The sequence below is a fragment of the Uloborus diversus genome, chromosome 1 (genome assembly GCF_026930045.1).
Source record: "Uloborus diversus isolate 005 chromosome 1, Udiv.v.3.1, whole genome shotgun sequence".
NCBI classification, from domain to species: Eukaryota; Metazoa; Arthropoda; class Arachnida; order Araneae; family Uloboridae; genus Uloborus; species Uloborus diversus.
This window is the reverse complement of record NC_072731.1, coordinates 136471558-136543646: the sequence shown is the minus strand read 5'-3', so window position 1 is coordinate 136543646 and position 72089 is coordinate 136471558. Positions and strand designations below refer to the sequence as shown.

General features: G+C 33.2%; 1 protein-coding gene across 1 annotated transcript; it reads right to left on the bottom strand.

Annotated features, from left to right (window-relative positions):
• Nucleotides 1-18169: 18169 nt before the first annotated feature.
• On the bottom strand, nt 18170-63408 carry LOC129221449 (inactive pancreatic lipase-related protein 1-like). The gene is made up of 10 exons (XM_054855933.1): nt 63098-63408; nt 57998-58275; nt 47547-47693; nt 40524-40632; nt 38256-38369; nt 35916-35999; nt 34378-34635; nt 25471-25603; nt 23349-23525; nt 18170-18571 (listed from the first exon to the last, which is right to left on the bottom strand). Exons 1-10 carry the CDS (start codon nt 63207-63209, stop codon nt 18496-18498), a joined length of 1488 nt encoding a protein of 495 aa, XP_054711908.1. The 5' UTR covers nt 63210-63408; the 3' UTR covers nt 18170-18495.
• Nucleotides 63409-72089: the final 8681 nt, after the last annotated feature.

Below are 72089 nucleotides of genomic sequence, written 5' to 3'. Positions count from 1 at the left end.
GCAACTCTGTTTGTTTATTTACTGCTGTTTTTAGTATTTATTCTGTGTTTTTTGCATTTTTATCATTCTGATTTGCCTTTTGGAGTATTGTAGGCGCCGCTTAATGTGATCACTTTGGGACAAATAAAATTTGATAACAATAACCGAAAAGAATCCAGGAGACACAAAATAATGATTTTTTTCCAATTAAGGTGCATTTATTTTGGCAACCTCAAATTAAAATCACAAAGACTCAACTGAACAGAGATTTAAATTATTAAACTAACAGAATGGAAATATGAAAAGTTAAAGCTAAATTATGCAATTTTTAATCACATAGTAATAGGTGAAATAAAATATGACCGGTTTCCCTGACATTCGTAAACCAGTTTCAAAGCACATTCAGCTTTCCTATCTTTTCCTGCATGGTATTGCTTGTAGTTTAAATTTTAATTTAATTTTGCTTTGTTTTCAATCTCGACACAATTCTTTTGCAGCTTACGAAGTAATGGCAACAATGGAGATCCTACATCAATGCCTGCAACAAATGCTGTCCAGCGGCTGAATTTTTTTAGGTGCAAAAGAAAGTTTTCTTAGGGGGAGTCTGTGGTCACTGTGGGCGAACTTTCTGTAGCTTCATTCCTAGAAAAATTTGGAACTGCTATTGAAAATCACAAAATGCTACACAGAAAGTTAGTCTCGTCATGGTTTGCCTATGTATTTCTGTTAATTGAGGAACAAAAACGGGGAAATGATTGAAAATTTATGAAAAGTGATAACAATAAACGAAGACGCTGATTACAATATCCGACTTTTTTTAACGTGTGTTAATATACAAGTGTTCCGGAACTTCGTGATTCTGATAACATTAAGCGAATGATAACATTAACCGTGATTACATTAAGCGGCGCCTACTATTTTCACTGAGTAGAAATGGGTGTTATATACATTAAGAAAGAGGTAAAGAGTGGGGAGGGGAACAGGTGGATCTCTTGTGACTTATGTCATATGTTCTGCTTGTGTAAGAGGGAGAGTGAGTCTGTTTTTGAGGAGGATCATATTTGCACTAAATGTGCTGAACTCTCAGATATTAAAGAGCAGCAAAGGGGGAAGGGGACTAAGGCCCTTGAAGCAGACGTTTGCTTGAAAATTTGGGTTGCAAAGTTTGACCAAAGTAAGATCAATTAGCAATATTCTTGATTGTTTAAAACGTTTCAAAAATATTCCTTTTATTATATAAAAAATAAAATTGAATCTCTTTCTAAATATTTTGCATGTAGAAAGAGAGCGAAAGAGTACGGAAAATTAAAATGTAAAGAAATAGAATACAGTTTTGTGATGACCACAATATACGTCTTTCCTATCGTGCAAAATTTTATTTTTTTTAATGCAATTAAAAAAAAAAAAAGAAACATCGCACGAAACACGCTGTCTCGTTCATTGTGACATCCGCCGCTCAAACATTGGGCTCACTATGGAATGGAACGAATCTTAACTAGGAACAGATCTTTTGGTCTCTATCTTTTATTGCTGTTCAACTAGTTTAAATAAATAAAAAAAATCATTCAAACTTGGACTTCACCTAGTTTTTTTTTCTTTTTTTTATTTTTATAAACGGATTATGCAAAGAAAACATTCAACCGCATCTCAGGAATAAACAAAACGAAAAGCATGAGAAAACAGGCATTAAAAAGATGTAAAGAGATGGAAAACGTGAACGAGGTTATCTAGGATAGATCCTGTTTTGAAGTAAATTTCTCAAGCGAAAGAGATGGGTGAAACAAAATGAAATGACTGGACACTGTCCAAACCTATTTGGGGAGCTGAACTACTTAGAAGTCTTTTTATGAGTTATTATCACGAACATTCCTTCAACCTGAACATACATTTCAGCTGCTTTGGATTGAACTGTGAAAGTTTGGGCAATTACTATTTGAGTATTTTTCATACGTCAGATTCGGTTGTTGCCTATGAAAGATACTTCTTTTTTTTCTCTGTAAAACCTTGACTTATTGTGGATTGACTTCGTGTATAAATCTCTTTTTCGGCACAGGTTTCAAAAAAGTAGGTAAAATAAGAATATCAAGTTGAATTTTCTTGAAATTGTATGAAATTTTCTATCGTTTTGTGAAATTACTACTAGTTAAATTTACATAACGTTGTATCAGAAATCTTATTCCCACTCTTTCTCATACTTTACAGATTCTCAATTTCAACCTTATAGATCAAGAGCTGGCCACACATACACACACGCAACAAAAAAAAAAAAAAAAAAAAAAAGGAAAGAAAGAAAAAAAGAAGAAGCGATCATACAGTATATAGAAAAAAATTTCTCATGAGAAGAGTACGTGTATAGAGAAGTATTTAAACGAAAACACTGTAAAATGTAATGAAATTTTCGTTTATAACTATGTACAAAAACACACACACACACACACACACACACACAAACATGTCTCATTTACATTGCATTTTTTGCACTTCATAAATTGTCGGAAAAATATATTAAGAAGGCAAATCATGGAAACAAAGACATGGTTTAGTCCTTAAATTCATTTTAGTGAACTTGGGCTTTATGTTTTTAAGTAAATGTTATCAACATCTGAACCAATGTTAATAATGTGCATTACATTTGATCTAACAAAATCTTTTAAAAGGGCTTTTCATGTGATACCAGTCTTTAACACATTTTTACTCCGAATTTTTCACAGCACGTGTTTGTACTATGGGGGATCCTAAAAAGATCATTTTTAATTTTATGAGAACCATGGAAAAACACTATTGTTTCAAACATGGCGTTTCTATATATATTTCGCTTAGTTGTAAACAGTTCAAAAATTTTACATTAGGCTTCACCGGCAAATTTGAACTTCATGTAAGTCCTGATCCGACGGTTTTACTTGGGAGAAACTTTCTCATAATCCTCGAAATTATCTTTTCACGGAGCATGAACAAATTTAATTTTTATCATTTTAAGGGCATTGTTTGAATATTTAAATCATTTTGATATTCGTGCATACTGAAGAAATTCTAACCATATTATCCAAAGCACTGCTAGAGTAAAAATTGTTTTTAGCAACAAAAACCATGAAACTCGAGAAAATTACCGAGATGAACGTAGTTTAAGCATCCTTTTTCAAGAAATCAAACAAAGTTATTATTAAAAATCGAAATGCATTTTTCAAAAGACGCAACACTTAAAAAATAATGTATTGATTGATTATTTCAGTTGATTTGAAGCATTTTATTTTTTTTTACCTCGAAAGAAAAAGCTATAAACCAGATTATGTTTGTTATAAATAATTAATTTAAATGTTTTTTTTTATTTAATTCTTTGTTTTTGACTTGTGTTACAACAGTTACAAAGTTAAGAAAAATACAGATATATAAATTAATTTGTCTGCTTTTAACATTGTTTTATTTTATTTAAATGTTTAATTTTATTTATTTTGCCTGTTGAGACTCAAAATTTTATATTAGGAGAACATTTGTTGTAGTTTTGTTCCAAAATTTGTTTTTCGTGCGATTGTAAACTTAAATGAACGAAAAGAAATTGAAAGAAACTTGTTTTCAAAAAAGCTATAGTTTTAACTCACTGAAACAAGTCAAAGAGTTTGACAGAAGGAATTCGCGAACATTTTTTCAAAAACTTAAATGATTGCTCTTTATATATTGTATTATGTTTTCAGAAATATATTCAAATGTTAAAAATAATCTATTTAAAAGAAATTGAAGCCTCAACCAATCGAGAGAGAAAATCAGCTGATGTTTGAGAATCGGTGTTGGTGTGCGGGAAAGTAGGCTCGGTTTGTTCTGGACGAAATTCCTGATTTTTTTTTTGGGGGGGGGGGTTCTTATTTGTCCGACTAGGAAAATACGTTGCTCTTGAATCGTACTTCATGGTCAATTTCAAGCGCAACCGCAGACAATTCAGACGAATGACTTTCCTTTTTATCAGGTTGTTAGTGGAAAATGATATGAAATAGCTTTCTTCTTTCTACGTTTCTTATTTTCAGAGGTAAAATACAGATAAATTATGCATTAGATACAAAATTACCAAGACCTGTTTTCGTGAAGTGTGCTTCAATGGAGTTAGAAATTGCAATAGCACTCTTAGAATAGACACCAAAGGGGACGACGAGAGCCAAGGAGAGCCCCTTGTCAATTTGGTTAGTGCCCCCTCCCCTTATGTAAACTTATAAAATTTATGCTACTACGATTCCGTCTCGGACCCCCGCAAGAGCCGGGCCCCTAGTTTCCGACTAGGCTGACATGGAATTTTCTTCCGTGATCAAGACACACAGAAAACTGCTGAAAAAAAGGAAAAAGAAAAGAGTTCATTAGGTATCATACGTTAAATTGCAATTTTAGTAACGCACATCTGAATACTATTTTTCTTCTCTTTCTTTTTGTGCAGGTGCTGACTAATTTTATACATCCGCACACACATGTGCAACAATATCTCGCTTATACGTACTATTTTAACGTCTATCCAGCTACGGATGCAGGGCCGCGCCGTCCCTATGTGCAAGGTCGTGCGATGCACGGCGGCGCCAGAACCAAAAAGGCGCAGAGCGCTACCGATCAAAAATGCTTCCAATGAAGGAAAAATAAACTCTAAAGAAAAAGTAAAATGAAATTCTTCATTATGTCTTATAGAGACAGTAAAATTATACTGGCGGTAAAGCATCGGACTTGCGACCTGAGGGTCCCGGGTTCGATCCCCACTGGTCGAAGATCTTCCGTCTTCATTAATGGTGACTGAGGGACGTTAAATATGCTCGTGGTCACAAATTCCTCCAAGTGAAACGATACCTCTGGGGGCGCTGGACCAGGGAATGCTCGGTTTCTGGTCTGGATCAAAAAATCAGAGCTGTCTTCAGGGTCCCATCCAACTGGTTAAGCCACAAATAGTGGCAGGTACGGGACTCTGGAGTGAAAAGTGAAATTATACTGCTTAGTGCTCATTGAAACAATTAATCCGTCTCGCAGAGAATCTAAAACGAAAAATTATTGACTTGTTGTGACTAAATATGCTACTCAAAAGTGCTATCTTTTACACTGAAAACAAGCTATTTAAATTAATGCATACATTAGGCTTTTCCTTCCTAATGTGGAGCCGCGAATGCTATTTCAATATGTCTATATTACCCGAGGTTGAGTATACAAGGAGCAAGAATTTGCTTATCCCCATTTTGGTTCTTGCGCTGAATATCTTGTATTATAATTTGTGCAATCATAGTCTTTTTGTGATTTTTCATTCGTTGTAATTCCACTGTTTCATGTTATCATACATAAAAAAAATACGGTAAGCACATTTGCATATTACTTAGAAATGCATAATATTTATGTATTGTAGACAATATTTTAGGTTAATTTTTTAGTTCCAAAAACTAACGAGTTGCCCATTATTACGTGATTCCCCCCCCTCCCCCGACCCTCTTTTATCTCTTAAACTATTTGTGCATTAAATTAAAAAGAAAAAAACTTTTGAGAGACTATGTATTTGTTTTGGATCTTAAATTCAATGCTTTTTGTAATTGTTCTGTACTTTGGAATTTTTTATTTTACCGGAAATGATTTTTTAGTTTCAGATTTTAAGGCTTTAAGGGGAATAATGTCTACTTTAATTTTGAAATTTATTCAGTACTCTGTTGCCATGTTTTGGCAGACATAACACTTTGAATAGTTATTTATCAATTAGATAAATATTTAGAGAAGTGTTAACACTTTGATATTCAAAATATTTTCCTTTTCCAAAAACGCATTAGCATATCAAAGGCAGCGTTCGTCAAGCCGGGCCCAGCCTGAAAAACCCGCTTGGTTTTTTTCGGGCAGGCATACTTGAAAAATACCCACTATCTCAGTAAAGAGGGTTTTTCACAATTTTCTATATTTTGAAAATTTTCTTCAGAAACAATTTAAGTATTGATCAATATGAAGTCCAGAAATAGACATCTTGCTTTCAGGACAGTATATCAAATATTAGAAATTTAAGCTACAAGCAATAATTATTTCGATCATATTCCAAGATTTTTTAAAAATTGTTGGGGTAAAATGTTTTGATTAACTGAAACTGGCAATCTCTTTTTTAACGGCAGATCAATGCACGGTTTCCAAGGGAAAAAGTCAGATTCCAAAAGTCAATTTTAATTGTCCCTCCCTTACTGCACCCCATACTCGAAATAACTTTGAGATGTGCAGTAAAAACATACACTGTGTTCCAAAATTGAAAATTTACAGATTGTTTTTCTTTTAATAAATTAAATGCCAAACGTATTCTTTTCATATTACATTTGTCTACAAAACCTGACCCCAGGAGTTAACTATATTTTGCTTTAACGCCAGTGCATAAAGGCGCTCAAAAGGCATTTGCACGACGACACCGGCTTGGCGCGGCCCTGTACGGATGTATGTCGATTTTCAAAAGTCTGGACCTAAAATTTGAGGTAGTTGAAGCTCAATTAGGCGCCAATAAAATATTTACATAGTACGATTTTTTTTTATCTTCTTGTAGTTTTCAAAAATAACTATTATTCAAAAAGCTGATTGACTGCCTTTTCTCGCGCTTTACCTTAGGGGTTTTTTTTTTGGAATAAGATTGAAAAAGTTTTTTTTTCAATAATGAGTCAAAAAAAAAAAAAAAAGAGGAAGCAATACTAAATTTTAAAGAACTTCAAAAGTTGTGGATTAGTTGAGAAATGTAATTTTTATGCCATTTTACCTCGCTTATGTTAACATTGTACTGGCAAACTAAATTATGAAAATAAAACTACTCAATATATTTTGTTAACATTTATTTTCTAGTTATTTACTTTCTAAGTTTATTTAGTCTTTTAAAAAGCTTCAACTCATTAAATACATCAGGAGGAAAAAATAGAGAATGAAACTTTAAATAAAACTACTTAACGGAGATCAGTTGAGAATGATAAAAACATGTACGTATTTGTAAATGTTACAAAAGGCATGTTCTATGGTGATTGTGTGATTTTAAATCCTAATGCACAGTCTATAAAGGACGATACACGTTCTAAGTAGTTCCAAAAGATATTAAAGTAAAGGGTCATTTAAAAAGTATCAGTGATCATATCTATGGAAACAAACCAAACTTAAAATATGTGGCTGTTGAGATTTTTAAGGTGTTTCAATCCCCCTCCCCTCTCTCTTTCTGCTTTTTTTTTTAACCAAAAAGGTCTAAGGATCTTTACCTTTGAATTTTTTCGATTTTCTGCAAAAAATATACGTTATGCATAATTTAATTCTGAACAGTTTGATACCGAATTGATTACCATACCCACACACACACAAAAAAAAAAAAAAAAAAAAAAAAAAAAAAAAAAAAAAACAGTTCGAGTTGTCTCAAAAAAAAAAAAAAAGCCCTCTAATTCTCTTTATTGAAATTTCTGTCAACATTAGCTGCTGAAAGCTCTTATTCTCTGAAGGCTATTTTTTGTTTTGCGCGTAACATATCTCAATGTAAGAATAGAATCTTTGTTAAAGAGTTCTTATAAAAACGAAACTGCAGTCTCTGAATGTGATGACCGTGCTCTCTGGCATATTGCAAGCATATCTCAACAAGTTCTTTTTTATGCGTTCTCATAAAATTTTATTTGCATGTTTGTCTTGCTTGCGTTATGACTTTAAATTAAATTTTAGTTAAAACCGTAGTTAAATTTTTTTTAAAACATTTTCACTCAAAATTTTGGTAAATTTTGATTTTATGTTTAAAATTTAAAAAAGAAAAATTAAATTTCTTTTATATTTAAATGGAAGTTCAGGTTCTGAGGGAAGTATATAGCAATATTTAAGAATTAATACAATTATACATGCCCTTTACAGTAAGAGAGAACGAGAGTGCACGCTATTACGTGCTATTTTCCGAACTTGAGAAAAAAGTTAATTTCATGTGGGTTTTATTCTTCAATAAAATATTGATGTTTAAAGATATGTTACACTGTTTTGCACTCTTGGCAAACAAACTGGTTGGCTTTACTTTTACCAGTTTGTTTGGAACTCTTGGCTTCCTTAAGAGGTTTTCCACCTCCAGCTCAGTCACTCCTATGCCGTGCTGATGAGTGCTAATAAGCACGAAACTTCAGTCTTCGGCTGGAAATGACTGAGCTGGCGGTGCATTTCACGTAAAAGTATTTCAAGTATTATTCAATTTATTCATAATCAGCTTTTAAATTTCACACAAGAAGGTTCTGCTTTAGTTAATGAAAATTATTATACAATTCCTTTAATTTTAACCGGAGATTTTAATGTCAATTTTGCTTCTGATCGAGCTCAAAATTTAGTATCGTTTCTACAATCCAAATTACAATTACAAATGATTACTAAGCCAGAAGAAGCCACTACAAGTCACGAAACTGTACTTGATGTAAGATTTTTAGATAACATACAATGCAAAAATTTTGTTGCTTATTATAGCTACCATAAGCCAATTGTTACTTTCATAGGATTAAATAATGATGATAATTTAATCCTATGAAAGTTATCACTTCTGCCGAGCGTCCCGTGACGCACATTTTTTTTTTTTTTTTCCCATCTCATTATTAGTTATCTTCACGTATTATGCTGTGTCACGGACTTATGCGGTTTGGACTAAGTTCTAACCTCGTACGAACTTCTAACAACTATCACCATATATTTTGGTCTCCCATGACTTAAAGTAGTACAAAAAAAGTGTATATGTTTAAGAATTTGTTCAGATTAAAAACGGCGAATTTACACAGTAAAAACGATTCAGATACGTTCCTGGAAAATAATATCAGGCTGATGTGCCCAATTTTAGCCAGTAACATATCTTGCAAAAACCAGGACCGTTTTTCGCTAAAATTCAGTAACCTCCCTAAAGTTATCCTGGAAGCCTACTGAAATATCCAGAAATCTTCCGGTTTTCGTGTCTCTGGAACTTAAGAGTAAACTTAGGTAGGCACAATAAATAGCTTAGCACATTCCTGATTTATCAAGAAAGTTCAAAAAGCAGTACTGTTAACATGACCAAAGCTAAGACAGAATTGCACGCAAGTAACAAAAATTACTCGCCTGCAATTCTTACAACCATTTGGGAGCCTTACCAGACTGGGCCGTAACCGAATAGAAGCCGATACAGTTTATAAATACGCTCAGCTAATCTTTTCACATCAGTTAGAAGCCGCTTGTAGCAATTCAGGAAATTTTTTGGAAAATTGTATTTGATTTTTATAGGAAGTGTATACAAATCATTGAAATCCCGAAACGTTACACAGAAATACTCAGTAACGTTTCGGAAATTTTTTACAATGTATGCATGCTTAAAAGATTGGAATAAAAAAGAAATCAAACGAGTTTGAGGTGCATTTCACCACGTTCCGAGGTTGGATAATGGTCTGAACCGATTTTCTATAAAAACGGGTAATCCTGCTTCTGCCCTCAGAAGAAATACTAACAGATTGATATTTCTACCAATTTTCTTACTGATAAAGATAATCCATCTCGCGACGAGAAGACCAATCTGCATCTTAAGCAGCTGCAAGCTAACATTTCCACTAAAGAGGATCCTTGAAAATAATTAAACGTCATTTAAACTAGCGATGAACTTCAAGAAAACTAATAACTAAAGAACTGTCGGCTGGAATGGTGTAATAAATAGGTGTTGGCTTAGCGCGTCTTTGGTCGCGGGTTCTAAACCTACATTCCAAGTGTTCAGATCGTTGATTTTCATGATGCAGAAGATCGTTAGCGTCTATGCCGTCGTGCTAACGATCCATTTATGCATATTTGATTTAAGCACTGTCGGCTAAATTAAATTCCTACTGCAATTTCAAATCGTCAGAGCCCAGTTACTATTCTCTCGCGGGAAACTGGATCCCACAGGTGTCAAATCAGGGAATCGTACTTATACCTCTTAAAGGATATGTTTCTGTAATAGCCCAAATATTATTCTTAATCTATTCTTCCCCTTAATTCTCCCCTCCCCCTGATGCTCTTAAAGGAGGGGTTTTCTTAGGAAAGAAAAAAAAAAATGTTGAGAATATCTTCTTTGAAGCAAGTATTTCAATAAGAGCTTTAGTTAGTCTTTCAGAAAATATATTTCTTTCGCGTATGACTCTTCTTCGACCTAAAAAAAGACTTCTTAAAATTATCTCCAATCTGGTGAAATCGTATTAGCACTTTCAATGACGCAATTGGTTTTTCCTTGTCAACTCTCGCCCGATTCTGTTCATTGGCGTGGAACGATTTGTTACCGCAAATGAGTTGAGGTATTACTTGTCACCCTGCTCTGAAATCTTAAAAAGAGTTCTCCAGGCACGAGAATGTGGCACAGGGATGATTCGAATCAAGAAACAAAGAAGGGGGCGTGCGGGTTTTGTTGAAGATGGCTGTTTAGGTTTGTTCCAGAAGACCGATGGAGCGGGGATCGAGGTTTTCGTCGCCCCACTTTGCAAAAGAGGACGCCCCGAGGCTGATCATAAAGAGTCACGCAAGGGGCGTCCCTCACTTCATTTGGGGTCCTCTTTTCTTTCAACATGGACTGCTCCCTGCTGACAACAGGTAAGTTAATACTTAGGGAAAGTTAATTCTATGTGTGTGACTGATGCCGATTAGAAAGTACCATTTCACGTTTATGTGAGAAAAAACAATCGTGTTATTGTGGCAATCAATACCAGCGGCACATGCCAAGCTCTAACAGTATAATGAAGATAATTATTAGAAAAACGCGTTTCAATTGCTGCAAAATAGTCGCATGTCTTGCTAGTATTGGCTGCACGCGTTGTAAATTTAAATCAGGTTAAAATTTAACTAAAATATATGAAACACCTAATAATTGATCTTCTGGAATGTATTTTAGTGTAAAATTATGGCTGCATTTTACTTTTGAAGGAAATTTAAACAATGAAGGAGAGAAAAAATCTGGAGTTTCACCAAACAAATACAATGTGTGACGCGATTTTTCTAACATGAAAACTATCACGTGTATTGAGTTAGTTTTTTAATTGTTACGAAAATTGCCAAATGGTGAGGGTGTCTAACACGTCACGTTTCTTTGTTCTATAGCCTCTATAACATATTCGTGCATCCACGCTTATAATGTGATAAAAATAATTTAATTCCATATTCACTTAAATAATTCGAAGTATAAAACAGTCTAGTGAAAAATATCATTCGACACAGTTATTGTTTAATAGAATATTTTATTTCAATTAGAATTGCTATAAGTTTCTGAAGTGGCAACAATTAATTTTTTAATTTTTCCTCTTATTTCGCAAGAAACTTATTCTTCCACATTTACATATAAAACACGGTTTGACGAAAAATTTTGTCAAACTTAAGGATAAAATTGGCAAAGGATTTTTGTATTTGAAAAGTATTTTTCCTGAATTGCGTGATACTAAATTAAAAGAAAGCATTTTCGTCGGCCGACAAATAAGAAAGCTTATAAAGAACAGATCTTGATGAAAATCTCACCCAAAAAAGAATAATTGGCTTGGTTGTCTCTAACGGGGCTCGATGAGTTTTGATCAGTAAAAATAAAACAAAATATGCCAAATTTTTAGTGAAAAACTTTTGGCAAAAATTTGAAACGATTGGTTGCAGAATGTCATTGAAGATTGATTCATTTATTGCATCCTCACTTCCGATTTTTTCCCTCCTAATCTTGCAATCGTGAGTGATGAGCAAGGTGAACTCTTTCATCAAGATATTAAACGTATAGAAGAACGTTACCAAGGAAAATGGAATACAAAAATGCTGGGAGATTACTGTTGGTTTCTAATTCAGAGGAAAAGTTAATTTTTCATCATTTTCTTTCATAACATGTGTCTTATTTTTCTACTCAGTGATAAAACCTGAACTATTTCTCCTCACAATGTATGTATAAATGTATATTATTACTATATTTGCATTCAAAATATACGTAGATAAATATGTTTAGATTAGATTCAAAAATTTCAGTTTTTAGCCATTTATGGAAACTAAATTTGGCATAATTTTAAAATGGTACATGCTACAAAAATTTAGTTTATATATTTATATTTAGCTGGCCCAACTTGACATAAATCAGCTATTTTTCTCAATGCTATAGAAAAAAAGTAAAATTTTGTCACACAGTGATATTAATAAATTACAATTTTTTCCTGTAACATTTTACGTGTATCTCATTATAAGGTTACTATGCGCTTATAGCTTTCTGAAAATCATTTAAAAGTATATCCTGCCAATAGGGGAGAGTGTTGTACTTTAAGGCGCTTGTACCTTGAGACACTGCTCATTTCTAAGAATCTATTTTAAACAGCCATGATTTTCGTAATATCTAATTATAAATTCATCACTAAATGGTGCCATAGTAACAATCAGCATCAAAAGAATTAAATTGATTATTTGGTGAGAGAAATAAAATTTCATGACATCAAAGTAAATATTTTATTCATTTTTATTTCATTTTCTGTCCTTGTATTTTTAAAATAATTCAACTGAATTTTATTTTGTTTATAAGAGAAGTACTTTGAATAATTTGGTTATGAGAAAATAATGATAGTGCATTTATATTGACCACCATTCCGGTTTTATTTACAGCATGCGGTAATTGTACCTTGGGCATGTCCTAAGCTACAATATATGCATGGGTCTTAATAATTTAGATATGTTTAGGAACATGGGGAAAATGTTCTAATCTGATGTAGTCTATTAAACGGTGTCTCCCCAATTTCGCTGACATGTAATTTCTTTCCCCCTGTTTTTCAGTTTCAGCAATACCTTCTCATACATGTAAGGGAGAGGAAATTTAAAATAATGGCGAAACTGAGGATAAACCATTTTAAACAGATTTAGTATTAGATAATATTATAATTTTAGTTGAATATGTTATTGCAACAATGTTTCTATTTATTTTAACTTGCATATTTCGAATTCAGCAACAATGGACTTGTTGAATGTCATGCAATTATGATGTCTTTTAATTCAATAAATAAAATACTAGAATTCTTTTTTTCTAAAAATTAATTCTTAATTGCTCACCAGTGGAGCAGTTCATCACTTTGTTGTCCTTTCTCGAAAGCTTCAGCTCGAAAAAGAAACAGTAGAAGAATGAAAGAATCTTGTATGTTAACAGATTCTCCAGCAAAAACTGGAATTGAAGCTACTAAGCAGAAAACTGCTGCAAACTGAAAAAAGGGAAAAAAGTCCACTTCCCGAAGAAAAATAAGTACAGATGATGACTTCACTGATATTGACTATGATCATAGCACACATGTGTTAGAAGAAGAAATTAAGAAATGAGACTACCTTCTTACAGAAGTATCCGGTGAAAAAACGACTCACTTCTCTATGTACCAGAAGTAATTGACGTCCTTAGCAATGAGGAATTTCAGGGAAAATTTTTAAAGCTCGTTGGGGATAGCAAAAAATTTTGTTCATGGAAATGAAAATTTATATGATATTTATCAAGTAAAAACTTCCAAATCCAATTTCCGCTGGTGGATCAGAACGACAAATCACACTGCGGAGTTTACAGCATATAATACTTTTTAAAAAGTGTACTTACTACTGAGCTATTATATCTATCTACTGTATTTGTATTTTTGTATTTTGTTCTACGTGTATTTGTATTTGCTTAATTCATTACAATGATTTTTTTTTTGGTTTTTGGGGCAAAATTAGTTCAAGTGTATGGCTGTTTCCTGAACTCTGATGTGTCTCAAAGTACAATAGGGATTTGGTACCTTGGGACAGTTTGGAACTTTTACTATAAATATCTGGCAATCTTTTATTTTCAATCTGTCTGAAGTTTTCAGAATATATTACAGAGAAATATGTTGGGGTATTTCAATGTGATTTTTAGATTTAAAATTTGATTTAAATCATTGACGTTAAAAATTAAAACATAAAAAGTGCCCCGAGGTACAAACCTCTTCCCTGACGTGATGAAAATACATGAAGCAAAATTAAATTTCATCCAATTGTATATGAAACGAAAATTGGTTAACCATATAGATTTAAAAAAAAAAAGAAAGAAAACTCCGTAGTTTTCAGAGCTTCGTAAATTCAAACTTCCAAATTGTATTTTGTAATAACGAATACCTAGATAGTCTCTTTCGTCTAAACAATAGTTGTTTTGAAAAGAAAATCTTAGATAATTATTTCGAGGTATGACATATAAAAATATAGTAAAAATATACCATATTTTTTCGTACCAAAACTTAAACTGAAACTTCAATTTAATAACTCAAGAAAAAGGTAAGAAATGCAATGTAAAAAAAAAACACCTTGAAACAACACCGAGGGGAGAAAACCGACATTAAACAGTCTTTTAACAATAGTTTAAATAGTCTTCTTCTTTTCAAATGCTGAAGCATGGTAAGATTTAAATCACTTTGGAAAGTATATGAAGTAATGTCTTTTAAATCATGTATTTTTTAAACAACGTTTATCGAGTTTTTATATATATTTCCCTTAATCTTCCTTGAAGGAGATTTAAAGAACTAGTGGAAAGAGTAAAATTTGTGTGAACTTTAAGTTATAGTGAAAAAAAGTCTAAAATATTTCATTTAGAAAGATTTTGTTCATATGTGCTGGGCTTTGTTTGCTTCAAACTGTCATCATTGGAAAATCGGTATGATATTTTAAAAAATAACTAAAAGTAAAAGTATCTTTCCTTCTCCGGCAGATTGAAGTGCATTGGAAAACAAAATCTATTTTTGGAAGTACTTTGAAAGTATCCTTAAAAAACATTGATTTTTTGTTTCTAAGTTACAATTTCTGTTCTGATTCTGATGGTAAAGAGTTGCCCTTTTTTTTTATCGGTTTTGTTAAAATCCAGTTAAATTGATAATTGTCATGAAACACTGAATTTTATTGAAATTGTTTGGATCACTACAGAATCGAGACTACGATTAGAATTAGTTTCATCAGTTATAAGGTGTACAAATTAAACCAGGCAGATCAAGACAATCAAGCTTGGCCACTCAAGGTTGCATGGTTTAAATTTTAAAGTTTGGCCACATAAATTTGATCAGTCCAAATACAAAACAATAGCTGCTAAACAAAGGTTATGCCATTGTTTTGTACACTTTAAAACTAATCTTTTTTCAAGAGGAATTCTAAAAATGAAATAGCTATTAAAATGAAATGTTTTAAATGAAGTATAGTTACAACCTTCTGAAACATTTAATTCCAGCGTATTTTAGAAAACGAGTTTTAGTTAGACGGTTTATCAGTTATTTATGAAACAGTTGTAATATAGTTACAGTCAGTCTTGAAGAGTAAAGCCATTAAATTCAATTTTGAAACACAAAAAAAAAAAAAAAAAAATCTTACGAATAAGTCAAAAAAAATTCTATTGAAACAGAAGTTTTGAAGAATTCGAGAACTAAATGATCATGTCCAAATGTCTGGCAAACAGTTGATTAGCATTATTAGTAAGCTATAATTATTAATTAAGGTAATTTAAAATTACTATTAGTAAGTACTATTACTAACCAAGGAAGATAATTACTACTGGTAACAAAATATTCAGCTACTAAAATGCTACAAATAAAAAAAAAGTTACCAATAAATTTAAAGTAAAATTTCATCTAGTTTTCCAATACAAAATTATTTCAATGCAAATCAAATTTTCAGCAGCGTGGCACTTACAAAATGGTACTAGAAATGGCATTCACTAAATATGTTTTTTCTTTTAACATAATAACTTCATATGTGAACTATCTATTTTATGAAACATTTTTTCGCTGACTTTTATGGTTTTTCTCTGTTAGGTCTAGCTTCATAGACTTCTGATGGTGTCTGTCCGTTCGTGGCTCTGCCTAGTTGCGCTGTCTTTGATTTTTGTTTCTCCTAGAACTACAGCATTTCACATGCACAAAATCATGGCGGCTGCCTTGCTAGCTAACTCTCTTCAGAGGAACGCTTTCTTGCCTTTGCCCATACCTATCCCCATCCCGATTAGGACGATTGGAAATACGATCATCTCGTAAGTATATTCCCAGTTGTTTTTTTTCCCCTTAAAACATGGACAAAGGAGGTGGTTAATCTTTACTAATAATAAAGCTGAAAGTCTCTCTGTCTGGATGTCCGAAGGATGTCTGGATGTCTGTAGGATGTCTTTATGTCTGGATTTCTGTGACGCGCATAGCGCCTAGACCGTTCGGCCGATTTTCATGAAATTTGGCGTAGAGTTAGTTTGTAGCATGGGGGTGTGCACTGTAAAAAAATTCCGAAACGTTACTGGTTATTTCCGAGGAACGTTTCGTGATTTCAGAGGTTTTCACCTATTTCCCCAAATAATCAAGTATCTTCGCAAAAAAGTTTCCTGAATTCCTAAACGATGCACGAATGTAGACCTTGCACTAGTGTGAAAAATATTTTTTGCTACCAGTTTAAATATTGACGGAGCGTGTTTATTAAGTATATCGGCTTTAGATTGTTTATGGCCCGTCCGGATTGACTAAGCTTCCAATGGGAGCAAATAAGTCATTGGATAACTCCAGCTTTGCGAGGCAGGAATTGCAGGCAAAGAATATGCTTGGTTCTTGCTTGCAATTTTCGTGTAGCTATGACCGTGGTTGCTCTAATACTTCAAGGGCTTTCTTGGTAAATCGGGAAGGTTCTAATCAAATAAATTAAACCTATTTAATTTTTCTAGAAAGTTTACGACTAGCTTTAACAGGGGAGGTTTCCTAATATTTCAGAAAGGTTACTTACTTTTATCGGAAAACGTACCTGGTTTTTGTAAGATATGTTACTGGTTGAAATTGGGCACATCAGCTACCTATTATTTTCCAGGAACGTTTCTGAATCGTTTTTACAGTGCATGGGGGTGCACGTTAGCAGCGAATAAAAACAGCAACTGAACGTCTTTTAAGATTTTTTTTAAAAGTAGAAAATAAGTGAAAACTAAGAAGAAAAAAAGTAGTTCACCCAATGTTTTCGACCATGTTCTTTTAGAAAAAAATATTTTTGCAAAAATGTGAAACAACGCAATTACGGTTTTGCTCGAAGCTGACATTTTTTCAACTAACCTTTTCTTTTTTACTATTCCTTTTTTAGGACGGGTGGAGGTGACGGCGGTGGATATAACTACATACCTATCACAACTAGTTGTATAAAAGAACCATGCTATAATACTGGACTGAGCAGGGCAGGATACTTCTGGTAGCTGAACTTCCATAGAAACCATCATCAGGAAGAACACGCTCGCCCAGGTTTTGGAAGGTATCGTTCTGGCAACGATCATCTGGTTTGAAGGGCACAAAACGTGCCGATTGTGCTGAGCACAGAAATATTTATCGTTACATACGTTCTTTAAAGAGGCAGCTGCAATTTATGAAAGAAGAAGAGATCACCATCAAATGCTATGAACTTTAAACTTAGATTTTTGAAACAAAGAGGACACATTGTCTGCGTTCAAGTAAAAGTCACTGAGCAAGTTAAGGGCACATCTCAAATTCGTTCCCCCCCCCCCTTTGAATCATTCTTTTTTCTTTAAGTATCATTTACTAGACATTGTTATATCGTCATAAGTAAATCAAATTTCGATGAGAGAGAATAATAGTTGAAATATCATCAAAAACGCGCAAGGTGCGTTTTTGAAGGTGCAAGAAAAAAATATTAGAGATGTTTAAAGCAAAAGCAAAAAGTTATGTGTCAAAACAAGAGTTTAAAACTTACGAGCTTTTACGTGAATGCCGAAAAAAGCATACTGAAAGTACTGATTAATTAATTTTTATCAAAACATTAAAATCTTATAAAAGGATAGAAATATACGGATTAATGCATCCAACAACTCTTTTATGAAAAATAACTCGACCTTTTGCGTTTGCCCTCTATATTTTTAATGACATTTCGAATTTTTTTAAAAATGTAATATTTGGAATAAAAGTTCATTTTGTTTGATGTAAATAGGCTGTATTTAAAATTTTTGACTCTGGAGTGAAAATTCATATGTAAATTGTTTTTGCCTTATTTTCGTAACAAACGTGCAACAAATAAGTCTGACTTGCAAGTGGATTTATTACCACCACATTTTTTTTTTTTTTTTTGCTTATTGGTGTCATATTTTGAAGGATCAGTAAGTCTATGAACTAGTCAGCATACAGTTGAACTGTACGTATGTTTTTTTGAAATACTGATACTTTCTCGTATGTCAAATCCCAAATTTTCATTTTTACTACAGCAAAAAAGTTTTAAATGTTCCATGAAAAATTTCAAATGCATTTTCTGTTATTTTATTAAGTAGCCAAGTACAATAGTTTAGGTGTATTACCTGAAACTAATTTTTTTTCACATAAAGGAATACTGCTGGAAAAGTGCTAAAAATAAACTATTTACAAATTTCAAATTAACTATTTACAACAAAACAAACAACATGATTTTTTTTGTACATTTGAAATTATTTCATTTCTCAAAAAAATCGAACATAAAATTGATCGCAAATATGATAACAATGAGCAGCATTGATGAATATTTCACAAACATCTATCAAATCATATTTTTCTTTCATCTGCGGAGAGACTTCGAAAAAATTTTTGTCCAGCATTAGCATGCACCTCCTTTAAAGAATGCCTTAATGCGCTCTGGAATAATAGGTTCGTCTCTCCCACAAAATGTTTCCCTGAAAATGAAAGATGTGCATTAGAAAATTCTAAGAAATAGTTTCCGTAAACCTCTAGAACAAAGTAGACCTGAGAAGAAATTAAATTTAAACCTCATGAAACTAAATCTAGGGCTAATGAACCGTATTTAAAAAAAATGCCATTTTGAGCTATAGATGAAATGAAATTCGCGAAACTACCCGCAAAATGTGAAGATATTTCTATAGCGACGTGAAATTAATATGCATTATTGACAATTATTTTAACCACAATTGTTAAAAAATGGCTGTGCGTGATTTTTGAGATTACACTTGAAACATAAATCAAAAATAATGAAGCAAAACTTCCTTCAAAAGATATAATAATTAATAATTCTCATTCCCTCTTTCTTCTGTAGTATTAGTTCAGTTAATAGATACATTTTACCTTGCAAAAAATGGGGTCAAAGATTTTTTTTCTTAATTTGTACAGATTGGTGCCGACATGAAAAAACCAAGTTATCCAACACGAAAGACCCCGGGAGAACTTTTGGGGGCCGAAAAACCACAAAAAGTTAGGATTTTTTTGTCTTTTCCAAAATATCTCTGAAATGGTTAAAATTAGCAAAAAGTATCAAATATAAAGTTTAAAGAACATTAAATTTCCTACAACCTTTATGTTTACAACTTTTTTGTAGCACAAATAGAAAGCTTGCTATAGCTCTCTGAAAAAAGGCAGTTTTCCTCTACTCCGAAAAAAAAAAGCATTCACACCGGAAATAAGGCGTCACAATTATTAGAACTTGAGTAGAATCTTTAGTTTCAGAGAGTTTATTGCCAGTTTGAGTTTCTTGTCCCCCCCCTCCCCCCACGCCTGACACAGAGTAGCAATTCTGGCTGACAGATTAGTTCCCACTAGACTCCAAAAACACGATCGCGATGTATTGTGAAACTGAAATACATATATACACATTCATTTAAAGCACATAATTCGTGCATTCCACTTAGATTGCTATTGAAAAAATGCAATATTTGTGTATAAATGTAAATGAATAAATATTAGGTTGCTAATAAGCAAATAATTAACATAATTATGCATAAAAGACGATACACAACAATAATAAACCCTTCATCACTGCTCCACGAACTAACATTTCTGGTTTGACAGAGGTAGTCTTCATCAGACTCCAATAACAGATTATATATTGCAGTTTGTAACTTTATTGCGCGATATACACATTCATTTGAGGCACATAATTTGTACGTCTAATTATTACATAATTTGTTTTAGTCTAATTATTACATACGAAGATGCAATTTTTAAATATAAATGTGAAGGAATGAAAGGCAGCTAATAAGCAAACACAATTAACACAATCATGCGTGTTTTTACAATAATAACTATAAACCCTTCCCTACCGCTCACGAACTAATATTTTTGGTTTGACAGAGGTAGTCTTCATCAGACTCCAATAACATAATGATTTATATTGCAGTTTGTAATTGAATTACATAATCTACACATTCATTTAAAGCACATAATTCGTACCACTTATTCTAACTATTACTTGTGAAAATGCGATATTTGAATATAAATGTAAAAGAATAAATATTAGGGTGCCAACAGGCAAACAATAGACACCATAATGCACAAATGAAGGTACAATAGTAATACGTAATGAACACTTTGAAAAAATTCTGCAGAAACAGTGACGTTTTGAGACATGAAAAACTCAAAAGAATTATCTTTCAAAATGAAAATTCAACTGTAGAAACTTAATACGCATCACACGTAAATTAAAGGAGATTCATTCGACTTTATAGCAAATAGAGAAAGGACGACAAAATACGTAGTTAATCTTTTTCGAAGCCGTTTTGAAGGGTTCAGAATTCTCCCGGTTCAGAATCTGTAGGGGGTTGAAATAAGCTGTCGTCCTTGAATTGTTCATCTAATTGTTGTGGTAATTCCAAAAGCTCCTGGAACAAATCATCTTCTTCTGCAGTACCATCCAAAGATGAAATTTGTGCAACATTTTTACAATTCGTGCCACTGCAGTGTTTGCACATGCTGGAGCATTTTAAATTTACCTTGCGACAAGAACCGGCTCTAGTACAATTTCTCTTGCAAGTACAAGATACAATCTTCAAAAGAGTCTGAGGAACTGAATCTCTTTTCGTGTCAACAGGCATTAGACGTTACGTTCTGCATTCCCAACCCCATTTCTCTCGGTCAATTATGTTGCCCAACCAACTTTGAATTTAGTGGCAACACCAATAAGAGTGATAACGTTCAGCATCGCACGTGGGTGGTAGCCGTGCAAGATTTTATTTTAGCCCTGTATACTAGTTTTATAAAAATATTAAATCGCTAAGTATCCAAAGATCGTTTCAAATACTTTACGTCACTTGTGTATAATATTTTCAATATTTTCTCCAGCTGCAGTACGGCATTAAGATGACTGATTGGATCCATAAATACTTCAATAGCTTCCTTAATTTCAGGAGTTTTTTTGACTATGTTGCACAATTTAATCTTGCCTTGGCCAAAAATTGCCGATGTCGTATCACACCCACTAAACGCATTGATGAACAGAATATTGCTGGGGTTAAGGATTTAGTGGAGAAAAAAAAACAATTCACAAGCATTCCCTCTTCCAGGTTTTAAAAAGAACAAGTTGCTGAAAGGCTGTCCTAAAGCTGTCTTCAGCACTAACAGATCTATATCCTTGCCCACTATATGACGACCTTTACAATATTCTTCGCCTTTGAAAGAGCATTGTTGACAAGTCGGCATCTTCTTGATTCTGCCTGACTTGAATGCCACACTCTTCAGAATTTGTCTTAAGAAGTTGGATAAGACGATTCTTGTTGTTATAATTTGTTAGAAATCTGTCTTGGGGAATTTGGTTTACCATGTTAGGTTCAACTATTACTTCAAGGGAAAAGTGCACCCTCATTCGCCGTAATTGTTCAAAACTTTTTGTGCTAGTATGTGCAGGATATCTATCAAATACAACCATAACTTAGAGTCCATAACGTTTTTTTTTTTTTTTTCCCCCAGAAATGCAGAATGATTCTGAGATATGGTAGTAAAGAAAGCATTGGTCTGGCATAATCATTTCTAGAAACAAAATCGTAATACAGAACACACAAGTTGATAAAACATACGCTCGCTCGAACTTTGAAGTGAACAATATGCATAGCTCTTCAGTCGATACATCGCATTAGGAGAAAAAAAAGAGGGATAGAACGAGGGTATTTTGTTTATGATAAAGGAAACGAAGGCATTTACTCTCAGCTACAAAAGACAAATCATTTCCAAGGTCACACAGCCGGCGTTTCTCCTCTTTTTCTCCGTTATCCGAAGCGCCTTCACGCACTTTACTGAGGGATTCAGAAAAAGTGTGACTTTCAAGAAGTTGTAACTCGCTTGCTTTTCAGGATACAAAAATGTTGCAATGACAAAAGTTGAAGGAAATTTAATCTTCCTTAGCATTTGCATTTGAAGTTTTTTTCTAATTTTAACCATTTCAGAGATATTTTGTAAAAACTATAAAAAGTCATAAATTTTTGCGGTTTTTCGGCCCCCAAAAGTTTTCCCGAGGTCTTTCGTGTTGGTTAACTTGGTTTTTTATATTGGCACTAGTTTGTACAAATTAAAAGAAAAAAATCTTTGACCCGATTTTTTGTAAGGCAAGCCCGTTTTATCCTACCTATTGACTGGACTATATCTCTCTTGAAACATCAAAACATATTTCGGATCGAATCTAAGTCGCTCCTTTTAGCAACAATAAATAAGGCGGATTCAATATTTTATCGTTCTGTTTCTAATCAGTCGTTTCCACTCACTCATTTTTCTCCGTGTCTTGTTAATTTCACTACATTTTCATTTATTTTAGGTTCTTATCATAGAAAATACATGAAACATAAAATAGTATTGCGCTAAAAACAAGTAAATTAAAGTTGAACTTTTTGCAATAACTTGATGCCTAACTATATTTTCCGGGCTGATTTTCATGTTTTATACCGGATGGAATTTCTATGTGTGTGCGGTTTTTTTTTTTAACTTTAGTCTTTATTTGATAGGACACATGTCTCAGATTTGATGGTTCTGTTTTTGATTATTTAAACGATTTTCTGTAGAAATACTCCGAGCAATGGAAATATTTCTTAAATCCTTTATAATTATCTGCTGAAGAAATGTGGCTATTCTAAGCATAGGAAGAGTATAGTGCTCTAAAGCTAGTTCACGTGTATGAAACACATACATGTGCTCCAAACATAATAATTGAAACGTTTAGTATATAAAAAAAGCTCATCCCATTTTTTAAAATTTAATGAGAGACAAAACTCATTACCGTTTTGAGCTGTTTTTCCAAGAAAGGTTTTTGACAGAGTTCTCGACCTGATTGATAAAGATGCATGCCACGTCGCTTTTTAGGGGGATAATATTATCCACCAAAATGTATCAAATTATGAGATAAAAGAAATTTTGAAAATTCGTGGATTGAGCTAATTTTGGCTCAACTCATCACTTGATGTAAGCGAGTATTTTGTAATGATTAAAACTTTCATCATTTCAAGAACACTATTCACAATAAGTAACGTGGTAAAAAAGTAGAATTAAAGTGTAAAAAAGTAACGTTGTAAAAAAGTATAAAAAAAAAGTAAATCGGAAGTAAAGTATAATAAATGAAGCAAAGCGAACGGAAAACTTAATACTCTTCAAAAAAAATAGTAATAATAATATTTAGGTTGCACAAAAAGAATGTTGCGTTCCATTTGAGAAATATCATCTTTTATCCATATTAGTACGTACCTATAACTAGTCTCAAGGTTGGTGATGCGGAAGCTGTGTATCTTAATCGATGGTGGTTCATCACTCAAGGGACTCGGCAATAGTGAAGACCAGAGAGCATCTACTCGAAGCAAGCGGCCCAAATTCCCTGAACTCATCACGAACTCTATTGCATTACCTCGTACAAACACTAAAGGTCTGAAAAATAAAATGTCATTTACTTTACTTCCCTTCAAATGTTTAAAAATTTAACAGGAAATGTTGATATGTGATGCTTATTCAAGTTCACTAGTAAAGCATACAAAGCATTAAATAATTAAAAAATAACTATAGCAAAGTGAGACCGACCAGTGAGTGAACATTTAAGCACTATTCGAGTTTCAAAAATTCATAACATGGTTGAAATCTACCATTTGGCTCATTAAAGTAAAAACGTTTGAATTGATATACGACGCCTGTAATTTAAGTACAGTAGAGTCTCGAAAATCCGAGGTAATTGGGGCTCATGCCACCTCGGATTAGTGAAAACTCGGATCATCCGGAAAATTCTTCAAGATTAATTTTTTTCCACTTTCCCGATGACATAAGGCCCTTTTACTTCCTTATACAAAGAAAAGCAGTATTGTTGTCGTGAAAAATTATCACTGAAATTTCAACATAAATTTCGTTTTTAACTACCTCTAAACGAATTTGGACTTTTTTCTACGAAGTCTGTATTTACCCGAGCAAATTTGTTTTAACCAGACATATATTTTGACCGAGTCGTTGCCCGAATCTATTTCAATGAATTTTGTCATAACGTTTGTATCTGTGTGCTTGCAAACATATGTATCTCGCATATCACAAAAACGATTAGTTGTAGAGAGGTTTCTGTTTCATCTTTCGTATTCATTACTCGAGAGGCGTCAAGTTTTGAACCTTCCTTTTTGACTATCATCAGGTATTCTAATATTCCAAAAGGCATGTTTACACGTTCTTTGCGGCAAATCAATGTTACTTTCACGCATCAAGTTATCATTTTCAAGGCATTTCGTAATTCATATTGTGCAGTCGATGACTGCAGGTATATCGTGCCACTTTAGGAGTGCTGTTGACAACAACCTCTCAATGCCTATTTTATTAATTACTGTATCTAGTTAATAAATGTAACGGCAGGAAAAAATATTTTCAGATTTTTATGAAAATCAATTTTTTTGAAACTAAAAAATGTAAATGAAAATATGAAGTAAGCGCCTCGAATTAAGCGGAACCTCGAATTTTCGAGACTCGGATTATCGAGACTCTACTGTAATGACAACATACATAGAATTGCGTTACATAAAGTCAATGTAATCACCAGTAAAGCTTAAGACCGTCTTACTAAATGTCGGGAAGCCGTTAGATACTACTGGCAAGGTGTTGACTATTGATGTCAGGATGTCAATCTGATCTTGAGGAATGGATGGCCGACGTGTCCAATGTAAATCAGCTGTCTCGTTTCCACCCGAAAGAAACGTTTTCAATAATCGTGCAACCGTTCTATTTGGTAATTCATTTTCGCCACAGGCTTCCAATAATCCTTGATACCATAATGTTGCTATTTTGTCCCGGACACCCTCGATTTCAAGCCACGAGCTCTGATTACTTTTTGAAAACATGATGCTTTAGAGCGATCGAAACAAAACTCTTCACTTAAAGACCATACAAGTCACAGCAACTACACTTCAAAGTGGGTAGATCTTAGGAAAAATCCGAGTTCAATTTTGTTCACTATAAATACGAGCACAATTCTCTGGGAGTGCAAAAAAAAAATAAATAAATAAATAAATAAATAAATAAATTAAAAAATAAATAAATAAATAAATAAATTAATTAATTAATTAATTAATTGATTAATAAATTAATTAATAAATAAACATCTAGAGTCCACACTAGATAACTATGGATTATTCATCCCAGATAACGATTTATAAACGTTTTAAAATGGTTATCACAACGTTAACACCATTACCATTTTACAACGTTTTTGAAACAAATTGTTCCTGGATGTTAATGATCTTGTTCTATCTACTATTAGGAACTCAAATACATGTTTTTTTTTTTTTTGGAAACATTTGACTTTCAATGGCGCTTGCTTTAAAGACATTATACTTTCGATACTTACTTAGGTGTTGCCTGCAGCAAGGCCGTGCGTCCTTTTGTTCCACTGAGTCTTACAAAAAGGAGTCCTGTTTCGTTTCTGAACCTACGAGTCTCCTCACCTCTCGACAGCAGAAGATTTACGTGATAATGATATCCTATGACAAAATGAGGTCATTTTATGAAAATAATTCAAGTTTTTATAATACGGTAAACTCTTGATTATCCGCGGAATAAGGTGGCACGGTAACCGTGGATGATCCAAATAATAAACAAGAAATGAGATACTAGTGTATATAATAGCCAAAAAATTTGAATAACTGTAACATTCACACACACATTTAAATCTATATATATAAAAATGGATGTATGCTTGTGGGTATGTGTGTATGTTCCTTATACAAATCCAGTTTTCGTTGGATTTCTTATAAATTTGGCACAAAGGTGAATTGTTGCTCAGGAATTCATATAGGCGGGTTTTTGGAATTTTAAAACGACCCAAAGAGGTCTAATTTCATATTTTGAGTCATAAAATTACTCTTTTCTGCACGAACGAATTTTTGTATAGTTATAAATTTAGTCTAAATGAAAAGCCAGTAAAAAACTGCCCTGGATGAAGTTTTTTCAAAGATTAACTTTAATCGTTAAATTTGTGAACCTTGGTTCTAAGCAAATGAAAACGGTTATCAACATCTAACCACCAGGAGCTATTTTAAATGCAATCAACACAAAATGTATCCTGAACGATTGCCGTCAATGCTATTTAGCGAAAGCGTTAAAGCATGTTTGGCGAGAAAGCCGTAGATATAAGAAATGATGCTGTACATCGTTTCTTGATTTGAATGATATCGTTAAATTTTAATTTTTAAATATTGTTTAACTATAAAATTCACAACAGTAAGTGTTGCGTGTAATTTTTGAATAGTGTTTTTACCGTTAATAGCAGAGAAAATACGAACATGAGTAATGTAGTAATATCGCCTTCAATATTAGCGTACAATCTTCAAATGTCTTAGCATTAGACTACTTTTATTAAAACCACATCTATTTCATCCTTGCAACAGAAATTTAATTTAATGTCCTATAATCTTTATGAAACCAATTTGCAATATATAAATTTTCTTCATACTATTCCTTGATTTACGTCGAATCTTTAAGTGATTCGGTTCAACTATAACCGATAACTTAATTCGGTTTAATAGAAGTCGCTCCAGGCGGTCAAAGAACAGGGGCACCAATAAAGCAAATAAATTGCAAAATAATCATAGTAATGCGCAATAGCGCATTCGGAATTTATCTTTCAAAGGGGAGGGATGTGGTCAAGGCTTTCCTTACATGCATCTATATATATAAAAAGGGGGATATATATATATAAAAGGCTAATTATCGGAACTTGTTTTCCTAATTAGTCGAGGCGAAACCCCCTGCTTTTAGTTTTAGGTTTGAGCTCTATTGTTTTTAGCTTAGCAAGTGGTGCTTTTGCCCATTGTTACTCTATATTACATGTACTGAAGCTTAAACATTCTCTTCTAGTTCATAGTTAAAATTTTGGTCTTTTGACCATAATTAATGAATCCTCCACGGCTGATGAGCTCTGGATTCACTCTTTATCTATTCCTACTTAATAGCTGTTTGCATTTTTCCTTTTTATCATCATTTATTATTTATAATTTGTTTAATATTTGAAATTCTGTTTGCTTAATTTTATAAAAAGGGATGTATATTTGTGTGTGTGTGTGATTATACAAATCCACAGTTTTAGTCGGATTTCTTCCAAATTCGGCGCAGAGGTAAATTATTGCTGAGGACTTCATATAGGCTGGTTTTTGGAATTTAAAAAAGATCCAAAAAGGTTAAAGTTTATATTTTTAATCATAAAAAGGGTGTTATCGATGTAACGAATTTTCATATTTTTATGAGTTTGGTCTGAATGAAAAGCCTGTAAAAAATGCCCTAAATGAAGTCTCTTCAAAGATTAACTGTAATCGTTAAGTTCGTGAACCTTGGTTCAAAGCAAATAAAAATGTTCCGCAACATATAACCACCAGGAGATATTTTAAATGCAATAAACACAAAAGGTATACTTAACAGTGGTTGTAAAGTCGATCTGCGACAAGCGCAAAGCATGTTTGGCAAGAAAGCGGAACGGAAAAGAAATGCTGCTGTTAATTGTTTTTTTTTAAAAGCATCCTGCAAAGCAGGAATGCATTGCGGTCTTCGATGGTTCTACTTGATTTGGTATTTCCATAGCAGTAATGGTAGAGCGAAATTATGGATCAGTATTTTCCACATGAACAGCTCAGAAAATACCAAAATTAGTTCGGTATCAATAATTCATTCATTATCTATGTACAAGCTTCAACAATTTAATGTTGGATGGTCCTTAAAATCAATATGCATATGTTCTTTATACTATTCCATGATTTACGTCGGATCTTTACATAATTCGGTTCAACTAAGTTTAATCGCTGCAGGCTAACAAAGAACAGAGGTAAAAAATACTAATTTCTCAAATAAATTGCAAAATAATCATATTTGTGCGTAGTAGCGTATCTGGAATTTGTTTTTCAAGGGGGAAGGGGGATGGTCATAACGTTTCTTACATGCACATAAACTACCATACTAGGATTGCCAATGTGTGCTAAAACTAAAGGTTGTGCACCTTTTTTATCCTCAAAACCACGCGGAAATATAATTCGGCGGAATTCATACTGTTTGGGAGGGTTGCAGTTTTAAGTTTGGAAAAAATGCAAATAATTATTAATTTAAATTTAAACTGTATTAAACTGCAAAAAATTGCTACGTTTTTTATGTAAACAAATGTCCTCATTCGAAATTTTATATTACCTTAACGCTCGAGTAATAATACACCTGATGAAGCATCTTCGCCGACTAGCAATAATTTTAAATCTGTTAGCTGGTATGATGCAACTTTTGACACAGATTACTATTGAAAAAGGCATGATGAAATATTGCTCCACAATATGAAGTTTTTTTTTTATCGTGAAATAAACTGAACAAAGCTACATTCGCAATTACAAAGCTCAGTTCGATAACTGCTATTGCAAGCAATCGAAAAATATTGGAAGTCTACCTCTAAGCATTTCAACCGTCTTTGAAGAAGTACTGTGAGCTATGAATGGAAAATTATCACTGTAATAGCTTAAATTCTCTTTCACAGTATAGGGATAAGGTGAAACACTTTGTATCTCACGTGTAACCACAATGGACCTTTTTTAAACTTCAAGAGATTGTAATCTTCAGTGAGATTTTCGTTTTCTGTCACGAACAACAAGTCATAAGAGCAGTCGATTAAGTGCTGTAGATGCATTTGAGATGTAACTATTTTCGATATAGATAGCTTTATGTTACTTGCTCGGTTGGTTTCACTCACAAATGTAATTTTTCTTGCTGCTGGGAGGGGGACTAAGAACAATATTTAGGAGAAAGTTTTGAGTTAAATTTATGGATCAGAAAAATTTGAATCATTTAAGTTTTAAATTTTTAGACTACGTTTCAAAACGGAAAATACATTTCGTTTACTTTTAAGCTGTGGATAAGGCGAACAAAATATGCAAAAAGATTCTGTAAAATATAAACAAAAGATTTGTCTATTAGGCAGTTGTAAGTACAAACAAGACGTTTCTTTTTAATTTCATGGACTGCAAGTAATATTTAAAAAAAAATCTAAAACGGATATTGACCAAAAAGCGTACGCCTACTTCTTTCTCTATAACGCAGTTTAATTAACGGTTTTTAAATAGTTCGTTCAATAAGTTCACGTCCACTTACTTCTATTTTTATTGTTTTAAATATTTAAAATAATAACTGTAATGCAGTCAATGGACCCATTCCCACCTCTCACGACCACTGTCTCTCAATAAATTAAAATTTTGGTGTTCTCTAAGGAATACTCTGTCTAAAGCAACAAAACGTAAACACGTGCTCTCTCTACCTGCATCAGTGTGAGATATCATGTATAACATTTACGGCAAGTATTAGGTTTTAAAGATTTGAACAAGAACTTAAATCTTGACAAATTTCAAATCATTACAAGACATTAATATTACTGTCTAACTATCATTTTTACTTACGAAAATAGAAATTTGACGTCAATATAAGAAAATAAAATGTAACTGACGTGCGTCTTTTTAGGCAAGTTACACTTATCCAATTTTACTCTAATGCATGGCACTAGAGTAAAATTGGATAAGTGTAACTCAAATCACCATGGAAAGAGCGAGCATACACATTTTGTAAAGTTTTTTTTATAGTAAGCAAACTTTTTCTGCGAAATGTGCTTGCCTGAAAACATACAACATAACCTATCACTTGGTCGCTTCATTCGAAAAACATCGCCAAAAAATCTGTAAAACGGAGTGTTATCGTGTTTTAACAACACAGATTTTAAATTAATCTGAAAATATTGTAACTGTGTTCGAGAAGATTATTTTGTATATATTTGTGCCTGATAATAGGGATTGACTTTTTTTTTTTTTCAAGCTCACGACTCTTTCTAAGGAAACATTTAATGATTTATTTTCGAATAAAATGTATGTGAAAGGAACTGTTGTATTTTTTGATGTATTGGAGAAAACAAAACCTACAAAGGCAGCACAACGCTTTTCTTTCAAAGTATCACGTAAAAGATTTTCCCACAAGATGTGCGAAAGACAATCATTTGTCTTTGCATTAAGACAATTTATGTACCGCCCGTCTGATTAAACCTCAGACAACGTACCAGTGGACACTACAGAGCCCAAACAATATTCCTCATACTTTTTTGCTTTAAGTTGATGTTACTTTTTCGGCAAATGCTTAATTTTCTGTGTTCTTTAAAGTACTTTGAAGATTTGAACCTAGAAAGTGGTGTGAATGTATTTTTTTACGTTCATTCAGATAAAATTCATTCATTTGATTATCCAAAAGATATGTTGCATTGAAAAGCATCCGGGCAACGCCGGGTAATAAGCTAGTTATAACTAAAAACGATATCATTGAATGTAAAAAAAAATATGTAAAAGCTAAAAACGAACAATAGCACAAGATTAAAAAGCATTTAATGACTATAACATTAGTATACATCTTAAATTTTTACAAAAATGTCGGTTAGTTGTATGTCATCACCATTAAAAATGTGAAAAGACCCGTGAACAATCCAACCGTCGATAATACTGGTTAACAAAGGTTTTGTTACATGAAACGTTTATAGCGTTCCTAGGATAATTTTTGACACTGATTTTAAATGTCCACTTAGAATTCATCCATCAGCCACTGTTTTTTTAAGATCATTGGTTTTACGTTATTTATTTTTCCTGTGTTTTACTATACCACGTTATGATAAAAACTAATAGACTGGTAAACAAAGATTTTGCAAGATGAAACATTTATGGTTTTTCTAGGTCTAGGGTAATTTTTGATTCTGATTTCAAATATTCAATCAGAATTTTTCCATCACCCACAGTGTTTGTGTAATCATAGGTCTTAAGTGATTTATTATTTCCCGTGTTTTCCTGTATTACGTAATGATAAAAACTCATAATTAACAATTAAAATCCTGTCATAAAGACAAGGAGTGTAGAGATAGATAGTCAGGTTTGCTTTTACTGCAATGGTAACATGGTAGTCAGCGTAATGGCACCTCATTTTCGTCATATAAGCTATCTGAATAGAATCATTTTCTGTAAATTTATAATTTAATGCGAACATAAAGAATTCATAGAATTTACTCAAAGGCAGAAGTTTCTAAACTTCAGACCTCCGTGGATCCCCTCCGGAAAAATGACGAACTTTGCGGATCTCCCCCCCCCCCCCGGCAAAAAAAAAAAAAAAAAAAAAAATTGACACAGTTTAACCTTTTTTTTCTCAAAATATTTTTACACTTTTTCGGCCTCAAATTTATTTATTCAGTGTTCTGTATATTTTTCAGTGCTCTTGTCTGATATTCATTTCTTACATTACTATTTTGAGTCATGGAAGTAAAGTTCTATTTGAAACTCAATTGGGAATAAAAATGCTATCGCCAAATTTCTAAAACAAATTTACTAATAAAAATGAACTTTTGAAGTTAGTGAACAAAACAAGGTGTTCCCGATGATGTCCCTTAAAAATGTTCCCGATTTTTTCTGAAAGTAGGGGCTCGACTTATACGCGGGTTTTCGATTTTTACCCGATTTTTCTTCTAAAATTAGGGGGAGGGGATCGACATTTTTCGAGAAATCGACTAATACGCGAGTATATACGGTAATGTGTAGTGTACTCACTTCTGAGAGTTCCGGGGGGGGGGGGAGGGCTGCTGCGTCCTGCATGTACTTAAGCAAGAACTTTTTTATTCCTCATAAATGGGCCCTTTTTTTGAATTAAAATATCGTTACCCGTCCTTCAATCTCAATTATGTTTAACGTTTTGTCTGGATAGCACCGAGGACCCCCTGGCATGAACTCGTTGACCTCCCCCCCCCGGGGGGTCCGCGAATCACAGTTTGGGAAACTTTGCTCTAAGGAAAATGCTTTAGTATACTGTGATAGTATTGACTCTGTAATGGATATGTTTGTATTTTAATATCAAACAGATGAGACTTGGTATTAACTCTTTCGAAACTAGTTTAAAAGCTATACTATTGCATGACTGAAAAACGTTGCCTTCGGCATCACTAGCATATTCACTCGAAATGAAGGAAACGTATGGAGATTTGTAAGTCTTTTTTGATAAAATTTTGTACAACACATATCATGGGACAATTATTTCTGGCCTTAAACTAAATTAAACAAATTTTATTAACTGCTAAATTTCATTAACACAATGTTGTTTTCTCCTATGCAAATGGGATAGCAATGCAAGAAGAACTAAAAAAAGAAGACTGGACCTAGAACCTGTTATTCTACTGGCCTTTCATATTAAATTAGGAATTTTAAAAACTTCGTTGAAAATTTGTAACACTGGTGCTGAATTTGAAAACTTAAAACCAGAATTTCTAAGTGTTATTAAAATATAGCTAAAAAACGCATCTTTGGAAAGGCCCACATTGTCCAAGTCAATAAGGTCATACTAATTAATGCTAGACGCTTAAGACGGATGTACCTGATGAAAAGAACATTATAGCTAAGTTTTTGATCATTATTACTTCCTTTTATAAAAAAGGAAGTATTGTATTCGCGAAAAAATTTTCACTCAAAAATCAACCTTAATTTCCATTTTGCTCACCCCCAAATGAATGTTGAGTTTTTTTTTCGACTGGACCACACGTGGATAAGTGCCTAAGAACGTATAGACAACCGAAATATCCATTTTGACGATTCCCGAGTTAGTTACAACGCATTTTCTCGTGACGTCTGTATGTACGTATGTATGTATGTGCGTATAGCGGGTGGGCGGATGTGCGTATGTGCGTATGTATGTCGCATAATTCAAGAACGGTATGTCCTAGAAAGTTGAAATTAGGTACGTAGACTCCTAGTGGGGTCTAGTTTTGCTCCTTTCCTTTTAGTTGCATTCGGATGTTCCTAAGGGGGTCTTTTGCCCCTTTTTGGGGGAAATCATTGTTAATTTCGATGTAAACTCAAGTGGTGCTATAATTTGACAAACACTTGGCGATATATCGCCAGTCTTTTGGTCGCCAAGTTTTGTCGCCAACCTGGCGACACATTTGGCGATTTTTTTTAAATTTTAAATTTGGTTTCAATTTGGCCACTGTAGGAAATATTTAGAGAGTAAACTATAAAATCACATTAAAATTAACAGTAATGGAAAAATGGCATGAAATTGGAGTAAAAGAAAATCATGTGAGGAACACATCAGCTCGTTTTAGTATTAGTCATGCATGTGAATATGCGCATTTCTTTCAAACTTGTCTCGTGTTACAAAAAATCTGTGGGTGATGGAGAAAAACTGTTTGCATATTTGAATCATTTTACACTAAGATCAAGTTTTTTTCCCATGTAACAGAAAAAAGTTTTTTTTTTTTTTTTTTTTGGTAGACTAGTGTAGTTGGGAGTTTATTCCAATTGAAGTACTAATTAATTTAGCTTACCAAAGATGTTTCTAAAAAAAATCATTTTGAGCGATTCCACGGTAACAGACTAATTATTGTTGCACAAACCACCCTACAAAGACTCCAAATATGTTAAATTCTTGTTTACTTGCTTGAACTTGATACAGGACATGGACTATACTTGTATGTAATGGTATTAAACTTCAAAGATTTTCATAAAAAATGGTTAAATAATTAGTTTTTCTTAGTGGCGGACGTATCTCATAAGACATAAGATATGTCCCTTATAGAGCCGAAATTGTGTGTGTGACTATTTTTTTTTTCTTTAGAAATCTTCAAAACTTAACTGCGGCATAACGAAGTAGAGTCTATGTTCTTTTAGTTCATGTAATGAAACAAGAATATAATTTAATTGGAGTTGGTATTATGTTTTGTGCAACAATGATTAATCTATTAAAATGCAATTGCCCTTATGACAAAAATGTTAGGAAATTTTTTTTAGTGGTAAAAATTAGTTTAATTAGTTTTGATCAAAAAAAAAGCCCCTAAAATATTTAAAGAAATAATAAAATAATAATCTTAAATTTCAGTGGGTGAAGATTTGTATTATCGTATTTTCTGGGATACAATTCACAGGTAGCTTGTACTTTTTTTTTTGGTTCAAGTTTAGCATCATATTTTTTATTAAGATTTTACTATTAACTCTACGTCGGTATAAATTGCAGGTTGTTTTGTGGAGTTTAAAGTTGCACCGCAGACTGCTGAAAGAGATTATGCTGACGGACTTCTAACATTGGATGCGAACTTCATTTTTTTCAGATAATGTACTCTAAAAAAACCGAACAAAATATTGAACTTTTAGGAAATGTTTTAATCATCACAAAACTACTCTGTAAATCTAACTTCTAATATATAAAGTATCAAACAGAATCAGTCACTCACTGCAAAGTGGTTCCTCCAATCCAATTTCCAAAAACATTGTGACCGGTTCTGACGTTGAAAATCTCAACCAAGAATCAGCTTTGAATCCCAAGGCAGCACATTGCGTCATGTCTTGGCCACATCCTCTGTCACACTGTCCGCTCGAAAAATTAGCGTAAGAATCACAAAAATAACCATAAAAGGGACAATCCATATTAACTGACTCTGTGAAAAGTTCAGGGGCATGAACACCTTTGCAACGACGGAAACTCTTGATTCCTGTAATTGTAAAAATAAGTAAATAAATAAAGAAACATGCGCGCACACACACACACACACACAGTAGATATAACTACATTTCTTTTAACAATATTTTAGATTTGAAAAAAAAAATAATTGTCCAAAAATATTTTTTAATTTTTTTTAATCTAAAATATTGTTAAAAAAAGTAGTTATATACACATAACTATACCATAATATACAATTATATACTATAGTAAAATTTGAATTAAAATGTGATAGAAGAAGAAGTACAGGCGAACCTGTAAAAGCTTTTCGTGCTAAGCTGTATACTGTCTATTTCCTCTCTCAAATTTTAAATTTAGATCTTACAATCAGATTTAGAATTAACATAAACATAAAGATGTTAGAATTGACTATTTTTTGAGCGTCAAAAAACTACTTTATTTCACGCTTTTTAGTGCGAATCAATTTTATAAGATTTGTCTCTGGATTTAAAAACACATTTTTGTGTGATGCTGTAAAGCTTTTGTTTTGAAATTCGTTTGAGGTGAAAGAATTTAAATTGAAAAAAAAAAAAAAACAAAGGGGGGGGGGGGGAAATGATATTTACTTCCGTTGCAACAAAGTGTAGCGCGCAAAAGGGAGAATAGCTTACATTTACTGCTAAACTGCTCTAAATATTGCAAGTATGTATGCTCGAACTTAAAAACAATTTTAAACGAATATACCGTGAAAAAAAAAACTTTTAAACTAATGACTTTTTCAAATAAAAGACTAGACTTGAATCCAAGAAATTTTGGAAAACTTGTATTATTTGAAAAGTTTCAAGTGCTCGAAACCCTCAAATCCATGCTTGCTTAAGTTCAGCTTTGAAATTACTTTGTTAACTTCATAAATAAGATTAACTTTATAATAATTATTAGTTTTCATTGTTTTTCGAAACAATTAATAAGCGGAAAATGCAAATATTAAAAAAAGAAAAAGTGGCTTAATAAATAGTTTTTAAAAAGTCAATCTAAGCCTAATTTGAAAAATGCCAATTTCCATCCTGAAAAAAAAAACCGTACTCAACTATTTTAGACATTACAAAAAAAAACTCTTCCTAAACTGATCAATTTTATGTATCATCTTTCTGGAAGTTTTCTTGAAAAAAAATTATAATAATATAATACTTCAAACGATCATCGTTACAGTTAATAACTCAAATGTTGATAAAATTACAAGAACAAAAGTGCAAAAATCCCAGCTCTAAAACGTAAGCATTAAAATTTCCTTCCTAAAAAGCAAACATTTTTTTGGAATTAAACGATACTTACCTTCAACAAAATTGCAACCAGTTCTTCTCCAACCAGGAGTAGGATAGAAATCTATGTGACCTGCTGGCTGAAGCATACCCGCAACTGAAACAATGCAATATTGCGGTTAAATCATAAATTTAAATTAATTAATTAAAACATGAAGATAAACTTCATACAAAAAAATGGCAACCAGTTCATTTCCAACCGAAGTTGGATAGAAATCTATGTGACCTGCTGGCTGAAGCATACGCACAACTAAAACAATGCAATATCGCAGCTAAATCATAAATTTAAAATAAATTAAGTAAAACATGAAGATAAACTTCATATAAAAAAATAGCAACTAGTTCATCTGCAACCAAGAGTAAGTAGGATAGAAATCTATGTGATCTTCTGGCTGAAGCATCAGAAGCATCAATATGCTTTAGCCAGCAACTGAAACAATGCAATATAGTTGCTAAATCAATAATAGTGCTAAAACAATGCAATATAGTTGTTAAATCAATAAGTTGCTAAATCAAAAATTCAATAATATTGCAACTGAAACAATGCAATATAGTTGCAAAATCATAAATTTAAAATAAATTAAGTAAAACTCGAAGATAAACTTGCAAAAAAAATTCGCTCCGAGACAAACTTACTGAAAAAGAAAATATATCTCAACTTTACTTAGCTCTGCAGTTTAAATCAGTCAAACGCCACTCTTAGTTTCTATAACGAATGATATATTCATTCTTGAAGTGCTTATTAAAAGGGTGGTTTCGAAAAAAAATGAAAACAGTATGGTACAGAGTAATAAAAATAACAAAAGGAATACTAACTGTTGCAAAGAATTAAGCAAGTCGCTTCAAACTACACATGTACTCGGCAATACTGAGCTTTGTTTGGACGTTCATAAATTTTGTTTACCCAGCACAGCTCATCTTGATGTTCTTCAGGTTTAATTTTCTGCTTTTCCCACGAACGAGCAATGCGATAGACAGGTTTTTTTTGACGATCTGTGCGATTATATTTTTTTTAAAAAATCCCCGGTGATTACAAATGCTTTAGTTTCCAAAGAGAAAGGAAATCTGCATGACGAACTGAAATAGTGTTCCACCTTATATAAAAGCAAATGAATATTATTTAATTCTGCTTAAGATGGGGAAATTTCAGTTCTGCGAGTTCAGTCGAAGGGATTCGAAATCAATTTTTTTTTTTTTTTTTTTTACAGAGAAAGCAAATGTTTTAGCAATTTAATTCTGCTTAAGATGGGGAAATTTCAGTTCTGCGAGTTCAGTCGAAGGGATTCGAAATCAATTTTTTTTTTTTTTTTTTTTTTAGAGAAAGCAAATGCTTTAGCAATTTAATTACATTATGGTTTTAAGGAAGAAACTCCTAATATACAGGGTGTTTGTTTTAACCTGCAAGACCTTTATTTTCGCAACCGTTAGTTCTAGATGTATACTTTCAATTGCAAAAATGTTCAAAATCACATGCAGAGTTAAGATATTGAAACTTTGAAATAAAAACTAAAATGAGTCAAAAAATACAAAATTTGACTTTTTATACGGGCCTCAGGTCCCCTAACTTATATTTAAGGAAATAATCACCATTGAAAAATAATTCCAACACAAAAATTTTGAAATTAGTACGACCAATATTCACCAAGATATGAAACGCAGCGTTTTGTGACTCGCTATTAATAACACCTATGGGGGGAAATATAGCTGTTAACAAGTATTTAAAATTAAATGTGTGCGTAGTGGGTGGTTTTTCAAATTGTTCGAGGTTTTGTGGTGTACTTTTGTGTATCACGGTATAACATTTGCCTTTGTTTTTGAGTAGCAATGAAAAATATAAATGCCTTGTTTTTCTTACTTTGACGACCTGTCATTCTTTTGAAAGGGCAATAAGTTCCAATCTCATCTTCTGTATGGTTCCTTAAAACTTTAAGCTAGAAAATCTCTTTGAGTTTTGGTCACACAAATATCAAGTTTTTTGTGTCAGTAATAGTTTTCAATGGAGATTATTTCTCTAAATATAAGTTGGGCGACCCAGAGCCCGTATAAAAAGTTAAATTTTGTATTTTTTGACTCATTTTTATTTTTGCTTTAAACTTTTAATATCTCAACTCTGCATCTGATTTTGAACATTTTTGCAATTAGAAGTATACATCTAGGACTAACGGTTGCGAAAATCAAGGTCTTGCAGGTTAAAACGAAACACCCTGTATAGTTTATATAACCACACGGTAGGATTTCATACTTATATTGTTGTGAGTAGTCCTAAAACGAGGAGAATTGATTAGGTAAAACTATAACAATCGATACTAATGTGTAAAAAATCTTGAATTTTTGAACAAAGGTTGTAACTTACCTTGAGATGAGGGTGGACTATCTGTGTGAATGACATCAACGAAAAGGGCATCGGTTGCATCCAATCGAACTCTTGGGTCGGTGTCTTCGAAATAGGGTCCTGCTGGATCAAGACCTAATACGATAAAAAACTAGTACAGTCCAGTCCACTTAATGAAATAGCCAATGTGCCACCAAAAATTATACTATTAAGCGGGATATTCCACTATCCGGAATCAAAATGACAAATTACAACGGTTTGGTACATTGAAAACGTGTTACATTACGCGGGGATAGCCGATATCCTGATAAGCCGGCTCAACTGTTAAAGAATAACATTAATATGGTTTTCACAGCTAATGTCAATGAAGAAAGTATCTCCGAACAAATATGCTGTGTCAATTCAGAATTTTGTTACCTCTTTCTCTTACTAACTAAATTTACTTTCTCCACCAAATACTTTCTCCACCTCTATACCACATACTTCATTTTCAACCCGAAACATTCTCTTACAGTTGGGCTATTTATTGCAGTTTTAAAATTTAAATAATTGCTCAATGTCTCATAAAAATATATTTAGATATTTCTCTGAAAAGTTGATTAATGCTTTCACAAATCTAAATTCCGATCTGAAGTCATCTCGATTTTCAACTAAACGAAAATCGTACATGAATGTCAATTTCAATTTCTAAGTTAATTATCAGATTAATCTCTCCTTTTTTAATTGTTTACGAGATCCGTATTTATATATTTAATACTAGCCACCTGCGGCGACCAGCTGGTTCGCCTTTTTACGCCATTCGCCTTTTATGCAAGCAGCCACCTACGGCGGCTGTTTGGCTAACTTTACCTTTGTACTTAGCGTTTTCCGCCTTCGGCAGCTGTTTAAATAAATTTGGCAGCAGTATTAATCAATCCATCTCTATCTTTTTTTGTGCCATTCACATTTTTATGCCAAGATTGCCGCCTTCGGCGGCTATCTACCTTTACGATCCACCTCTATTTATTTTAACCTCCCCGCCCATTTCATAATAAAAATAAAGATCACTCAAAAAACCGCTTTTTTTATTTAAGTTGAGCAAAAAGAAAGTTATCTCCAAAATTCTCCGTAGTGTGCAAAAAGTAGCGTTTGACAAAGAAAAGAAAACTTCGCTGTTTTTATTGAATTAAATGCGCACAACTATGAAATGTAACGTAATATAGGTAAGGCAAAACGTCCAGCTTGGGGGTGCGGGGGGGAATGGAAAAAGAAATAAATGCAAACCCTAAATAAAACAAAAAAAAGGAAAGAAAAAAAGCAAGCACTGCCGGAAAAACACGTGGTCATCACGTCATAAAATGTAGAAAATGCTATATAGTAAAAAAAAAAAAGATTAACCTTGTTCGCGATTAAGATTCCGTCGTAAATATCGAATCGAAATTCAAGTAGTGACGTCAGAGGCATAAAGGAATGAAGAACCTTTTTTCGACCGATGCGTGGAAAGACATGATGTGTTCAGCATTAAAAAAATTGTCAAAAAAAAAAAAAACTATTGCTTATTTTTAAAAACTTTTTTCTTTTGAAGAGGGCGAAATGTTTTTACTATTACCAACTTAAATTTTATAAATGAGGCTTTGATACTTCTCGCAGGATGATATTAGAAAAAAATAAAACCCAGGAAAAACTGCAAATTAAAGGTTTTTTCAAAAATTCGTAAAAAATACAAAAATTGCTCTGTCTTCAAATTTTTTTCACTCATCATATTTAAAATTAAATTTCCTACCCTACAGTACAAAAAATATTTGTGTGGTGCGATTGGTTCGGGGTCTGTGAGGTAAAAAGTGCAAAAAAACACATAAAACATTAAATAGCTTTTTTTCTATTTAAAATATCAAAAATCGAAGCCCGAGGTGCACATCTTCGGCAAAAACAGCACCTGTATACCAAATTTCATCTTTCTAGGCCTTACTGTTTTCCCGGGAAGCACGCCACACACACACACACACACACACACAAACATCTTATTTTATTATATGTATAGATTTAATTGTTCAGACAACATACTAGTATGCTCAGCTTTCTCCTGCCTGAAACACTTACCATATAGAGAAACGACAACAATGATTGAGCGTCTCAAAAATGTAAATTTTATAAAATGGTAATTTTTAAACCAATCAATGATTTTTTACAAACCTCTTAAAACATTCCTCAGTTATCTCAATCAGAAAGAAATAGAAATTGTAACATAACGTCAGAATCGAAAACTATTTTTTTAAAAATAAGAATTAGATTTTGAATCTTAAATCTTACCTGTTATTCTACCCAATCTCGGAATTTGATCACCAACATATCCTGCAGCGTGCGCTCCTAGATTATAACCTATTACATGGATGTCTGCTGGGGAGATCCTGTACTTGCGCTGTGTATGGAATAAAAGTGCATTGAATTTTAATTAATTACAAAAACTACAAATAGAAAAAAAACTTGAATATTGCACTTTATGTTTTACACCAGTGTTGGCCAACTTACGTCCCGCGGGCCACATCCGGCCCGAGGAAGCTGTTCGTTCTATGTAGCCCGTTGTTTTGTTCTATATTATAAATCTGAAAGCAGGATTAGTGACAATGTCACAAATTCGAAGATATTTAGAAGTTAGTTTCTTAAAATGGATGCATTAAATAAAATAAGCATCAAGTAATGATAACAACAATTTTTGGTTCGAAATTTTCTTTTCTTTTCAATATTTTCCCATGTTATTTTATCAGAAAACATTAAAATATTTCGAAATGTTACGTGGATTCTGATTCACAAATAGCATTTTTGTTAATGGTGCGGCCCTTGGGTTGAAAAAGGCTGAACATCCCTGTTTTACACCAGAGCTAAACGATAAGCACAGATATTTTAAGACAGGATGAATCGTAATTGGATAGATTTAGAATTTCTCTCGGAACTTTAGGAAATATAATTAACCTTCTTAATTCATCAAAGAAAAAAAGAAAAAACTCGTAAATTCAGAATAAAGAAATCGGTTGCAATACATTATTGTACAGATTTCAAAGAAACTTGAAAATACGAGTTTTTTAATGTTTTTTTTTTCAACTTCAGATCGTGCCGTTAGACGGCAGGGCGAGCGGCATCGGCCAGTAATGCGCGGCAGTCGACTGCGCACCTCTCCCACTACAACTATAGTGCCTCTTTCTAGGCACTATACTACAACCTCATTCGTTTTCGGACGTCCTACGCCATTACCAGTTTATCTAGTGACACATAAACATGGCTACCATGATGGAATCTCCCGCCAAGTGTGAGATTCACCGTAGAATGAAAATGAAACGAGTATACGGTGAAAGCTTTGTGAGTGACAGTGCAGTGCGTGATTGGTGTAGGAAATTTAAAGATGAGCGAGGTGACATTCATGATGAAGGGGGCCAAGGACGAAAGTCGGTCGCAAACGAAGACCTCGTTGATCGAGTTGACCAAACTGTAAGAAGCAATCGGAGGTTTACGATTACGGATCTATCCGATCAGTTTCCTGAGATTTCAAGGTCAGCCCTATACACTATCGTAACTGACAAGTTAGCTACAAAAAACGCCGAGAAAACCCATCTCAAATCACTGGCGGCAAACTTCTATGAAAAAGGTATTAAAAAGCTTGTACCCAGGTCTGAAAAATGCCTCAATTTAAATGGCGATTATGGTGAAAAGTAACTAATAATGTACCAAACTTTTGATAATAAATTTATTTGATTATTCTCACTAGTTTTATTTTTATACCACATCGGAAGTTGATAAAAAAACAGCCCTCGTAAGAAGAGAGATAATTAATAAATATAGATGTTAATAAAGAAATAAACTTCCTAAAGAAAATTGACCCTGACCCTTGAAGGACAGACTCACATGTTGCTCGTCACAGAAGCAACAAAACTTCGATCTTATCCTTTTAATTTCATACCGGAAATTGCGCCTCAAAACGTATAGAAATCTCCTTGTAGACTTGCGTAACTTAAGGACAGTTGAAGGTTTCGCGATTTAAAATATTTAGAGTTAGATAACCAAACCAATATTCTCATCTTTGATTTTTTAGATTACATATATGATACTCATACTTGTTTTCAAAAAAAAAAATAAAATATGCATAAATATTTTAAGGTCAAAATAAATAAATAAATACATAAATAAATAAAATAAAATAATGAATAAATAAATAAATACATTTGAATAAGTAAATGAAACTAAATTAAAAAATAAAAAACTTCCACAGATTAAAAAAAAAAGAAAAAAAGTAGTTCTAAAATATTAGAAGGTTGTTGCTTTCTCTAATTTTGTATAATATTATCAACAACTGCGTTATCTTTTAGACGCAAAGTTGGAGAATGATTTATAGTTGGAGAATCTGTGTTATAGTTTTGAACAAAGAGCAACATTATTGTCAAAGAGCCTGTGACAATAAATTAATGTTTAGCCTGGAAATTAGGCAGTGAGAAGAAAAGGGACGTAAGATAACGATTTTTTTAGCTTTGAGAAAAATGTTAGCTATGTTCAAAGACTTAGTGGTACTCTTTCATTGAAAATGTTTTCTAAGTCTTGCTGTAAGGGCTAGGGCTTTTATTACCATCTCTAGTGCCAAAACATATGTCCTACTATTAATATCAGTTACCTCCAAGCTCTTAATTTTGGTATTAACATCCCATTGTCTATAGTTGCTACTTCAGATTTCCTTTAATGAGCTAATCATGTTATTGATGAATGTTATTTGTTTATTTTTATTAATACAAGATACCTCACTTTCACGCATAGTTAAAGTATTATTATGCCATTAAAAATAAATAATAAAACAGTTTTTTGTGAAAGTGTAAATTTAAATTATGCTTGTAAGAAGTTTAACAAAAGTGATGAAATGGCCTTAATTAGAACTCGGATTCTCAATAAGGCCAACTCAGAAAAAAACGCCAAAAAAATTATCAAACTGAAAAAAAAAATGGAAAGTTTATATTTCTGATACAAAAAACATGTATAATCGAAAATTCCGTATTTGCTTAAATTTAAAGAAACTAGCTGATGTGTGCATCACATGACTTCCTTTTACTCCAATTTAATGTCATTTCTTTATTACTAGCAATTTTAATGTTATTCAATAGAAAACTCTTTAAATATCACCAAAAGTGGCCAAATTGAAATCAGATTTAAAAAAAAAAAATCCACCAAATTTTCGCTAAGTTGACGACAAAACTTGGCGACCAAAAGACTGGCGATCTATCGCCAAGTGTCCGCTAAATTACAACACCATTTGAGTTTGCATCGAAATTAACAATGATTTCCCCCCAAAAAGGCGCAGAAGACCCCTTTAGAAACACCCGAATGCAACCAAAAGGGGGAGGTGCACAACTAGACCCCACTAGGAGTCTACGTACCAAATTTCAACTTTCTAGAACATACCGTTCTTGAGCTATGGGACATACATACACGCATACGCACGTACATACGTATGTATATACAGACATCACAAGAAAACTCGTTGTAATTAACTCGGGAAACATCAAAATGGATATTTCGCGCGCATGTACGTTCTTAGGTACATATGTACGTGTGGTCGGGTCAGAAAAAAAAAACCCTCAAGATTTATTTGGGGGTGAGCAAAATGGAAATTAAGGCCGATTTTTGAGTGAAATTTTTTTTGCGAATACAATACTTCCTTTTTACTTTCTTCTATATCTAATATATAGAAGAAAGTATTGGATTCGTGCAAATTTTCGAATTTTGACGGATTCGAACGTTTTGAGGTGTGCTGAGTCCATTTCGACTATTTTTGGAAAATGTCTGTCTGTCTGTGTGTGTGTGTGTATGTGTGTGTGTATGTGTGTCACGTCTGTGTGTGACCAGTTTTTTGTGGCCGCTTTACAGCAAAAACTACCGCATGAAATTGAACGAAATTTGGTACACATATGTGCCCCTATGTGAACTTGTGCCCATTGGTTTTTGGCGCGAATTCCTCCAAGGGGGGTGGAGCAATGGGACGTTTTTTCAGTTACGCGTGCTTGCTATTCCTCAGGAAGTAACTGGCGGAATCAAACAAAATTTGGTCCATATGTTGCCCCTAACAGGAGCAGGTGCTGATTCAATTTTGGTGTCAATAGCTCAAACGGGGGTTGAGCTATAGAACGTTTTTTGTCGTCAATTGTGACTGCTGTATCTCAAGAAATAACGAACGGAATCAAGCAAAAATTTTTTGACAAGTAGCCCTTAGTGGGTATAAAAGCTGATTTTATTTTGGTGTCAACAGCTAAAAAGGGGGGTGGCGCAATCGCCCGTTCTTTTTTTCCATTTTGAGTGCCCTATCTCAAGAAGTAATGCTACGTTCTGGTTGAAATTTGGAATATATGTGAATCCATACCTAAATAGGCTTTGGTTCAATTTTGACTCCGATCGCTCCAAGAGGTGTTGATTTTTTTTTTTTTTGCGAATAAAAATAGTTTTATTAATGCAACAATAAGAAAGATAAATCGTAATAGATTGTCGTATGCGTATTTCTCGTGATTTTAATTGTATGGAAATGATCGGAAATATTGTCTCAATGATTTAAAATTTTTAACTGTTGCCATCTTATGTTTGTTAATAAATAAAATATTTGTAATTAATTCAAGTAAGGTTTTTAAAGTAACTTTCAATTTTCGCTCTTTGTTTTGTTTTTACAATAATTCAGACATTGGGATGGTCGTCAAGTTTTTGCATGTGTAATTTTGTTTTTGTTAGGAATATTGCTTCCTCGTCAAGCATGGGGAGGGATCAGAAAAAGGAAAAATATAGAAGAAAGTTTCGTGATGGCCACAACATACTAGCTTGTAAAAGGAAGTAAAAATGACTGTACACAGCAACATACACTGCTTGACAATTGCTAAGGAACAATTACATTTTTTGGAATAGTTGAGAATAGATAATGATTAAAGAAACAGAACGAAATATATAGTTAGTAAGGAGGATGTGCCTTTATTATAAGTACAAAATAATACAGATATTACTGCATTAATGAAGAAAAACTTAAAAATAAAAAATAATCCTACTTAGATGATTTTCATACAACACCAAAAAAATGATCTAGGTCAGAATGATGGAGACATGAGTGCCTTAATATGATGTATGATTACCAGGGACACTGATGCACAATTTACATCTGTTTTCCATACTCCCCACTAATCATTGAGGAGTGCTTGGGGGATGTTTTCTCCACACCTCTCTCAATGTGGATTTGAGTTCTTGTACTGTTCTGGGAGGGACGGTTCTTCGCGCAACACGTCTGCCAAGAACCTCACAGGCAAGTTCAATGGGATTTAAGTCGGGAAAGTAAGCAGACCACTGCATATAGAGAATGTTTTAACTTAGCAGTGTGTCTGACACTTCAATGCTCCAGCGTGGCCGTGTATCGCTGTCCGTAAAGAGAAAATCTGGACCGAAAGCCCCCCTAAAAAGACGAACATGGTCCAACATAACATCTCTGCAATACATTCGCGACGTATTGCTTTCTTATTCAAAAATGTGAAACTGTGTTCTGCCATTGTGCATGATGCCTGCTCATACCATAACGCCTGGACCGTGCCGATCACGTTCGCAAACAAATTTTTGTGCATAACGTGTTCCACGCTCTCTCCACAGTAGTTGGTGACCAGAATTGCTTGTCACACTGAAACGAGATTTGTCAGAGAACATCACTCTAGACCAATTTTGATGATCCCACCAACATGTTCTTTAGACCAGCGTAATCTCTCTCGACGATGGCGTGGTTGAACTTGGATGCAACGTACGGGCTTCCGTGCATACAAACCGACATTATTTGCTCGTCGTGAGATGGTTCTTGCAGAAACATGCGTACCAGTAGCGGTTGTTAGATTTGCAGCTATCTGTCCAAGAGTGAAATTTCTGTCCCTTTTTGCCACGAGGACTACATAGCGATCCTCTGAAGGTGTTGTGCTCCTACCACGATCCCCGGCATGCTTTTGCAAAACATTTCCACCTTCAGCGGCCGTCTTTAATCGGGAGATGGCACTTTTTGATACACCCATTGCAGCAGCCACAGTGGTGACACTTTGACGTCTAACCGCTCGTCCACGATCGTAGATACTCAAATGATGTCTTGCTGACATTTTACTCTTAAGTATTTCAAAAACCAAACAGAATTTCAGAGAAAAACCTTTTTTAACATTTAGCACTATTTTTGTTAAAAACCAAACAGCGTGAATTTACATACGAATTTTGAGCGTGTATGCACTGTCTTTTACACAGATAAGGAGTCTTGATCTACCACGCCATCTGAACTTGAATTTATTTCCATTGGCCAAGGTGGTTGAGGTACAAATTTGCATAAATCACTTGTTCCTGAGCAATTGTCAAGCAGTGTATTTCTTTTTAAGTTCGTCGATCTCATAAATTAGCCATTCTAGAACAATTTACATTTTTTTATACTAGTAATCTACAGTGAACCAAGAAGCAACAATTTTTACTGTAAAATTAGATTAGAGAAATTGTGACACAACTCAATTACAACAATTACACTTTTGCATGTTGATAACTAACTGGTTGTTGATAACGCTTTATCATTATGCTCTATGATGACGATAAAATCACGAGCTAGCGAATTTTTTGCGAAAATTAGGGGTTTGGCCTCATTGGTGTACATGACCTTATTTTGCCTTTAAAAAATTCGGAAATGTTTCAAAAACACATAAATCATCCAGTATTTACTTTTCTAACTCTAAAAGTTTTATTTCTTATTATGTTACTTTGAACAGCGGATAAAAGCATTCTGTAACCAATCTTTTTAATATAATTTGCAAAATTAAAGGCAAATGATCTTTATTTCACATGCTATTCATGAAATTAACCAATGAATTGGGAAAATTCATTAACCAATGATAGACTATATTAGCAACATGTGAAATGTTATTTAAAAATCTTTGGCTATCGAAAGGCATAAATGTTAAAAGAGCTGTAACTAAACAAGAACTAGACTTCAAAATCAATTTTAAAAACTTCCGCCTATCAGAAAATATATTATATGTAGCACTGGCGCCGCCAGAAACATCTTCTGGAGGGGGTTTTTTGATCAAAAATACCCTCTGGAGGGTTTTTTTTTTATTTGGTGACTAATACCTTCTGGATTCTTTCTTTCTTTTTTTTTTTTTTTTTTTGTGATCAAAACAGCCCTTTTATGTGCATAAACTATTGTATTAGAATTTGCATTTATGTTAAAACCAATAGCTCTGCGGGGTTATTTCACCCCTCCCCCACTGATATGTAGCATTTATGTATGAATAAAATATGAAGTGAAAGGTAGTTTTTTACCTGAAGATAATCTATGAAATCAGCTACCACAAGACCAAGAGATCGGGTATTGGCAGCTGCTTGTGGATACGACTGAGATGCACCTATTCGCCAATCAACAGAGATCACATTTGAATCTTCCGACGTCAAAAGCTCACGGATGAGGTCCTATAAATGAACATCGAAACAATTAAGTTCAGAAGCAAAATAAAGTTGAAATAAACAATATTGAGTATTAAGAAGTAAGTTACCAGCCCCTAAGAAAGAGTTAAAGCAGAATTACATGCACAATATACCAATACAGCCCGGTTATCCCATCCAGAACCTGCAGTTCTGTCCTTCTTTGGACTCAACAGCCTGGAAAAGGGAATAACTGGGCACTGCACACGTTGCTCGAAACTGACGGGTTCGAAACGGGTCACAAATTTATTACCGGAAAAAAAACCCCACTAATACTCAACATTTTAGCTTTTAATAAAGGTTTAAAACTGTTGTTCAAAGTTGCAACCCGCAGCTGTATCACACGTGTCCCCAAGTTTTGATGACGAATCATTCTGACAAACTTTCATCGATATTTGCTTTGTGACTTTTGACCCGCGTATTACAGCTGCGAACCTCAAGTTTCAACAACTGCTTCAAACTTTTTGAAGTGAAAACTTCTTTAGACGCGTTGAGCACTTTTGAGGTGGGAAAAAAACATCCATTTCACGACACCGAAACACCATCACCTTACCAACACCTGGCGTGCACCTACAGCGCATGCGCAGCTTCTCTCTGATCATTTACGTGAGAATTTTTCGTTCAAATTTAACGAAGTGTAGTAGTACGATCGGCAGCGCACAGCCTCAAGAATCGAACAAACTGCCTTCACATAATACTTCTGAAGTGAAACTTCTTCAGGCGCTGGGTATTTTTTGGGATGAGAAAAAACAATTTTTCTGATATCGGTGATACATTGTATTTGCCGTTGCCACTCTGAAAATGGACAGCTAATTGTTATGGTTGTGATTTATATTTCACCGGATAAGTCTTCAAGCGCAATCGTAAATTTCTGTATGAAAACTTATTTATTCTAGACGCTTTTGCATTACTTTAAGATAGAATCGGGAAGAGCTTTGATAATTTGCCAATGATTTTGAGTGGGAATTTCAACATCAACTTTGCAGATGACAAAAATCTACGGTTAATTGAATTTCTAAATGGAGAGTGTAATTTAACGATGTCTAATGATTGCAATATTAGCACAACGAGGTATAAACAGCAGTTGATGCAGTCTTTAAACGATATTTAAGCAGATTCGAATCAAAGTTTTTTATTTCCTATTTAGGTTACCATAAACCTATAGTGTCAGTTTTGAAATATAATGATAATAATGATGATGATCATGGCGTAAAAAAATCATGATATTGAATATGAATGATATATAAATGGGATTTGAAAAAAAAAATAGATTTTTTTAAATTTAAAACACATATTTATACATTTAAATCTGATTTTTTTTTTTTTCGAAATGAACCGCGAATTATCTGTCATGCGTCAAGATTCGAATTTCCCGGTATGCTAGTCAAACTCTAGGCATATCGGCTCTTTTCGGCAAGTCAACTAAAGATGGTTAATGCAGTGAATTGATTGCGTGGAAAGTTCAGTATGTGTATTGTTTATTATTTTTATGCATGCAAAATTGAATAATGCAAACTAAGAATTTATTTTCTAATATTTCCTATATTTGCATCAATATTTACTTTATAAACGAACTGAAATAGACCAACTAAAATGCATGTAATCGATGCTCGCATTGCTGATAAACGTAAAAACTAGACTGTAGCTGATATTTTGAATCTACAAATCATAAAACTTTAATTTTTGATACTACAATTAATATTAAATGAAAATTAAACACACACCACACACGCGCGCGAGCGCACAAGCATACGAAATTTCTATTGTATTTTTAAGTTTTCACTTCTGTCGGCAGTCCCATAACTCCCTTTTTTTTCTCTTAAATTAAAATATTGTGTAAAACGGTGTTTCGATCTGTTTCGCATCTGTCAGTTTCTGACTTTGTGTGCATGTAGCGCGTCAGCATTGTACCTCCCAAAAATCTCCTTATTCGGCAAATTTTGCTGACGATTCGGAAAATTTGGAGACGATATTGCAAATTCGATATTTATTATTTTTTTAAAAATCGTATTTTAATGATGCCTAATGTTTCTTCTGATCAGATATTTTGCATGTATGATATGTACGACTGTGCATGTTCGTATTGTATCATTCAGTAAAATTGGAATTTCATTCGACGTGCCAAAAATTTTTATTCGCGGCGCCCAGGATCGTTCTCTCTTATCTCTCTCAAAGTTTGGCCACACATTTTCCCACCACCCTGTACAAATGATGACATTGCAGAATTCTATCAGCTTTTCTCATCGCTGATTCAAAAAAAAAAAAGATAATAATAAGTTTATTTTTACACAAAACGAAATAAATAAGTTTAATTGGAGGCCTCAATATTATGGGAGGGAACTCATTTGCTTTTTGTGCTTGCTGGATAATCAAGCCTTGGTTTTACTTTACTATTTCATCAAAAATACAGAAGCAATTTTATTCCAAACCTTGATTTTATGTTTGAAAAAAAAAAGGTTACATTGTATTCCTCAAAGTTCTTACTTGAAAATGAATGAGTCTGAACTTTTTACCAGAAAGGAAAGCGGAGGACAAAGGTTAACGAAACTAAAATTACCACACGCAGATTTGAATTATGTCATGAGCGAATGCCAATTAAAAACAGAAGAAAGTTCCTTATTGAACTGTTTACAAAACGGACAGGAAAAGATACAGACATTAAATATCCGGTCAACCTTGAAACAGCGATCTGAAAAGGAAAATCAGATTTTCAAGGTTCGAAACCTCTTTTCTAGAACAACATTTCCTCCATTCTTCGGATGCATAGTGCGGGGAAAAACGTTACGCAATTCCCTCTCCACACTCAGTGACTCACTACTACTACCAATTACGAAGAATAATTTCCTTCATTCTTTGAAATGTAGAATGTTAACTTGAAAGCGTAACTCGATTCATTCATTATTAAAAGAATCCTTCGCTACGAGCTGCGAATGAAGAAACCCCCGCGTACTCTTTGAAGCAATGAGTGGGTGTGCACAGGATCCCGAGACAATGCGACACATACCTGTTGCGACAGAACTATATATGCGGTTAGTGTGATGTATTGTTTTCGGAAGTGGTTAATTTAAATGGCTGAAGAGAAGTGAAAAGAGCGCAGTGTCCAAGAACTGTCTCTGCTTTCGAGAAAGTAGTCTGATAAAAAAATTCTTGCAAGAAGAAAACGAAATATTGAAAAGAAATTGCACTTCAAAAAGCAGTTAGTTGCGTTTTGTTTGCTTTGGTATTAAAAGAAGGTAAAAGAACTAAATAGTGAATGTGGAAGGCTTTTTTTCAGCAGTCGTTGTCACATTATTCATTCATTAATATTTTTATTCATTGTTGCTGAATTCTGCTTTCCAAAAAGACATGCACTTTCATTCTTCTTCGTGAGAGAACAAGAATCTCTGATAATGCACTTCTATATCTACTATTTATTCTCTTTCGCAATGTTTTGGTAATTTATTTTCATCAAAAGCAGTGGGAAAGGGGACTATTGTTAATGACTTAAAAAATTAATTATTTTGTTCAAAAATGGTCTTTTTTTTCAGATTCGCAACACTTGTATAGAGTTATATGAAAATATATTTCATACTTCGTTAGCAATTTATAAAACAAGGAGTTCATTTATTTATTTATTTTTATTATTATTTTTTTTTAATAAGAAAAGTAAGTTCATGATTTTTTTAATGCTAAGTTAGATTCTTTGAATTCAACGGAATGGGGTAGAGTACTATAAAAGAAATATACGTTTTAATATTCTGAACGGCTGAAGTTACTGGCATGAAGCGCAATAAAATAAATGGTTCTAAAGGTTGCCATTTCGGTTTTGAATGGTTTAAATTACCAGCATTAAGTCAAGATACAAATGACTCCAAGACACGAATGGTGGGTAAACAGAACTTGTCCACACAAAACTCATTCAACTTTTAGAGTTAGGAACATTTATTTCAAAATGATGCGATCATATGGGAAGACAGACAAGCTTTATAGACAACCTTTGTGTCCTGGATATAGATGAATTAGAAATGTAAGAAGTAGTAATGACTAAGAAAACCCACAAACGCAGGAGATTTTGTACTGGTCCAATGTTTTTTGTGTGTAAGAAGATGAGCCGCAGCACATGTTATAAATATCAGTTACTGCGAAGGCTTTTGGCTGGAAGGGGCTTTAATAGCATAGACTTGAAATAAAAACTTTAGTACATTTCGAAATAATCTTTCCCATATCAGCCTTTAGATTATCAAACATTATTAAAGAAGACGTAATCCTTATTATTCAGTTTCCACGCTGAGTAAGAAATATTAAACTGTTCCACTTGTTTTGACAAAATTTATTCTTACAATCACGTTTAAGATTCTAAGATTCATAAATAAATCCGAGCATTTTCATTTTTGCACTTACAGTCGAGTCCCGACTTACGCGAGGGATGCGTTCCAAGACTCCTCGCGTAAGTTGAAATTTCGCGTTGTGGAAAAATATATGCATACAAATTTTTTAACCAAATACTTTTAGGCACTTATTAACACCCCTCAAACTGCTCTAAAGCATTCCTTAACCATTACAGTTTCTTCCATCAAGAAATGAACTTTTACTGTATTTAAGAAATAAAAAACTGTTATTCAACATGAAATACTTAAGATGCACAAAATGAATGACCAATGAGAATAAAAGATATAAAATAAAACAACACGGTACGCACTGCATGCAGTAAAATTAAAATGAAGCACAAAATAGTATTGTACAGTAGATACAGTAGCAATATTTTTGAGAAAAAAAATGAGGACACTAGTGATGATTTTGCTCCAAGATCAGATCGTTATTCTTATCTAATACATCTTGAAATACGCTTCACCTTTTATTTAAAACGTTTCAATTTGTGGCTACATCTCCTCGACCTGATCTTTATATTAATCCACAATGCAAGAGCGCGTAGCTTCCATTTTCATAATTTTTACTTGGCTAGACTGCTCTGCAAGCTTCCATATTGAAACTAAGTTCTAACCTTTTACGGACATCTTTTTGTTTTGACTTTTAACTGTACATATGGAAGATTCACTCATACTTATTGTCGCGCTACCTTCGAGTTTTGTAATTGTTCAAGCATATCGAGAATCTTAGCTTTTTTAAATTTCTTTTATCAGAAACTTTCTTTTTCTTTACATTTTCAAACTTTAGATGAAGGTGATACTAAGGTGCCATTATGGCTATTTGATGCACTAGACTAGTTTGGCGTGGGAACTTTGACTGTCAGTGATGCTCAAAGGGACGTCATAACATTCACGAAATCAATATTTAGTAGCTAATAACGAAGCTGATACTTCCTTCTAATATAATTCATGTTGTGGGCAAAAAATTCGCGTTAGCTCTAAAATTCCTTACTCGTGAAAAATTCGCGTTATAACCATTTCGCGTAAGTCGGATCGCGTTGTAGCGGGAGTCTACTGTATTAACATTAATATTTACAGTTGAAGAATATGCTGTTTCGTTCAAATTTATTTTACTTCGGTTTTCCATACTTTAAAAAGTCATTTTTGAGTTACATTTTCAAAATTAATAGTTTAGTTTGCGCTTTTTTGTCTCGTTGTGTGGCGCTGTTTCGAATAAAAATAGAAAAAAAAACATTTCTGAACAAACACATTAAATAACTGCATTGGCAAGTAATTTAACACATCAATCAGTCAAAAAATACTTGATGCGTCAAAAATGAAAATTCGAATATTAGAACATCTTTTTTGCTAAACTTACTAAAAACTGTTTTCACTAGGCCCCTTACCCCCCCCCCCCCCCCCCCGATAATTAAAATTGAAACTTTTCACGTTCAACGCTTCTCGCTTCTACTTTTATCAGACGAAACTACTCTAAGCAGATGAAATGACCATGAATCATTTCATGTCCGTAGAAGTTTGTTCTTTAAGATCAGCTAAAATAATAGAAAGAATTTCTCAAGCACACACCCACTGTTAGAAACGCATGAATATCTTTTTTCAATTTTGTTTTCACTATTTTAGCTCACAAGGGTAGATAAAATTCTTGATAGCAAAAAACATATTATGTTTTTACTGGACATTTTCTTAACAAAGTTTAAGTAAAATACTGATTTTATAGTGCGTGTGATAATGAAATAAAACTGTCTTGGGTACATGAACATAATATAAAGACAAATAATGAGTTTGGATGCTTTTCTGCAACTCAATGGTTTGACAAAATGACAAAAAAGAAACTCTATGAGAGTACTAAGAAACATAACTTTAAATGAAAACAAAAACAAAAAAACTATGCCATTAAAGTTGTAGCTAATTAAATAATTTCTTTAACGAAACGTTGTTTCAGGAAAGAGATAAGTTAGTTATCCTTGAAAGAATATTTTATTGATGTTGGAGCAAAGAAATTCAATTCCAATAGATCGAAAATACTTCTCCCGCATAGAAAATCCACCATCAATCACGGTCATAGAGTTCAATGCGCAAAAAATATTTGGAATATTAATTGTTTCCACTCAAATTTAATAGGATAAACATTTTATGAGGAAGCCTATGTTATGTTACAGACAGTTTCTCTAACAACAATATATTCAAAGATTAGAAGGGATTAAATGTTTGTTTCAAGGCTCCTGGAAACGATTAAAAAGGGAAATCGGGAAGAAAAGAACAATCGATCAAGAACGAAAAGACTAACGTAATTTTAGTTTTGAGAATCGAAGGTGATGATTCTGAACGACTTTATGAAAAAAAAAAATATTAGGTATCTGTGAACCTTGAGATGAGTATTATCAAGCAATTCAAATAAGCTAGAACTAGGTCACAAGTTCTGTATCTACCCGAGTTGATTGATCGGTAGCGGAAATTAAATTGAAATAACGTATCTCTGTTACTTGCAAATAATTAAATTTTTCAAAATACTTTTGCAGCAACTTCAATTTAGTAAGCATTTTTCCTGAAGAAGTAAAAACTGGTTTTGAATGCGCAATTAGGTTTCGGTACTAGTTGAAGATCAGATAAAGAAGAAAAATCACTTAATATACTAATTAATTCATATGAATGCATGGTGCATGATTTTATAATACTCTATGCATAAGTGTAGAATGTGATCCCCATAACTAGAGACCAGTTCGAGAGAGTATGAGTAAATAGGGTCACTTAAGGGAGGGGGGAGTAGGGTTTTGCAGTTTCAAAAAAGTGATTTTTTTTCTTTTATGTTTCGTCTTAAACATTTCAAAAATATTTTCCCAAAACTTCAAGTCGTTTCGAGCAAAATTCTCAAAGTTATCAAGTATTCAGTCTCCGCTCCTCCAAACTATAGCTCCGACAGCTGCCGAAGAATGCATCAATTCTGACAGTTGCAGACGCTCAGAATGTCAGTTTTGCTTGCTTGGGGTTAGGTAAATATACTATAAATAAACAATGAAAAAAAGGAGAGACTCAGAAGATCGAAGCTGCTATAGGGACTGTCTTCTATGGAGTTGGAATTGACGCTTTTTAGCTTCTAAAACTTTAAACGCGGTTTTTCTCAAAATCATTTTTTTTAAGTCTGTGTTCACTCCCATTTCAAAACCAGTTGACCGATTCATTTCAAATTTAGTGCGCACTTTCTGCATATGATAAACCTCCCCCCTACGTTGAGTTTGAGTTTTTTAAATTTTTTAATGGGTTTTTTACTAACAAAATAGTGGAATTTTTCGTGAAAAATAACATTTTTAACTTCAAATGGCCGCCAAAAGTTTTAAAGTCGATCAGAGAACGTAGGGGAAGGATTAATTATACTAAATTGAAATAAAATTTGATTTCAGATAAATGTCAGCTGAGATACAGTGAACACCGCAAATCATCTTTCTCCAAAGTTGCTCTGGGAAAAGCTCTGCCACCGGCTTGTCTGTGGATATTTTTTGATCAAAATTTTAGAGAATATTCTTAAAATCATACATAATAATACGCAAAGGGTTTCAATAAATTCGATCAAATCATTTTCGGGGAAAAAAAATCGTAAAAAAAGTGAATATTTTTTACGCTGAACCCCCCCCCCCCCCCCGTAAGCTTTATTAAATTTTATGAAGTCAATCTTTAATCTACATCCAATAAATATTCCAGGTATCGTTTCACTTATAAAAAGTATATAAGTTGGAACATTGTACGTTATCATGCGCAGCAAACATAACAAAAATGCATATTTTTTAAACTTGAAAAGATGAAAAGTACCGATAAAATGACCACATTTGGGGGCCGATCTGCAAATGGTGCTCGTGATAATTTCATCCTAAATTTTGGGCTGTGGCAAAATTTTCGATGAATTCTATTCAACCTCAATTTTGAGAATTGAAAATATATATATTTAAGAACGTGCAAAACAAATGCGAACAATGACGCTTGACTAAGAACTCATTAACTCGACATCATGACTCCAGAACGTGTTTTACAACCAAAAACTTGAAAATGCAAATATTGTTCAAGGCTCCGTTTCAACTCTTTAAAAAGCGTAAAGAGAAAAGCTCAGACTAAAAGAACTTAATAGATGTAAGAACATGTTTCTTTCTGAAAGAACACGGAGAAGGAATTCTTTTCAGTTGATTCCATTTTCACAAAATTTATCGTTTTCAGGGTAAATGAGTTTTCAGCTACTCGAGCAGCAATAGATCTAGTAACACGATAAAATTCCATAGTAACTAGGAAATGCATATGCATTTTTATAAATTTTGTAATGCAATATTAATTATTGCATAGTGTATTTTCCATTTTTTTAAAGAATAAAGGAAGTTTAATGTCAGTGAAAAGTAAAAAAAAAAGAAACACAGAGAGGGAGAGAGAAAGCTTTTGAATCAAATTTCCCCTCTGATCATAAGAAAATCGCAATGATTGGGGTACAAAATTAATACTTATCTTTTGAGTAAAACTTCTATTTTAGATTTTGCTGAAGAGAGAGAGCTGATTAACTTTAAATTATTGTTTGACTAAATGATAAACCTGCATTAAAAAGATTTCAGTATCTGTTTGAACTTTTAAGGAAAGACTGTCAGGAAATATAAAAGAAAAATGTAAACTTTTTCCCATCGATTCCATATTTCGTGGCGAGTAGAATATTTGGAGCATAATTTTTTGAAACGAATTCGGGATTTAAATTTATCCACTTCCATTTAATGACTCTAAACCTTTTTGAATTCATAATGGTAAGTCACATTGCATTTACCCCATTGAATAATACAACTTTGATGTAAATCAAAAAAGCATTTTGAAAAACATTTTTTGCGACAATTTATTTTAAAAAAGAAACAAGAGGATTTTAAAATGTAATTAAATTTTTATCTTATTTTTGCAGTGAAGAAAGTTTATTAGATCTTTAAAATATAATTAAAGGCTTTACAAAGGACACTGTAAATCTTTGGTAGAAAGAAATGACAGGTTATTTGGGAAGTGATTCTCATAAATAGAGTTTAAAAAGGATTACAAGTCCAAGGGTTAAAGGGAAAACTTTATCAAACAGAAAGATAATTTATCAAGATTTTCTTCTAACCAGTATGAACATTTGTGGGCGACTGTTTTGCATCATAAAACAATAACGTTTAAATAAAATTAGTTTAGGTATGCCCCTATTAACGTTCCTAAAATGCGATCATTCAGTTGATACTGTTAGTGCAAGCATTACGTAGGTAATGTCTTTTATGCATTTTACATGATTCACACAGTCTGCCCATATGATTCAAAGTTACAATTAATGACTTTATGAGTATTCCACATTGTATTATTTAGCATTGAGTATGTAAGGGAAAACACCAGTAGTGGCCAGTGCTTCAGTAGTGGCCACTTTAAGTTTAGTTATATACTTTGAAGAAAGAAATCAATAATAATAATGTAATTTTTTGGTGGTATTTAATGTAGCTATCATACTCAATCAATTTTTTTTCATCAATTATTTGAATTTAAAGTAAGTAATGTAAATTCTTCAGATGGAAGAATTTTAGGTGGCCACTACTGAAATGTTCAGATTTTGTAGTAGCCACTACTGGATTAAGTTTGAGGCTTGTGAAAAAATTGATAAAAATTGAACAAATTTAAATTCTGTCATTTTTTTAACTTATTAAATCTCTTTCTAAATTGGAACTGTTTAGAAAGAGTTGAGCTATAATATGCTCATTGAGTTTCAAGAGGGGCAATTAATATTGTAGATATACAGTTTAAGAATATACTTCACTATGGTTTACCAGTGCCTTTTTAAACCGTAAAGTGGCCACTACTGAAGCACTGGCCACTACTGGTGTGTTTATCTTAGTTTTCGAATCTCTCAATTTTTAGAAAAGACAAGCAAAACGAAAGAGAAAATATTACCTTTATCCAGTCCTGAAATCCGCTTTCCCGGAAGCCATGAATAATTATCTTAACTGGACGAAGAGGATCGAAATCTGATTGCGAAAAACTGGAGTTGCTGTTGGTGCGAATCCTCTGGAAAACATCCGGGGCTTTTCGAGTCACCAGCAAAAACTGAGGATCCAAAGTATCTGGATTGAGTGGGAAAAGACTGATGGGTCGAAGTGAAGAGAAAAAGGGTTCTCCTATTGAAAAACAACCCCATCTGTCGTAGCATCTTGTTAAAAGGCTATCTTTTTCTGCAAATAGAATAAAATACGTTTTTACATATTTGCTTCGAATAAAAAACTCTAAATTGTTAACTTATGTTTTTTGAGACCTAAGATTTCACGGAATATGCTTCATAACATGAATGTATCCAGAGGGGGGCAAGAAGGGGCAGCTATTCCCATATATGCTCAATGCAATGCATTTTGCTGGGAATAAACGACAAAATGTATAATTGCATGGCTTTCAGAATTTGGAAGGGGGAATTGACCCCCCTGATCATCAGAATAACACAATAACACGTGTCTGCCCCAATTCCTTCTTGAACTGGACACGACCTTGCTTTATAATTTCAATCATAAATGATTAATTTTTAAATGAAATGATAGGCACGTAATTCATTAGTACATAATATTTGGTACGACTGTTCATCGATACATTGCCAGTCTTTAACGTAGAAATGTAAATGGGAGCAAAAGTCCTATATCGTCTTAAAAAAATGCAATTGTCCATTTTCATATCACACAGTCAAAATAGCCTTTTAGTTATGCAAACCAAAGTTAATATTTCATCTTCCTTTCCATGGAACCTGGCGGTCTTCAACATTATACTATGACTGCAAGTGTGGCGCGTTTATGACATTTGGTGCTGATATTTCATTACTAATATACCAACAAATCTACGTATAAAATCTAGTTATAGTGTTCAGCCACCTAACTACATCGTGAAATTAGTTGTTTCGTATTCGAACTCATATGATACACCCAGAAATAAAGCTGCGTAAAATTAAAACTTTGCTATAACAAGCCCAAATGGTAATAAAATTAATAGTTTAAAAAACTAAAAAAACACCACTTGGCAGCAATATGAACTAACAAGTAAAAAATAATCTTTGGATGTTGAGTAAAATTTTTGACCAAAAAATTAACTTTAATGAAAAAAAACATCGGGTGCTTTCTATTTATATTTTTGCTAGAACAACAAATGAAAGCAATTTAAGACAGCTAGTATAAAAGCCCCCCCCCCTCCCAACGCTTTTTTTTACATTTAAGTTAATTGTTTGGTCAATTATTTTATCAGATTTAACATCCAAAGATTATTTTTTACTTCTTAGTTCATATTGCTACAAAAGCGTGTTTTTTAGCTTTTTAAACTATTAACCGATATTTTCTTTTTTTAGTTTTACTTTTTTTACGAAAACGTATTCATTTTAACATAATTCAAGATTTTCTATATTCATAACCCCCTCCTCCCCCACACACACACACTCACACACACAAAAGGAAAGAAAACAAATGACTAAAGAGATCGAGCAACATTCGACACGGGAATCTCTTGAACTCCAAGAATAATAATGACCGTAAAGGTGTAAGAGTCGAGCTCTAAAAACGTGCAACTGCTCCGATAAATTGCCCGTCGAAAATTGTCTAATCCAGCTAATTCGCACCAGTCATCAATGTATATGTGCGAAAATCATATTTATATTACTTTACAAATTTTAGATACATATAAAAATTTAAGATTTAAAAATGAAATCATTGTTCAACAATGACCGTGATTAACAATGAATTTTTATTTGAAGGCTTGCCTGCGTTTTGGCATGAAATTAGTTTGAAACTATTATGCAAAATCCCGTTCTAACTACCTTGGAACATTAAGCTAAAAACGATAGTATTGAATGTAAAAAATATATGTAAAAGCTAAAAACGAACAGTAACACAATTATAAGATACATATTTTAAATTTTTATTAAAAAAAGTCGGTTAGGTTTAAGTCATCACCGTTAAAAATAAGTGTTTAAAGACCTGCAGATAATTCGCACCTCGAATAATCCGATTGCCGTGAATCAGGAGTTTACAGTAAATACTCAGAAAACTGAAAACAGCATATTTTGAAGCTTAAATTTTTCTTTAAATTCGTCACCTCTTCTATCTGATGTGCAGACAATTCTTTTCGAGTGCACATTCTTTAAACACGCAGGTCTTAATTTCAAACTGCATGCAAAAAGGCCAACGCATGCTCCTCAGTAAATGCAAAATTAGGTGAAATGGGTTTAGATGCACGTGCCATACTAATGTTGAGTTTCTTCAGACTGATAACAATAGAACAGCAGTCATTGTTTTGTTCGAATGCATTGTCTTATTTCTTTCACGTTCTCAAAGAGCATTGTGCGACCATGAAAGCATATTGCTGTTATTGAGCTTCATTAGTGTCTCATTATTCAAATAATTTGAAATTTTTACAGCGGCTTTTTTTTTTTTAGTTTAAAGTTGTCATAAGTAAGAATGATCCGGGGAAACTCTTGATCTAAAATTACAAATATCCATTTTGTAAGAAAAAAAAAAAAACGACTATTTAGTGTAGAACTTAAATTTTTGGTGAAATAATGAGTTATGATGGTGAACTTATGAGGCAAATCCTATACAACATCATATTCATTGAAAATTAAAATTTTATTTAAATCTTTCAAACTTTCAGTGATGAGGAATTACCCATGAGTCGCAGTTTTTTTTTTTTTTTTTTTGAGCACTTCTAGGGTAATTAATGATCATCTATTTATACATACATTTTTTGAGATAATGTATTTAAAATAGTCATGCAGCAGTAACTTATAAATACTACATTAAATAAAATAAATGACCTCACAGGTCTTAGTTAGGCAACAGACAAGATTTTTTTTTTATTAATAGAAAAAAAAAACCGAGCACGTTCAAATCTAAACAACACGTTCTCTTCTAATTTTGAATCCTGTTCATTAACCTTGCATTTCTTTTTTTCCATTATTTTTAGAATTCTTTGTATTTTTATAGTGTTTGCTGATAATAAATATTAACAATTCTCTAAAAGAACTAAACTTATGTATTTATCTTTTTTTTTTCAGATTCTATTTAAAGGGTGTTTTTTTTTCTTTTCTTTTCTTTTTTTTTTTAGAGGTATAGAACTTTAAGTCGGGAACACTGTTTGATCTGTGGGTCATTTTTATAGTTGTCACTTGTTTTATGTTTAGTTTGGTTTGCCATTTCATCATGAATAGACAACAGGACAGTGCAACACGCCACACAGCGCGTGTCACAATTGATTTATTGAAAGAAACTTTCGGTGAACGAATAATTTCGCTTAATGGACCCGTGAACCGGCCTGCGATTTAACTACGCTGGACTATTTTTTGTGGGGCTGTGCGATGTCTCAGGTCTACACCGATAAGCTGATGTCTAATGTCTACACCGATAAGCCACAGACGACTGACGCCTTGGACAAGAACATTCGCCACATATCACTCACATACGGCCCCCATTGCTGCAAAAAGTGATAGAAAATTGGACTTCCCGATTAGACGTTCTCCAAGCCAGCCGAAGTGGCCATATACCAGAAATCACATTTAAATAAAGAATTATCTTTCGAATGAAGCCAAATTCATGGCGATTTACATCATTTAACGATGTTTTATTTGAACCTAAAGTTCTATACCTCTAAAAAAAAACACCTTTTATAACAAGAAAGGAACAGTATTAACAACTAACACAGTTGTCGATAATTGCCCCATCTATAAGGGGCAAAATTTGATAACCTCACTGTAATTATTTTTAATATTTACTTACTGATGTGGAAACATTAAAAAAAAACTAACACTTTTTTTAGATAAACTTAAATAACACTAATGAATTAATTTGAAGACAGGGAAAAGGATATTTGTATATTATATATATATTATATATATATATATATATATATATATATATATATATATATATATATATATATATATATATATATATATATATATATATATATATATATATATATATATATAGATAGATAGATAGATATAGATATAGATATATATATATATAGATATATATATGCATATTTGATAACCCATCTTTGAAGTAAAAAATTTAGTAATGTTTTAAAAAATCCTCAATTTTACAAACTAGCAATACAACATTGCAATTAAGGAAATGTAATTATACTGAAGTAAAGCATTCTAAAATTACAGACTCTATTTCATTAAAATTCCATTCTTTAAACTAAAAATTAAGTGTTCTATTATTATCCCAGAAAAGTAATGATCAGAAATTACCCTGGGTCAACCTGCTGCAAAACATGAAACCACGCGGTAGTTCCTTTTTTTTAATCGATAAAAATTATTTTTTTCAACAAAAAAAAAAAGTCAATCTTCATAGCTGAACATCAAACTCATTACTACCTTTTGTATCTATCTTTTCTGCGTTGTTTTACAACGCACAGGATTTTTTTGAAGATTGCAGCTCAAACGTGCGACACGTTGCCGACATAGTTTTGAATCAATAAAAAGCAATAAAATATCCAGTGTCGTAGATTGAAGTAAAACCTGAAATTTTGTCATGGATTGAATGTGAAACGAAGTTTACCCCATGAATATTTCTTCTTGTACGTTTTTTATTGAAAGGGTTTGGAAAATTTATATGGGACTTAAATAGGCACTTTTCCTGATATTAACCCCATACATCTAGGGTTATTTGTGTTTCATAGAGAAAAAAATCAAACATTTTTCCCGCAGCACTAAAGCTCAATTTTTGATCTACTCATTAAAGGCTTGTGTCGCGATAAATGCACACAGCGAGTGAGAGTATGGGCATAAGCACCTTCCTATGCACCATATTTGTCTAAACAGAATTTTTTTTAAATCTTAAAGCTAAATTTATGATTAAAATAATGAGAAATAAAAATAAACAGTAGCCACCTTAATTATTTGATTGAAATTATTTTTTGCATAGAAATTCAGACAAATTGATCAAGTGCATTTAATAAAAATCGTCCCTCCCCCCTTAGGGGAAAAAATTATTTCCGGATCGGGGAAGACGACCGACTTACCCCCGTCAATTTGCTGTGCCGCTGTAACCTCAGGTTCCCTGTCCACCTGTTGCGCATGCACTTGCTGTCCGCAGAACACGAGACACACGAGGAGGACGGCTATTCCCGCCATTTCGGACTTTACTGAAGGAATGGAATGGAGCCCGAAGACTGGATGCCAAGGCCGGAGGTCAGTGTGACAGAGAACAATGATTTCCAAGAGAAGGACACTCTCCCTTTCACCATCCCTGCTCCCGCAGCGTCTCAAGCGTGACCCTCCCGACTTACCTAAGAACTTTCTCTTTTACCTGTCGGAGTTTTGTTTTCCGTTGGTGGAGTCAACCCGGGGCGTCGACTATTGCCTTTCGATGCACTTGCCCCACCAAGGTAAACTGCTGAAAAACCTCAGGGTTAGGTATTTTTAACTGGACGTAATGTTCGAAGGGTAGAATCACTTCAAACGCAATTCACAATCGCGGAATAGAAAAGGAAGGAAACTGTTACGTATAAAGTTCTTCATCAGATCTACTATCATTTATTAAATAAGCTCTTTGCCTTGACTTTAAAATGGCTTATGATGTAGTCTACCCTTGTCAATGAGAGATTAAAAAAATCCACCCGTTGGTATTGCTTCTAGTGATGACAATGACTGCTATATTTATTTTACGCTGGTTGTTATACCGGGGTCAGCCCGAATTTTAAATGTAAAATGTTAATTCAAAGGAGGTCGTCCATGAATTACGTCATGCGTTTAAGGTGGAAGGAAGCTCGTAAGATTGTGACTATAGAGAGGAAGGACGTAAGAAGACGTGTGACAGCGCAACCATTTTTACAATACTACCCAGCTTGGTTAGGTGCTTATTAACGCAGCGTATCTAATAGATAATTAAATAGATGAATTCTATCTACATGAGCCTAACGTCTTCTAGGCACAAACCCTCAAAAAAACTTAAATAGCTCAGAGAAATCAAGCAAAATACCCGGCGTTCTCTGGGTTAGTGATGAGAAACAATAACTACTTTCATTTTTAACTAACATCAAGCAAAACACACCGTTTTGACGTGATTAAAAATTGTGATCCATCCTTACCCATAAAACTAGAATAGCAAAAGGTATAAAGAACAAAATAGCACTCATTTAGAAACGAAAGCACAACATTTAAGTATACAAATTTGAAGAATTTCCAAAATTTGTAATTTTTTTCACTTGCTTAAAAATATTAATCTGTTAATTTTTTTTCTTGAACATGGCGTCTAAAACCTTCTCTATATTTCTATTGAAGTACTAACCGTTTAGACAAATGCCTCCGCCCGTAATCACCCTAACTATACTTGCGTTAGTTATTTTGGAAAACTTCAATTATTGTGACTTCTTGGTGAGATTCAATATGTATCCAAATTAGCATTGATTGTTTTGGGATACCATATATAATGCCCCCTCATTGCTTTTAAAAACAGCTATCAATAATGTTCGTTTAAAATAATATTGTCGCCAAACGCGGGGGTACTTTTTGTGACCATACAAAGACGCTAAAAATTTGCATCTGAAATGTTTCCAATTACAAATAAAATTTGATGATTGCTTAAAATTGTGCAAAAAGGCAAATTCATGGAAGATTTTGTGTTGTTTAAGGATTTACATAATTTAGTTGACGGATTCTTTTTACATATTAGCAAAAAAGTTTCGAAGGTTCTTTCAATGGCAATATTTGGTCGTAGTCTTTGACCGATGTCAAAGGAAGCAAAAAATTGTTTCTATATGAATTGAAGAACATGAGACAATCCAAGATCTATGAGGTTATGATACCCGTTTAGATCAGAACTCTTTTGTCAATGATATCGTCTACCCCATTAACGGAACTTGACTCCATCACTCCCATTTTCTCATTTATGTTCTGTTTTGGATTAATATTACACTAAACATTAAAGCTTAGGAACACTTGGATGTCATTCAAAAACCTTTTTGTTTTCGAGTCAATCTTCTACACGAAACGTCACGACAAAACTTTTTTCGTTATTTTCGACGTAACAAAACGTTTTTAAATATTCCTTTTCCACACATTTTATTGAACTAAACCTTACAGAACTCTTCAAAAAGCTCGCCTGGGTGACGATTTAAAATTTCATTTACCTTTTCACTTCCTTTTGCAAAAAAGGAAGTATTGTATTCGCGAAAAAATTTTCACTCAAAAATCGGCCTTAATTTCCATTTTGCTCACCCCCGAATTAATGTTGTAAGTTTTATGAAAATCATCTAATGATAAATTAAAAGTGTTAGTAAATTTAAAAATGATAGAAAGAGATGGGAATAAAGTGAAATAAAAAATTCTACATAAACGTAAGCTAGTTTATGAAAAAAAAAACATTTTAATTGTCCAGTGAAGGGCTAGAAATTATATTATTCGCAAACTTCAAAATTAGTTCTTACCGATTGTCTCGGTGCAAATTAATTCATGAAAAACTGAAGCATAGTGGTCAAAATTCTTATTAACAATAAATAAAGAAGAGGAGAAAAAAACTATAAAAAAAACCCTTTATTTTATTTAGTCTCCCTCCCTCTCTTCACTGTCACACGTATTCATCATATAGAATTGTGCGACTTCCAAAACATTTATAATCAATTAAAAAGAAATCAAATCGTCTGGTACTGTTTTGCAACGGACACAGACACTATTTCGTCTCTTATGTTCCTTTCATTGAAAAAAACACATGGAAATAGTACGTCAAGAAGTATTATTTATGCATTTTTTATTGTTGAATAAGTTTAAATATTTTTTTCTTCCAAAAATCAAAATTTTTCTGTTCTAAAGAAAAAAAAAACTTCTGGAAAAACATCTACATCACATTTCTGATTGGAATTTGCATTAAGTATTACAAATCGTTCTAAAAAAGTCGAAATTAATTTTAAATTGATCTATTTTTTCCTCGAAAACGTGTTTATCGTGGAAAATGCAGCAAGAAGTTTAAAACTAGGCAAGAAAACAAGTGTTGAAGAGGTGAAGAAGCAGTAAATTCTTCATCATTCGACCGGTAGTCAGCAGTAATCATCATCATGAATAAACATTACCAGGCACTACAAGTGAATAGTCGTCATTTTCGTCACTTGGAAGTCATCAACATCAGAGAATGGTCGTCGTAGTTGCCTTGTCGCTATCAGTCAGTAAAGTCATAAGTCATTGTTAGTATTCCCGGTCCATTGGACCTTTGGTGATCGATCAGATCAAGTATTTACACAGTCAATAGTTTGTTGATGGATCAAACGTTCACATAGTCAGTAGTTTCTGCGATCGATCAAACATTCACATAGTCAATAGTTTGGTGATCAATCAAATATTCACGTAGTCAATTGTTTGGTGATCGATCAAATATTCATAGTCAATAGTTTGGAGATGGATCAAACATTCACATAGTCAGTAGTTTATGCGATCGATCAAATATTCACGTAGTCGATTGTTTGGTGATTGATCAAATATTTATAGTCTCTAGTTTGGTGATCGATCAAATATTCACACAGAAAACAGTTTAGAAATCTATCAAACTTGCACATAGTCAATAATTTGGTGATCTATCAAATATTCATAAAGTCAATAGTTTGGCGATCGATCAAACATTTACATAACAGTCACAGTGTCACTATCTTCACAGTAAGCAAACATTTCATCTTTTTTCCAAATCAACATTAATAATCACATAGATTTTTCAAAATAATCACTTTTCAAGAAATTCGTAAGCAAAGGCATCAACTAATTTTAAAATAAATATGTACAAAATTCTATTTACACTATATACAGTCACAATAACTTAATATTCAGAGCATACTGTAAGCGTGTTTTAAATTATTTTTTTGTTAACCGCAGGTTTTCTTGGCGGTTTTGGTGGCGGAGTTTGAGTAGCCACAGTATTTTTGTTATAAATGGGTTTGCAAATTATAAATATAACGTGGAGTTTTTGTCCACTTATTTGTGTAGCCACATTTGTTTTGTTGATGACAGGTTCGTGTGAAGCATGTTGAGGTGTTTCCGTAAGCAATCCAATGCATGGAGTATTAGTAAGGCCGAGACGCTGCACAAGAATCCCGACACATCGTGGTAACCAATGTAGTCGGTGAGTTTAGCTCCGAAGTAGGTATAAAGAGAAAGAGTAAGAAATAGACTAACCATCCTCGTCATCTTAGAGGTAGCTAGACTTTAATAGTTCTAAAATAAATCACAATTCAAACCGCAATTCAAAAGAAAGCAATCTTTTTAAGCTTCAATCTATACAGCTTTGAAACAAATGAAAGGAATTCGTCAATAATGAGAAGACTTCAAATGTTGTGGCTAATAAAAATTCATTGTTACGTTCGAGCGTTTTCAATATTGTAACAGTGCAAAAAAGTTATTGTTGTAGCAATTAAAGTACAAAAGACAACAATGAGTTATAATAATACTACCCGGAGTACAATAAAAATAATAACAGAAAAAAGCAGAACTTTGATGTGTCTTGCAATTTTTGAAACTATTTTTTTTTTTTAAATCACGAGGTGTTACGCAAATTTGAGTTTAACTATTAATATTTTGTTTGTTGTTTTACCTATCATCATAAACATTATACTAATATTATATTTTAAAGATTTCGTGGGAACAAACTAATGTTTTTTTTGGTTTGGTTTGGTTTATTGACAGCATACATTTCGAGTTCGTTTACTTGGTCACTCAGGACTAGTGATGTTCCGGATATACGTATCCGTGGATATCCGAGGGAAAATAAAGATCTCTATCCGTATCCGTTACTTTTTTGACGGATCTTAAACGGATCATTTCTATTCTAAGAATTTTTAAATATTTGAATAAAAGACTCTTAAATTCCGTTTAAATTAGGTTTTATTCCCTATTTAAATTTTAAGGTATCATTTCAGAAGCCAATTTGTATCCCCCCCCCCCCCGTTCCAAAAAAGAAGGGGAAATAAGTTTTAAAAGTTTATATCAGTGTGTCTTTTTGTGGCATCGTAGTTCCTAAACAGATAAACCGATTTTGATAGTTCATTTTTCGTTCAAAAGGTAACTTGATCGAAAGTGTTCTTAGCTTAGCATCGTTTTTGTAGAACTTTAATTACTGGAGATATTAATTAAAAACCTACTTAACGTTTTTCACAATTAGGGTAGTAAAAATTTACCAGTACGTTAAAAATATTGGCCCTAATTGAAAGAACGAAGTTTTCTGCGTTTGATATTTATTTGAAACTTCTAACTGATATACAGTAGGAGCTATAATCTTGTTAAGTAGATTTTAATTGCAATTCTAAGCCTTTATACGCGTGATTGGTTGCGATTTCATAGTCGGAAGATAAGGAGAAAAAGCTCAATGATTTAAAATTTTTACCTGCTGTCAGTTCATATTTGTTAACAAATGTGTAATCTGACCCGCGAAATTCATCTTAATATGAGGTCGGCTCTCTGGGACATGTTTTGGTTTTTTAATTTTAAATTTAATATTAGTTTTCGTTATTGATTTGGGGTTTCTGTTATTCTTCATTTTTGCTTTTCTCGGCATCCTTCCAAAAAAGTGAGACTAAATTCTCTATTGTATTTACTGTTTGAAAAGGTATTCCCGGCTCTGTATTTCGTCGGTTGGAGTAAGTTCGGTGAAAAGGATCAGCGCTGTTATTATGCTGAAATAAAATGCGAAAAATTATTTCTAGCCTGCCCAGTAGCAGCTTTTCACTCTTATTCCTGTATCCTACATCTACCATGCAAGCTAGAAATAATTTTTCACATTCCATCTAAGCATTTATGCAGCGCTGATCCATTCCTTCCAACTGTCTTTCAATTTTAACGGAGATTTCTTTTAAGAATAAATCATAGTCTTGATTATATTTTTGACGCAGTTGACATTTTTTGAAGAAAGTGCCATTATTCTGACGGGAATACCTTCCGTAACAAATTTTACACTTAGGTAGTTGAATTGTGTAAAAAAAATTTTTGAGATCCGTATATCTTGACACTAATGATCCGGATCCGTGGATCTGCTTTTTTAACGATCCGGCACATCACTACTCAGGATCCGTTTATGAACTCACGTCCAATATGACAGATAGCACAATACAGGCACATAGTGTAGGATAGAATTTACAGCATAGAGAACGAAGTTACAGCCAGGGCAAAGGGCGGGAATCGAACCCACCATCTCGGGATAACTACAATTACGGGAGAATCAACTGCGCTACCGAGGTCCCGGTGTTTATTGTATACTAGCCAAGCTAACAGTCGAACCAACTAATGTATGTGTTGATGCATTAGTTGCTTAAAACTAATCTAAATTTTTACTCCAGCTGTAACTTTGTATGTAATTAAGAGCATAGAATAACAAATTAGTTTTATTTGTTAATATATCTGAAAACAGTAAAAAACGGTGGGTTTTTTCTACAAAACAACCAAACTGTGAGTTGTCTCTTTATTTATCGCTAAAAGCAGCGAAAAATAATCTTTAAAATGATGCCTACATATGAAGTTTGATAAAGTATTAACGGAGTTTTGACGTTATCACAAAAAAAAAAGGAAACACATTTGACAAGTAATATATACGATTTTATAGCGCAATCACACAAAGGTGGATTAGTCAAACATTCTAATGTAAATTTCTGCCCTCACCACTTTAATAATCAAAGCACAATTTTTATACATAATTGTGGACTAGAGGATTATGTTTTTGCCGGGGGTTGCCAATTAAAATATAGCCAGAAGTAGGGCGAACTCACAACACACACACACACCACACACACACACACACAACTAATGCTTTTTTTTACTTCCTTTTACATAATGGTAAAGGAAGTATTGTATTCGTGAAAAGAAATAAATTCAAATTGCGGCCGAATTTTCCATTTTACTCATCTCTAAATGAATAATGAATTGTTTTTTCGCCCCGACCGTACGTGTACATGTAGTAAGTACCTAAAACGTATGGACGACCGAAATATCCATTTTGATGATCCCCGAGTTAAACTACCACGAGTTTTTCTCGTGACGTCTGGCTATGCGTATGTGTGCTCGTATATATGTATGCATGTACGATTGTAAATATCTCGCATAACTGGAAAACGGTATTGCGTAGAAAGTTGAAATTCGGTATGTAGACTCCTAGTAGGATCTAGTTGTGTATCCCCAGTTTTGGTTGCATTCGGATGTTCCGAAAGGGGTCTTTTAATTATGGGATCTAGGCACCAAAAAAGGTGGTTTTTGGGGAGGGGGGAATCAGTTAATTTCAATGAAAACCCAAGTGATGTTATAATTTGGTGAACATTTGGCAATATGTCGCCAATATTTTGGTCGCCACTTTTTGCCGCCCCAATTTTGGCGAAAAAAATTATTTTTCGAATATGGTTTCAATTTCGCGCTATTGGCGACATTTGGAAAATAATTATTGAATCACGTTAAAATTGCCAATATTGGAAAAATTAATCTTTGTAACACACTTTTTTACCTCGGTTCGCGACAAACTAGGGGGGGGGGGGATATTTAAAGTGTTTCCTTGCTTACTCTAAGGTGCTATTATCATTAAATTGGCGTAAAAAGGAAGTCATGTGAGGCACACATCAACTCTTTTTTTTTACAATTTACTATAATGTTCGAAAAAATATGTTTGCTTCTTCAAACTTACACAACAATTCAACAATATTAATAGCAAGTCTAATAGCGTGGTATAATCTATCATAGTTTAAAACCATGGAGTTTAATGAAACACTTCAATTAAGTAAATTGGGGAAAATAAAAAAAGAGAGATAAAGTTGGTTTACAGAGTTTTATGTAAAGAGCAACCTTTTCCCTAAAATAAAAATATCTGAATGCTATCAAATCCAAACTATAATAATGCATGCACGAAATGAAGTATCATTAAGAGAAATTATACTTTCACGAATAAAATATTTTTTTGAAAACGAAGTCTGAGTTCTTAATCATGTTTTCTGTTTGGAAAGGCATTAATACAGGAGTTCCTAAAGTGGGTGCTGTGACACACTGGGGTGCCGAAGGGAGAAGCGAGTGGTGCAGCGAAGTGACCATGGTATCAATATAATGTATAAAGAAATATTCGAGTGCCCGCAAGGGCAGATCCGAACATTTTTCAATGAAAGGGCGATTGTTATTTCCACCTTACCTCTCCTACGTATCTGATCTACATCTACTGCATTGGGGTGGGAGTGGGGGCGTGGGTACGGCATCATTTTTATTCAAAACAACTAAAATAAACGGATTTAGCCAGGGAGGTCCCCGAACCTATTCTTTTACTTTTCCGTTGGTAGAGCTATTCTGAAACTGCGTTTTTAGAAATTAACTTTCATAATAATTCCGAGGGAATATTTCGATCCCCCTTCCCTTTAACATCATCGAAGGTCGTCTAAAATTGCTCTTTTTGGAACTTTAGTTGCGACAAATTACCAGATGAAAGTCACTAAATCCATTCCTTCCCCTAACACCACCCCAAGTTGTCTACAATTCCGTCTTTTAGACTTAAATTTTGAAAAATGCCCAGAGGAAGGCTTCCAAACATTACCAAAGATCGTCTAAATCGCCTTTTTGAAATTTAATTCCGTAAAGTTTCCGGGAGGGAATTAATTTCCTTAAAATCCTTCCCTGTATTCGTCCTTCCGTCGGTGCCCTTAGAAAATGCAAATCCTTCAAGGGTCTGGCGAATCGGAAAGTTTAGGATACATAGGCGGATTTAAGGGGGTGCCAGGGGGTGCGCCGCACCCCCAACATTTTTGGTTGGATTTTCAAAGAAAATTTAAATGAAATATATTTTATCAGGAGAAAATATATATTTCTCATCAGAAACTTTGTAAAACAACTTATATTTTTCTACAGCTACAATGCAAGTTAATTTACTTGAAAGCAAATCCAAAAATACAATAATAAGCAGTTTATTGTGTTACCTGGTAACCACACATCGCCAGTGTGAGAGAAATTGTGCTACACGAATTAAAAAGAAGTATTTCTCCATTTATAAAAGAAAAATGATACATAATTACACAAATCAAA

Excerpts from the sequence above, each read along its gene's own strand:
- LOC129221449 (XM_054855933.1), bottom strand. The coding sequence starts at position 63,209 with ATGGCGGGAATAGCCGTCCTCCTCGTGTGTCTCGTGTTCTGCGGACAG. Across the intron at positions 40,633-47,546 it reads ATTTCATAGATTATCTTCAG|CGCAAGTACAGGATCTCCCC; the intron begins GTAAAAAACTAC and ends TTCCATACACAG. Across the intron at positions 34,636-35,915 it reads TGGTTGCAATTTTGTTGAAG|GAATCAAGAGTTTCCGTCGT; the intron begins GTAAGTATCGTT and ends TTACAATTACAG.